General features: G+C 43.3%; 2 long non-coding RNA genes across 3 annotated transcripts; one reads left to right on the top strand and one right to left on the bottom strand.

Moving 5' to 3' along the window:
* Positions 1–5,558: 5,558 nt before the first annotated feature.
* Positions 5,559–22,297, bottom strand: LOC128325386 (uncharacterized). Of its 2 annotated transcripts, XR_008307413.1 has the most exons (5): positions 22,212–22,297; positions 11,982–12,062; positions 11,366–11,522; positions 7,002–7,140; positions 5,559–5,826 (listed from the first exon to the last, which is right to left on the bottom strand). It is a non-coding gene; the product is annotated as an uncharacterized LOC128325386 (long non-coding RNA). The 2 variants fall into 2 exon arrangements; XR_008307412.1 differs by lacking the exon at positions 11,982–12,062 and having other exon boundaries at positions 22,212–22,294.
* Positions 22,298–22,403: 106 nt separating this feature from the next.
* On the top strand, positions 22,404–51,109 carry LOC128325389 (uncharacterized). Its single transcript, XR_008307417.1, has 4 exons — positions 22,404–23,053; positions 26,495–26,654; positions 47,374–47,514; positions 50,623–51,109. It is a non-coding gene; the product is annotated as an uncharacterized LOC128325389 (long non-coding RNA).
* Positions 51,110–60,948: the final 9,839 nt, after the last annotated feature.

Raw genomic sequence — 60,948 nt, 5'->3', positions numbered from 1 at the left:
CTGGTTCTGAGTTCTTCAGTTTCCCTCTGGGCAGGTTTTACCATTTTTGATTTGCCTCCAGAGGAACGGACTGTCTCTTAGGCTTTAGCTCAGTGTTCTGCCATCTATAAAACCAACAAATATTTATGTTCTGCTTTTCAACAAAAGTTCCCAAAGTGGTTTACATAGAGAAATAATAAATAAGTAAGATGGATCCCTGTCCCCCAAGGGCTCACAATCTAAAAAGAAACATAAGAGACACCAGCAACAGTCACTGGAGGTACTATGCTGGGGGTGGATAGGGCCAGTTACTTTCCCCCTGCTAAATAAAGATAATCACCATGTTAAAAAGGTCAAAGGTGCCTCTTTGCCCAGTTAGCTGGGATACATCATAGCATTCTTCAAGAAGGCAGCTGGCAGGTAGGACTGCATAGGGGGGATGTCAGCTCGACAAGCAGCTGGCATTGGAACTGTCATTTGGGATGTACGAGCTGGCTCGATTTGAACCACAGTTCAAATTGAACTAGCCTGGTCTGGGTAGTCTGAGTTTGAACCAACCCAGCCCCCCAAAGGTGGGTACCAATCTGAGTTCAAACCAGTCTGGCCCCTGGTTCTAAAAATTGGTTTGCAAACTGGTTTGGGTATACTTGTAAAGGGGAATCTGGTGAAGAGATTCTCCTTTACAAGTAAAGGGTGATTCCCTAACATAAGGGGGCAGGGGAGGCAAAAATACCTTTTTTAAAAAAGTCAGCAGTGGAGAGTCGCTGGAGGTGGTGGGGGCAGTGGTGGAGGGCAGTGGCAGCCTTCCGAATGATAGCTTGGGCTCATTCAGGCACATGCAGAGGCTATTTTCGATAACTTCTGCACATGCGTGGAGGCCATTTACATCTCCACACAAATCTGGAGACTTTCCGCCGCTGCCAGCACAGGCGTAAAATAAACCTTTTGCTCCCCCCTGCCTGATGTTAGAGAATCCCCCTTTAATTTAAAGGGGAATCCTCGCCAGATTCTCCTTTACAAGTCTACCCCCAAACCAGCCCGTATACCGGTTTGGCTGGGTTCGATTGCCGAACCAAACCAGACCTAATTTGTCCAAGCCCTAAGCTGGACCAGGCTGGGTCGGTTCAAATCCGGTCTGGATTCAAACCAAACCAGCCAAACCAGTTCTGTGCATATCCCTTTCTGTCATCTTCAGTCAAGATATTGTCAGCTCCACCTTTACAGTTCAGTAGTAGCCTTGAGGTTTTTTCCTCTTCAGGGCCACTTCCCTGACTTTATTTTGGATTTCTTTTACTTAAGTATACTGCTCTGAAGTCTAGGTTTATTTTTTTCTGACAGGGTGGGTCTTCCAGTGGGGTGTTTCACTTCTCATTCATGCCAGATTGGAGCAGCTATTGTCATGGCAGCAGAGGGGGTGGTGGACGGGTACCCCTTGAGAAGATTGGTCTTTGGTCATCTAGGGCATACAATTTTGATATTTGCCAGGCATTGCTGGAACTTTAAAATGCTTCAGTTGAATTGATGCTTGGTACTCTCATGCCTCTGCATCCCCCCAGACTCTGGCAGATTGTGTGCAGTGACATCAGTTTGGGTGGTTGGTTGAAGCATCCTCTACTGGATTTTGAGCACTACAGAGACCAACATTTGGGATTTCATCCCACAGTGGAACTTCCTCGAGAGTGCAGGTGAGGGATATGCTGAGGTGACCTCGTCCCTCCCAGCATGGAGAAGACAACAGAGAAGACAACAGCATGGAGAAGACCATCACCACACACATGTATATGTAAATTGGAGGGGGTGTCTTTAGAATGAGAGAGAGAGAACGTGCACACATTTAAACTGAAGGAAGCATTTCAAGTAAAATAATCATTTAACTGGCCCACCCTGGCTTGCATTTGGATGGATAACTATATGTGAGCACTGCCTGCTGTAAGATATTCTGTTTAGGGGATGGGGCTGCAGCTCAGTGACAGAGCATCTCCTTGCGTACAGAAGGTCCCAGGTTCAATCCCTAGCATCTCCAAATAAGGCTGGGAAACCATGGAGAGCAGCTTCCAGTCAATGGAGAAAATACTGAGCTAGATGGATCAATGCTATGACTCAGTATAAGGCAGCTTCTTATGTTGAGTCATATATTTTCCATGCTATTCACTTTGGCTGGCACACTATTGCATTAGTATCTCCAGCCGGAACAAATCCTAATCCCATTCCTGCCATTACTGGCTGTTGCACATCATAGCTGTGCTGCACATGAATGGGAATGGAGATGCGGGGGGTGGGGGTGGGGGAGTTGCACATTACACTGCAGTAGCCCTGAGCTTGTAAGATTATTTTATTCAGACCAGATGCTGTAACTCCTACCTCATCTAAACATAAAATAATTGGTGGCAATAAAGCCGTAAACTGAACAGTGCTATTTGGAATAAATGAACAAGAGACATGGAAGCCCTGAGAAGAACATATTTGGAATGACTTCTTTTTTCTATATTTATTAAAATGATTTCATTGCAACACAATAATCATATGAAGCATGAAACCATTCACAGTCATTTTCAACAGGCAGTGGGAGAAACAGAATTCACATGCCTTAAGCCATAAGCCAACATTAACTTTAGGCACTAGGAAGGATCATCCCCTCTGGACAGGTTATTGCTCAGCTCTACATTTAAGTATATCTAGCCACTTTCCTGTGATGCATCTTCCTATGGAAACTGTTCAAAACGGCATTGACTATGGTCCATTGATTTCATACATTTTGCATTTGCATGTAGTTTTTGCTGTGGATTTCAAGCTCAATTGTCCATGGAAAGTACTCCAGCCATAGAAGAGTTTTCATGTCTCCTGGGGTACATCTCTTTGAAAAATGTTTTTTAAAAAGTTATGGAAGATTGCATGTTACCATTGAATTCTCTGAATATAATAAAGGATGTTATGAATACTAAGCAAATAGATGGACAGAAAGAATGGAAATAATCATTTCTCCTTTCTGCCTATTCTGTTGGTCAACAGACATGTTAAAGCCAAAAGTACTGTATGGGCAGCCACCTAATGGCACAGTGGGGAAGTAACTTGCCTAGGGAGCAAGAGGTTGCTAGGTCAAATCTCTGCTGGTATGTTTCCCAGATTATGGGAAACACCTATATTGGGCAGCAGTGATATAGGAAGATGCCGAAAGGCATCATCTCATAGACTCATACATCATCTCAGATGATGCTGAAAGGCATCATCTCATGGTAATGAGGTATCATCTCATGGGATCATCTCATGGCAATGGTAAACCCCTCCTGTATTCTACCAAAGACAACCACAGGGCTATGTGGTCGCCAGGAGTCGACACCAACTCAACGGCACAACTCTACTTACTTTACTGTATGGGCATCCCTTTGAAAAGAAACAGAACGTCAGTGGTTGCTACATGACTGGAAGTAGAGAATTATCCAAAGTTTTCTTGTGAATGGGCAGCACACAACCCAAGGCAGCCCAATCACAGGATGGAGGGTCAGAAAGGATTCTATTGAGCCACTTCCTTTGCCACAGCCAAGACAGCTGAGCAGCAAGCTGAGCAGTGGGGCCCTTTCCCAAGCATGTGGGAAAGCAAGAACATCCCTTCTGGATCAGGCCCAAGGCCATCTAGTCCAGCATCCTGTTTCACACAGTGGCCTACCAGATGCCCCTGGAAGCCTACAGGCAGGAGCTGAGGGCATGCCCTCTCTCCTTCTGTTACTTTACAACTGGTATTCTGTCCCTTACAACTGGTATTCAGAGGCATCCTGCCTCTGAGGCTGGAGGTGGCTTGTATGGAAGTAAATAACTTGTACCACGCAGCAAGCTCTAAACTCAAGGTCCTTTTATATATTCTAGCAATATCAGCACATGTTGGGGAACGGAGGCTTCTGAACAGACTTAGTCAGGCCTGAAACAATGGTAGACATATCAAATTCAGGCAGATCCACAGCAGATTTCACACACACACACACACACACACACACACACACACACACACACACACACTTTTCTGCAGCAGGATACAGCAGGATGAACACCAAATATAGCCACTGATTTCTGCCTTCTTTTTTTTTGGAATGGGAGGGAATATAGCAGCAAACCAATTTGCAATGAAATTTTCAGAAGTTTTCATCTTCAATAAGATGAAACAAAAATGATGGTGCTTAGAAACAGAAAAACTTTTGAGCAACTGCAAACTAGAATTTGCAGGCAATTCTTCATGCCTGAGGGGGGGAAATGTGTGTGTATCTGACAATTTTTACCTCTACCTATTGAAGGTTAGGCATGACACTTATTGTGAAGTCAAGATAGTTCCCTTTTATTATGTCCCTAGGCCACATTTCTCCCGTGCAAAGAATTCCCATCTACTAATCTTTAACTCCCCTATGTACATGTATCATATTTCTGAGCACATTTGACTTTTCCCCCCGAACTAACATGGCATTGAACTCCTATTTCACCTTTCAAAGTATATATAGAAGGAAAACATTGTGTGCCGAGTCTTGGGTATTGGAGCCAGTAACTTTTTGCAGGGTGACCTAGATTCATTTGAGCCAGAAAGATAACCAAGCGTGTGCACGTGCACACACACAACATGGTCAGCAAAATATTGAGTGCTGGACCATTTTAAAGTCTAAGCTCACTTTTTTGCCACATACTTATTTATTTCCAAAACAGAGAAGCCATTATGGAAACCTTGGCCCTTTACAACCTTCCTGTAAGAATATCAAATATGTTGTTTTAAAGTAAATAAGTACTGAAAAATAAGCACGCTCACACACACACCTGCTCCCCTTTATTTATTTATTTATTTTCAATGGAGGTGTGTGTGCGTGAGAGAGAGAGCATGCTTATCTTTCAGTGATTATCTTTTGATTATCTATCTATCTATCTATCTATCTAGTTACAATATATTAGAATCAAATTTAAAAAGGCATTAAAAATTAAAAAGGCATGATCAAGGTCATACATAGCAATAGCACTTACATTTATATACCGCTCTATAGCTGAAGCTCTCTAAGCGGTTTATAATGATTTAGCATATTGCCCCCAACATTCTGGGTACTCATTTTACCAACCTCGGAAGGATGGAAGGCTGAGTCAACCTTGAGCCCCTGGTCAGGATCGAACTTGTAACCTTCTGGTTACAGGGCGGCAGTTTTACCACTGCGCCACCAGGGGCTCATAGTGACACTTTGTTGAAAATATCTACTTGTTTGATTAATTTGTGTTGTTTAAAGTCACCTGAAACAATTACAGATTTTAGAATTGTACTGTATCTATAGTCAGTTGCAGCAAGGATAACAAGGACCAGGAGCATAGTAAGTGACTCTCATCTGGTCACTGCCTCACTGGCATTGATTTATTTGCATGCTCAGGTCTACAGGCAACTATCCTCAGCATCTTACTGTGGGACATGAGCGCCAGTCCACAAATTACATGAAACCAAATCCAGGTTTGACATTCGACAGGGAGCTGCAGCCTGACTAGGAAACATACCAGTGTGATAGACACGTTTCCAAGCATTAGAAAAGGTGTTCCCTTAAAAATTAATGTGCAAAGTGACCTTTATTTGTAGATAATTCTTGAGCTAAGCATCACAACCTGGGCTGTTGTTGATGACTCTAGCACAGCAGCAGTAAAATCACTGCCTCTTGCACTGAAAATTTCTGTCGTGCTCAGAAACCATCTGCTCCTCCTGCACACACGTTTTCCTAGGTGGTTGTCTGAGCATGTGTTGATTTCGGGATCCCTGCAGCCTGGGAGAGCAGCTGAGCCACTGCTTGGAAGCTGCTGAAGAGCCAGAGCACCATCCCCTGGAGATGATTGTTGTTGTTGCTGCTGCAGGAAAAAGACAGAGCAGAGCTTTAGCATCATGTGAAGGAGAAGGGAGAGGAGCTGAGCAGGGAAGTTGCTGCTTGATGCTGCTGGAGATGCTGTGGAGGAGGAAGTGGTAGGACTTCATTTGCTGCTGATCAGAGTCTGGGCAGGGTTATGAAGCACTCTTCTAACCACCAGCTCCTCCTAACTGGGACATGGGAGATAGAGGCCAGACTGGGCAGAGCCAGCAGGCCACTGTGAGAGGGACCCTTGCCTGGTGCACTGACAGGAGCAGTGCTACTACCAACCCATTGATGCCTTCCAATAACCCAGCACATTCTCCTGTCTGGCACCCTCTGAATTTTCCCCCCAAGGCACTGAACCACAATGACTGCCTGATGGGATATGATGTCTGGGTCTCTCTCTGAGGGGAGATAGGGAAAAGGAAGGAGGTGCCACAGTAGTTATTGATCTTGTTGTGGTTGAAGGGTTGTTGCTGCTGATACTGAGAGGCTGCTCCAGTCTGGGATAAAGTGAAATGATACAGTAGCTGCAGTCTCAGCATGCAAGAAGAATACGTGAGGAGGAGGAGGAGGAGAATCCCTATAGCCAGTAGCACCTTTCATAGTAAATCAATTGGTGCTTACCTCCTCTCTTGCCACACCTGAACACTTCCTGGAGCAGCAGTGTGCCACCCAGCACTCCCTGCAGCAGGGGATCGCCTCTGCCACTCACCGGGTCATTGGAGGTGGATTGGCTCCACAGAGGCCAGGTGAGAGGTGGAGGCAATCCCTCACTGCATGGGGTGCTGGGCGGTGCGCTGCTGCTCCAAGAAGCATTCAGGTGTGGCAAGAGAGGAGGTAAGCACCAATTGACTTACTATGAAAGGTGCCTCTCGCTGCCTTCCCCCCACCCCCCGGCCAATACGAGGAAGAGATTGCTAAGGGATGCACTGGAACAAACAGATTGTCAATAGTCATTGAAAGATAGACTCAGTGCAGAGATTAAAGAACCCTCAGCCTAGAGGGGTGGGAGTGGCAGATAGTGGCCCCCAATTTATGCCAGATTACTGGTGGCCAGAGAACATTTGTCCCCTCAGCTCAATGATAGCTACACCCTTGACATGGAGTTTTATGGAAACATAGACTAAAAATATATATATTGGCACTGTAAAATACCCACTTTGTCAGCCTTACCTCTCACAAGAGCTATTATTGTGCTCTGTAGTACTGTATTCCAAAAAGAACACCAGCATTCACAAGACATGGGGTGCAGGCACAGGAGAACCACGTCCAGCAGTAATAGTAGGAGATCTTCCTTTAGTTTTGATCCTCCCTGTGATAACAAAAAGTGATCTATTCATTAAAAGATGGAGGCTGTACACATGCATAGCCAAGACCGGGCTAAGGCAGCCAAGACCACTTTAGCTGTGCATGTGAAACCACAGGAGCTGACCAGGTGCCAGCTGTGCTGCAGTTGCAAACCCACCTGTGGAGCCAGCCTCTTCAGTGGGGTTAAGGGAGTAAGCATTCCTTTAGCCCCATTTTTACATCGTGTGCAGTGCCAGCTGCTTTTATCCGGCACTGTAGCAGTGATGGGTGCCTGCCTGCCTGTTGCTGCTGGGATCCCTACAATGCACTACACACTCACACAGTACATTATGGGATTTCCAGGGGCTGGGACAATGTGGACAGGCCCATGTTCCTCCACGCTGCCAGGGCCAGTGGAGGGTCATCTGGGTGTGTGGGGAGCTCACCCAGCAACAGAGGAGCAGTTGTCTGTGGGGAAGGTAAGTTCAAGCAACCTTGCCCACCCCCTGCCCTCAGGCCCTTCTAATTGATCATGAGAAAGGGCTTGCTGTTAATAAAATAATAATATAATCTTTCTCCTTTTCCCCCTCAGACCTACTGATTGCCCAACCTTTAGTTTTGAAACTTGGTTGACTATAGTTGTCAATGCAAAAACTGATAGAGCCCCTGCCCCCTGACAATGGGTTCCAACAGCAGGGGATTGTCCATCATTGTATTATTACAAGACATAGGCCAGAAATGTGGATAAACTATCTGAGAAAATTCTCCAGTGTTTCTCCTTCTCTTCGGAGAAGTTTTGGTTCCAAGGACTGGTTCTAGTTCAAGTTGCACTTCAGTCTTTGCACCATGCTGGTTTTTCTAATGCACCATTTCCCAAACAAAACAAAGCTGTTATGCACCACACTGTGGAAAAAATTCCTTCCCCTCCACTTCAGCTTTTACCAGCTTCAGGAGGAGGAGTGAGATTGTGATAAGGGTGCTGGGTATATCTCCTTGCACAGCATTGGTACTCTGAGCTAAGTGGGGGAGGGCATGGTTGCTTTGCAGCTTTAAACGGCTGCAATTTCTCCACAGATTTCCCATGTCAAATGTCGTTTGACCTGAATCTTTCAGGTAATGGCAATCCTATCTAAGACAAGAAAACCATCAACTCTGAATTCAGTGGAACAATCATTCTTTATATCTCCATCTTTGTACATGGAAGCAAGCATCTTTGTACACCTATCTGGAATTGGAATTTTGTGTCCAAACCGGTGTGTGCCCACTGACAGAGCCAGTGCCATCAGTTTTAAATAAGTTTGTATTTAAATAAGTTTTAAATACATTGGCATTTTTTAAAAAACAAACACCTCTTTCCATCTGGAGGATATACTTTTAAAAAGCAAAACCCATGGGTACCTTCTCTCAAACCCAGGCAACTAGTAACAGAACGATAACCATATGTGTATGTACCAACTGTGCAGCTCAACCTTGTTCTATAGTCTTATTATCCAGAAACTTTAGTTTGTTTGCTTTATGCAGTTTACATAATTACCAGACCTCTGCAACTTGGAAATGCTTGAAGGCAAGTGTAAAAACTCCTTTCCTCTCATAAAGCTTCATACTATTATGGCATATGCATACACAAGTAGTGTGCCGTTTTATCCTCCAAGCTTAAGGGAAAACGTTTCAGAGATATGTGGAGACACATGCAGATGGGAATTAGTAAACAAGTATTTAGGGGCTATCATAACGTTCTGCAGATATTGGTTCTGCTGTCTTGATTGATTCTCTTCGGTTCAATTTCATCTCCCCACAGCCAAATGATCAGAACAGTCATGCAGTCACTGAGATGGCTTTTTTAAGTGGAAAAGAACAGTATGGTGTGTTTAGAAGTTGTCATGTCTTTTGCTTCCAGATATGTCACTGAACTCACTTGGGATGAAGTGGATACAAAACAGTGAAAGCTTCGTTAACTACACAGAGCTCATCGCCATGGCTATGCCTTAAGGAGTCCTGCTATCAGATATTAAAGGACTACCTTGAAAAAGAAATCAATAGGATAGCCCCAAAGGACATGAAGATTCTTAGTAAACAGAATTTCTTTCCTAGCAAGTGGGATTTGCGACTTCACTTATCAAGTAACTACATTTGTGACTTCTCTCATTGAACATACACATGTTTATGTTTATGTTCAAATTAAACATGGTCAGGGAGTAAAACATCTTTATTAGCATTCTGAAATTATTTGGGTCACTGCACAGAAGTAAGATAGTTATTTAATCTACGGAAACACTGATAGCCACTTTTTGACACTTATGCCAAAACACAATAACCCCACAATATCATACCCATGCTGCTTTATCAATATATACCCAGTGGCCAACATCCACACTAATGCTATGAATACCAAGTCAAAAAAAAGAGAATGTGTGCCTGCTTCTAATGTACATGTGCTTGATCATGAAAGGAGCAATGTTCATCAACCCTTCCCTGGAAGCACACTCCACAATTGTGAGGGAGTTTCATAGCTCTCAGGGGCATAATTTCAGGTTGTACATAGTCACTTCCAGAGAAAGTGAATCATTGGCAGCATTGGGACAGGGCTTCTGAGAGAGTTGGTGCAGAGGCTGTTCTTCAGAACATGCTCTTGAGGATGCTGTATCCAAGTATTATTAAACATCACAGTAGCACCATCCATTACAGAAATAGGCTATGTACAATTGATTATACTGGGATTACCAACCATAACAACATATATGGAAATGATTGGGAAAACAATGTCCAAGGCATATCAATCCACAACTGATTGTGGGGTCTGACCAACCACGTGTCTCCTGGATCCAAGTTGCCCGTCATGGCTGATAAGAGCTAGTCGAAGGGCTGTAGCTGGGTGGGTTGTGGGAGTGATTAGTGCCTCATTGCGGGAGGGGGTTGTTCTACCAGCTCTTAAAGAGGTGGTGGTGCAGCCCCTCCTTAAGAGATCCTCCCTAGACCCAGAAATATTAAATAACTCTTGCCCGGTTGCTAATATACCCTTCCTTGGCAAGGTACTGGAGAAGGTGGTGGCAACTCAACTTCAGGCATGCTTGGAGGAAGCGGGTTATTTGGATCCATTCCACTCCAGCTTCAGGCCTGGTTACGGCACCTAAATGGCCTTGGTCACCCTGGTTGATGACCTTTACTGGGAGAGGGAGGGGCAGTGCTACCCTGCTGGTTCTTCTCAATCTCTTGGCGGTTTTTGATACCATTGACCATGGTATCCTTTTGGAAAGGCTTCGGGAGTTGGAGGTTGGAGGCACTGAATTGTGGTGGTTTCCCTCCAATCTCCAGGGTTGATATCAGAGTTGCCATGGGGGAATTTTGTTTGGCTCCTTGGGAGTTGACCTGTGGGGTTCCTCAGGGGTTGATTTTATCCCCTATGATTTTAAACATCTATATGAAGCTGCTGGGAGAGGTCATCAGAAGGTTTGGAGTGAGGTGCCACCAGTATGCTGATGATGCCCAGCTCGATTTCTTTTCCATCTCAATCAGGAGAGGCAGTTGAGGTGCTTGACGGTTGCCTGGAGGTTGTAATGACCAATACATTGAAACTGAATCCAGATAGTTTGGAGGTGCTGTGTGTCAGGGGCTCTTGAGTCCATGAAGTGAGGAGATATCCTGTTCTTGAGGGGGTGGTAGTACCCCAGAAGGAACAGGTGCATAGCTTGGAGGTACTTTTGGATTTGTCACTGTCTCTGGAGGCCCAGGTGGCAGCGGTGGCCAGGAGTGCCTATTTTCAACTTAGGCTTGTCCACCAGCTACGGCCCTCTCCGGACAGAGATAGCCTGGCCACAGGGATCCATGCTCTGGTAACCTCCAGATTGGACTATTGCAATACTTTTTATGTGAGGCTTCCCCTGAAGAAAGTTCGGAGGCTGCTACTAGTGCAGAATGTAGCAGCAAGACTTCTGATGGGCACTTCTGGCCAGATGCACAACACACTGGTCTTAAAGGAACTGCAATGGTTGCCAATTTGCCACTGAGCCCAATTCAAGGTTTTAACACTGACTTATAAAGCCCTGAGCAACGTGGGCCCCAAATACCTGAAGGAACACCTTCTCCCATATAGACCTGCCCCCTTGGTAGTGCCACCATTGTCAGCATTTAAAGAGATAGGGGCACGTGAGAGGGCTTTCTCTGTGGTGGCCCCTAGGTTATGGAATGCCCTCCCCTCTGAGGTGTGACAAGTTCCAACATTGTGTACATTCAGGAAAATGGTGAAGACATACCTCTTTACCATGGCCGTTGACTAGAGATGTAGTAGTTCTTCCCCTCTCAGGCACTGTATTTTTTTACTGTATTTTTTATTTTATGATGTTGTTTTTTAATTATGTTGTATATTGGTTTTATTGTAGCCCGCTCTGAGACCTTTGGGTATAGGACAGCCTAGAAATTAAAATAAATAAAATAAATAAATTGTTTCTGTGACCTACCTACAATTATTATTTACATGAGAATGAATCCTGATCAACTTTGAAACACTGGAATAGAGCATTAAATTATCAAAAATATTTCAACAAGCCAAGATGTAAAGTTTTGCTGTTGCATTGGTTAACATAGATGGCTGGCATAATCTAAATATGAAAAAGTCAAGCACAACAAAAATGATAATGTTTCTCAGCACTAAAAAAAACTTCACATAATACAATGAAATGCTACTTGTACATAATCAAACTTGATAGATATTTAAATATATTTTTATGAAGTTCAAAGTTCATTAGCTGTGACAAAATGTACATCTTTTCTGACATATGTTTATATTGGTTTACACTGAAAGCACTGTTTTATTTTAGCAACTACAAGGAGAGAATCTCCTCCATGGAAACCAAGTTGTTTGTTTCTTACATTTCTTTAGGATTTCCTGATTCCATTTCAAAGGTGGTGTTGATCGGTTGCCATCCAATCACTTCTACTTCCTATCAAACACTTTAGAACAATGCATAATATTAGTAGGCCTCTTTTAGTCTTGCTTTTAAAACAACTATCTCGATAATGTGAACCTGTGATGTACTTGCTTTTTAGCAACTATGACATGAATCTCTTTGGCACACTTCTGTCTAGGTGAAGGCAGTAGGGATGTGCACAGAACCGAGGCAGGGAGGCTCAAAGGCAGCGGGACTGCCGCTTTAAGAGCAGGTGAGGGTGCACTTACCGCTCCCGTTGCTTTTGCCCCACCGGCGTCCGTTTCTCTAACAGCTAATCGGGGTGGCAGCATACCTCCCTGCCACCCCGTTGCCCCCACTGGCCAGATATGGCTGGAAGTTCCAGATGTGCCTGCGCACACCAGCACAGCTGCATGCATGTCACCTGTGTGCCCATGCCTGTCCCAGCGAATGCAAGTGCATTTGGAACTTCGGCCATATCCGGCCAACAAGGGCAACGGGGCAGCAGGGAGGTACGCTGCCACCCTGATAAGTTGTCAGAGAAATGGATGCCGGTGGGGGAGAAGCTGCAGGAGGGGTATGTGCACCCTCCCCTGTTCTTAAAGCAGCACCCCCACTGCTGTGGAACCAGTGGAACCACCAGTTCTTCAAACCGGTTCCGTGCACATCCCTAGAAGGCAGTAGTGGTGGGGAACCTCGCTGCATCTCATGTTTCCTTCTCAATGTTGTGAGGGCACTCCTTTCATCACCTCTGGTAGAGGTTGAGCTGGCTGGATGTGAGGAGCAAAACTGGCAGTACAGAGGAAACAAAGGGGGCTGAATGGCAGGCAGAAAGTCAGGGGAATAGGTTCAGGGATGAGGGGGAGCATTAGCTCTGCAGTGGCTTAGTCACTGGGGTTAGGGGTGTCAAGCTCTGAGCCACAAGCAATGGAAGGGGGCTCCCTAGGTCCCTGGCAAACAATACAGCTATCTTGCTCCTGCCCAGAACCTACCCTTTGTATGCAAATACAACAAACCCCAGTTTTATAACACCTCAACAGAGAAAAATGTATTCACATACGCTGCATTCAAGAAGGAAGGCAATTCCCCTCTCTCTTTCCCACTCAGAGTCAGTGAATGCAGATATATAATCAGAAAAGGGATATGATGTTTAATTGATGTCAACTATTTCACCAGGCAGGAATAGATCAAACTCTTGCACTACTGAAGCCCCACAGATTTAATTGACATATACATGTATGAGCTTATTAACTGCTTTTCTAAAAATATTCAGTACAAATTTTCAGTTTCCTACACTGAGCAAGGAGTTGGACAAGAAGACCATTACTGTCCCACAGAACGCTAAATTTCTATGATACTATTCAACTGTGAATATTTGGAGAATCACTGTCAGTAAGTGAGCATTTTTCATGTTCATTGCTTCACCATTTTTAAAATCAATCAATACTTTATTACAGTTACAGACCAGCACAGTTTACAAACAGAAGCCCAGCAAAATAAACCGACAAGGTTATGCTACAGTAATTAAACACATAGATCAGCTAGAAATGATTCTTAATGAACTCCTGGCAAGTTTTACTGGCTATTAAGCAGAACTTAGTCACATTATAAGATCTTGAGTCATTCTGGTCAGTTAAAAGATAATTGAGATAAGAATCTGTGCAGCCTGGATGGCAGCTAATAAAAGGAGTTATATATTTGTGTCGTATATCTCGATAAAATTGGCAATAAAAGAGCAAATGTGCCATTGTTTCTATATCTCCCGAGCTACAGGGACAAGTATGTTCTTTGAAGGGTTTGGTTTTTTTAAATATCTCCTTTCCATGGCTGCTGTTTGCAAACGCATTACATTGTGCCTGTTTCAAAGCTCTGCGATATTTTGATACAGTTATCAAATTTAGATATCTAGCAGGGTTAAAATTCAGAACTTGAATGCCCAAATGGACACCAAAGGTACTGGTGAAACTCGGAAAATTAGAATATCGTGCAAAAGTCCATTAATTTCAGTAATGCAAATTAAAAGGTGAAACTGATATATGAGACAGACGCATTACATGCAAAGCGAGATAAGTCAAGCCTTAACTTGTTATAATTGTGATGATCATGGCGTACAGCTCATGAAAACCCCAAATCCACAATCCCAGAAAATTAGAATATTACATGGAACCAAGAAGACAAGGATTGTAGAATAGAACAATATCGGACCTCTGAAAAGTATACAGTGTACTGTGCTTGACTGGCCAGCAAACTCGCCTGACCTGACCCCATAGAGAATCTATGGGGCATTGCCAAGAGAAGGATGAGAGACATGAGACCAAACAATGCAGAAGAGCTGAAGGCCTCTAATGAAGCATCCTGGTCTTCCATAACACCTCATCAGTGCCACAGGCTGATAGCATTCATGCCACGCCGCATTGAGGCAGTAATTGCTGCAAAAGGGGCCCAAACCAAGTACTGAATACATATGCATGCTTATACTTTTCAGAGGTCCGATACTTTTCTATTCTACAATCCTTGTCTTCTTGGTTCCATGTAATATTCTAATTTTCTGGGATTGTGGATTTGGGGTTCTCATGAGCTGTACGCCATGATCATCACAATTATAACAAATTAAGGCTTGACTTATCTTGCTTTGCATGTAATGCGTCTCTCTCATATATCAATTTCACCTTTTAATTTGCATTACTGAAATTAATGGACTTTTGCACGATATTCTAATTTTCCGAGTTTCACCTGTAATAGAGCTCTGGTCAATTTGATACTCCATATCATATATCCTTTGTCTGAGTTTGGCCCTGGCATTTTCATGCCCCTGAATTATCAAAGTGAAGGAACCATAATGATGCAGTCTTTCTTCCAACTCTCCTTTCCACCTGGAGTGGTAGATATCCACTAGGACAAGTGGAACTAAACCTGTGGCACAGAAAACCAGCTTTAGCCAGAATTCAAAGATAGTATTCCATGCTCTGGCCTCTACTTTAAGCAGTTCTGCTTCCAGATGAAGGACAGCACTAGGGATACACTGGGGCATTTTTAAAAAATAATTTTTAAAAAACCCCAAATTTCCCCCTAATATATTAAAATCCACTACATCTATACAACTATTTGAGACTCATTACCGTGGCAAGTAAGACACTTGTCTAGGCAGAATAACAAGTTGCTTCAACACCAAAAGAAGTAGATCTTTAAAGTATTTGGGCTTTAAAAATGTTAGAATTTCTATTATTGGAATCAAATCCTCATTTTAAAAAAGAATCACAGTGAATTGCTGTGGTGCAGGGGCTTTAGATTATGACCAAATGCCCCTCACCCTGTCCACATGCAGCCATGACAGATTGTTGTAGAACGGTATAGATTGGAATCAACACAGGAGGTGATTCTTCTTTCCAATATTCTTTTTTGTTTTAATCTACACCTGTTACAAGATGAAACCCACACACACACACACACACACTTGCAGGACTTCGAAGCGTGGTTATAAAATAGGCAGTTTCCCAAGAAAGTCACAACTACAAGTTTAATTCCAAGAAAAATTATTTATTATTTATTTATTACAGAATAAAAGGCTTGACTTTAGTGCTAACAAGAGAGGGTTTTCATGTGACACAGGCACGCTGATAGATGCATACTAGGCTCAATGCTTTCCTCCCATTTATTTATTTAATCATGTATTTATACTGCCTGATATGTACATCTCTTGGCAGTGTACAAAATTTAAAACAATATAAAAAGTCAAGATTAAAATCCACAGAACACAATAAAAACAATAACATAAAACAGTTTTTAAAACAAATTCTTAAAATTAATTCTAATTAAAAGCCTGCAAGAACAGGTGAGTCTTGAGGGTCTTACTGAAAACAAGCAGAGGTGGAGATGCTCTTATTTCAGCAGGGAGCATAATCCAAAGCCCTGGGGCAGCCACAGAGAAGGCCTGGTCCCGAGTCACCACGAAACAGGCTGGTGGCAACACTAACCAGACTTCTCCAGATGGTCTCAATAAGCAGCACGGTTCATGACAAAGAAGGTGCTCTCTTAAAAACCCTGGGCCCAAGCCGTTAAGGGCTTTATAAGTAATAACCATCACTTTGTATTTCACCCAGAAACATATGGGAGCCAGTGCAGTTCTTTTAAAATCAGTGTTATGTGGTCTCTTCGTGCTGTCCCAGAGACCAACCGGGCTGCCGCATTCTGTACCAATTGTAGTTTGTTCAGCTGGCTAACCAAAAAAGGAAAAGCGCTCTGAAGAACAAAGGGGACACAAAGCTGCAGCAAGCAAAAAGAAACTATGCACTCACTATTTCTGAAATTAATTACATAAACTCTCAATATGAATTCAATATAAAGTCAAAAGACAGGAAGAGTGAAATGAAAGGCAGCACCAATTTCAAGAAGGTTTACTGGACAGATCCCTTCATCCTCAATATGGAATTTGAAAAGATCAGCTTTGGATTAGTGTGATGTTCACACAAAAAGAAAAAAAATAGGTTCTTCATTGTCTGGAAAGACCTAGTGAGTCGCTTCACACGAGCAGTGTGAAGTGCTGAGAGGAGGTTTGCGGGGAGAACGGCTTTGATCCACTCTCCCCGCAGACAATCACATACCCATTGATGGGCATGTGGATCACTCACCCAGTTGAGCGGTGGCTGGACGCCAGTGCTCCCGCACCTCGCTGTGTCTCACCTGGCAGCTCCGGGGGCTGAGTGAAGGAAAGTGCCACCGTGCAGTGCCCCACCTCTTGGAGCCCCAGTAATGCACCCACTCCGCCCCCCTGGTGTGTCCACCATGGCTGCAAGTAGCCACTGCAGACACACGATCAATTTAATGAGATTAATGGAGCACCTTATAGCTCCCGGCAGTTCTCATGACCAGCAGAAACCAGGCTGGGCTCCCTTAGTCCAGTTTCAGCTGATTGTGAGAATAGCTTCAATATGTTTACTGCTTATCTCCATCAATAGGGAGAGGGACCGGGGGCAGGGAGGTGGAGTAGCTTTGGTCTACAAGAATAATATCCCCCTTACCAGGATCCCTGTTAGAGTATCAGACCATATCGAATGTGTGTACTTACGTTTGGGGACCAGGGATAGACTGGGACTTCTGTTGGTGTACCAATCGCCCCGCTGCTCAACAGAGTCCCTAACTGAGCTGACGGACTTGGTCTCGGACTTGGTGTTGGAGTCACCCAGGCTTGTGGTGCTGGGCAACTTCAATGTTCATTTCAGGAGCAATTTGTCCGGGGCGGCTCAGGAGTTCATAGCGGCCATGACAACTATGGGCCTATCTCAGGTGGTCTCAGGACTGACGCACGTTGCAGGTCACAAGCTTGATTTGGTCTTTCACTCTGATCAGGGTTGTGTTCCGTGGGTGGGGAATCCTGTGATTTCCCCTTTGTCATGGACGGACCACCATCTGGTTAAGGTTGGACTCACAGTCACACCCCACCTTCGCAGGGGCAAGGGACCTATTAGGATGGTCCGCCCGAGAAGTTTATTGGATCCCATAGGATTTCAAGAAGCCTTGGAGGGATTCTGTGTTGGCTCTGCCGGCGATCCTGTTGATGTCCTGGTGGAGAACTGGAACAACAAACTCACCGGGGCAGTAGACATGATCGCTCCTAAGCGGCCTCTCCGACCCGCTTAAAAACTGGCCCCTTGGTATACGAAAGAACTATGGGGGCTGAAGCGGCGAGGTACACGACTAGAGTGCAGGTGGAGAAAAACTCAGCTTGAATCTGACAGATTGCAACATAGAGCTCATTTGAAGACCTATGCTCAGGCGATACGTGCGGCAAAGAAGCGATTCTTTTCTGCCCGTATTGCATCCGCAAGTTCACATCCAGCGGAGTTGTTCAGGTTTGTGAGAGGGCTAGTATGTGCCCCTCCTCCCTTGAATCAGAATTTGGAACCATCTATTACCCGCTGTGATGTGTTTAATGAATTCTTTGTGGGGGAAATCTCTCGTATTCGGGCCGACTTGGATTTTGTCTCTGCACTTACTTCAGTATCTGATGCAGAGGTATCCAGTGACTCCTCTTATGTGGTTAGGCTGGATCAGTTCCAGTTTGTGACTCCTGAGGATGTGGACAAGCTGATTGGAACAGTGCAGCCCACCACCTGTGCTCTTGACCCTTGCCTTACATGGCTTGTTCAATCTAGCAGGGAGGTTGTTGTAGAAGGCCTGGTAGAGATCATAAATGCATCTCTGAGGGAAGGTAGGGTGCCTCCTAGTCTTAAGGAGGCAATTATTAGACCGCTTCTAAAGAAGCCTACCTTGGATCCCTCAGAGCTGAGTAACTACAACCTGTCTCCAACCTTCCGTGGCTGGGCAAGGTAATTGATAGGGTGGTGGCATCCCAGCTCCAGACAGTCTTGGAGGAAACGGATTATCTAGACCCATTTCAAACTGGCTTCCGAGCTGGCTATGGGGTGGAGACTGCCTTGGTCAGCCTGATGGATGATCTCCAATTGGCAACTGACAGAGGAAGTGTGACTCTGTTGGTCCTTTTGGACCTCTCGGCGGCTTTCAATACTATCGACCATAGTATCCTTCTGGAGTGTCTGGGGGGTTGGGGGTGGGAGGCACTGCTTTGCAGTGGTTCCGCTCCTAACTCTCGGGCAGGTTCCAGATGGTGTCCCTTGGAGACTGCCATTCTTCAAAATCTGAACTTTTGTATGGTGTGCCTCAGGGCTCCGTATTGTCTCCGATGTTGTTTAACATCTACATGAAACCGTTGGGAGAGATCATCAGGAGATTTGGTGCAGGGTGCTATCAGTATGCTGATGACACCCAAATCTATTTCTCCATGTCAGCATAATTGGGAGAGGGCATAACCTCCCTAAATGCCTGCCTAGAGTCGGTAATGGGCTGGATGAGGGATAACAAACTGTGACTGAATCCGGCCAAGACGGAGGTACTCATTGTGCGGGGTCAGAACTCGAGAGACGAGTTTGATCTGCCTGTTTTGGATGGGGTCACGCTTCCCCAGAAGGAACAGGTACGCAGTCTGGGGGTGCTTCTGGATCCAAGTCTCTCCTTGGTGTCCCAGGTTGAGACAGTGGCCAGAGGTGCCTTCTATCAGCTTCGGCTGATACGCCAGCTGCATCCGTTTCTTGAGTTAGACGACCTCAAAACAGTGGTACATCTGCTGGTAACCTCCAGACTGGATTACTGCAATGTGCTCTATGCGGGGCTGCCCTTGTACGTAGTCCGGAAACTACAGTTGGTCCAGAATGCAGCAGCCAGGCTGGTCTCTGGGTCATCTAGGAGAGACCATATTACTCCCGTATTGAAGGAGTTACACTGGCTGCCAACATGTTTCCGGGCAAAATACAAGGTGTTGGTCATAACCTATAAAGCCCTCAACAGCTTGGGCCCTGGGTTTTTAAGAGAACAGCTTCTTCGTAATGAACCCCACCGCCCATTGAGATCATCAGGAAAGGTCTGTCTGCATTTGCCACTGGCTCATCTGTTGGCTACTCAGGGACGAGCCTTCTCCGTTGCTGCCCCGAGGCTTTGGAATGTGTTCCCTAGTGTAATAAGAGCCTCACCATCTCTGACATCCTTTAAAAAGTCCTTAAAGAAACATTTCTTCACCCAGGCTTTTAACTGATATTGTTTTGATTGTTTTGAATGTTGTTTTTAGAATATTGTTTTAAGAATTTTAAATTGTGTTTTACATTTCTTGCTTTTAAATTTTTGCTTTGCTTTGCTTTTGTTTTTAATTAATGTTTTACTTTTTAATCTTGTTGTAAACCACCCAGAGTCATAAGTTTTGGGCAGTGTAAAAATATGATAGATAGATATAATATAATATAATATAATATAATATAATATAATATAATATAATATAATATAATATAATATAATATAATATAATATTTGGGTCAAGCTCTGTGGATCTTTGTGTTGATATTGGTCAGATTGCTAGATTTCTCTCCCTAACTATTGGGCTCCTACATCTTTAACAAGGACAATAGGAGCTTGTTGGCTTGTGGTGCCCCTTCCTTCAAGCCAATCTCCAAATTTCCAATGTCCTTTTTTGGGTTCTAGCTTGTAATGATTTTATTTTTCTCCAGTAATCTATATTTCTCACAATCAGCTCATGGCAGCTCTGGTAATGGTAAATGTTGTTAGAATATTCCAAGTGATCTCATCTAAAATAACTTGGCTTATATAAACATACTTATACAGGATTCTACTTGTACAACATTTTTCCACTCCCCCTTATCACCAAGTCCCCAAACCTAGAAAATAGACTGCAAATCTGCAAATTTTAATCAGCAAGTACAAGTTGATGCTGAATGAAAAGAAATTAGGCAAACAGTTCACTCTAAACCTGTTTAACCTATTTAATTGAAATCATATTAGATTAAAATCAGAATGAATCTAGTACTGTATTCCTTCTCCCCCTTCCCACTCCAAGTCCCAGTTTTAACCTAAAGAAAACCTAATAAATGCCTGGACTTGTAGTAAATTTTTTATTTGGTCATAGTGTCCTATCTTTGTGCTATTGTTTTAGTGTTACTAAGAGGCAATGTGAATCTTCAGAAGATCCTAACTCGACTTGCTCACAAAGCATTTGCATGTTTGAAATCATTTAAAACTCTGACCTATGGTGCTATTCTTGAACGAGATACCTGTTTGGAGTTTCACTTTCTATCATTTACCAGTTCTTAAGTAAATATAAGGAATGCTTCATTGATAAAACATATCCTTCATCTCTGTATTAGACCTATCAACTTAATTTATAAACAAGTGACAAGCCCAAATAAGATATTTTTAAAGTACACAAACATAGGTTAAAAAAAATCCTGTCAAAACATCAGCCTTCCAGTAAACTGTGCATAATCTTCTGCTTCTTCCAATTAAATAACCTTTTTTCTCATGACAACTAATTCATTTTTCAGAAAATGAGGAGTTCAAGGTAATATTATGAAAATACAAGCTGATATTATGAAAACTGGAAAATCACTTGTTTTAATGTTCTGTCCTATTGCAGAGTAGGGAAGTGTACAAAACAGTTTTGCTGGTTTGGTTCGAATCCAAACCAGATTCAAACAGACCCAGCACAGTCCGGTTATGGTTCCAGTTGAACCAGACCCAGTCCAGTCCAACCACTGAACCAGTTCAAACCAGTTTGGAGCTCTACTAGTAAAGGGGAAACTGGTGAGGATTCCCCCTTCCCAGTAAAGGGGTAAGTGAGCTTCCCTAAGCCTAGAGGGAGTGGGAGGGAAGTCATTTAGTACTTAGAAGTACTAGTGGTGGTGTTGGCCATGGTGGGTGGTGGTGGAGGGCAGTGATGGTTCCCCCCACCCCGCCGGCCTCCCCTAGGGCTCAGTTTGAGCCTTCTCCAGCATGGTTCAGACCTCTGCACACACATGGAGGCCATTTTAGTGATGTCCGTGCACGCACAGAGGTGATAAATGGCCTCCATGCATGAGCAGAGGCCCAACCCGGGCTGCCACTGCCCTGGCTACTCTGATGGAGGCTGGCGGGGGGGAGCCCCCACAGCAGCTGCCACTAGTACTTGTAAGCCATAAATGATTCCCCTCCCACCCCTTCCAGGCTTAGGGAAGCCTCCCTGTCTCTTTCCTAGTAAAAGGGAATCTTCAATGGATTCCAATTTACCAGTAGAGCTCTGAACCAGTTTGGTTCAAATCAAGCCTGGTTTGGCTCAAACTCGGGCTGGCTGAGGCTGGTCCAGTTCAACCTTGAACCTGCTGAACCAACTCAGTTCAACACTGAGCCTGGCTCAAACTGAGCCAGCTTGCACATCCCTATTCCAGAGCTATGTTATAGAAAAATAACGAAGCATTAACTAAGGTGACTTTAACTGAGGAAAAGCAAAAGCTGGATAGGCAAAGTTATCTCTTGTAGTTCAGGGCTGTCCTATCAACATTAAAACATAGCATTACTTTCAGCTATCACCTTTTAGACCAAATTTAAGGTCCCACTTAGCAAAGCACCTACAGTTTTGTAGGATTCCTATATTGCCTATAATTACATAATTCAATGGCCAATATTCTACGCAGCAGTGGTGTAAACGTTCTGAAGGGGCCTGTGTGCAAGAATTGAACATGAGCCCCATCAGATAATTTCCTCATAGGGATAAATAGAAAATAAAAAGGTTAATAACCTCAGAATGGTTGGGCAGAAAGCTAAAACATTCAGGATAGAACTAGTATAAAACACATACATGTTTGTAATATAGAATAGATAGGTGCCCACTAGCTACATCTCCCCACAGTGCTGAAAGATGACACTTTGCCCCAAGCTCTGCAGGTGGCAATTATGACATCACCTGTGCTTTCTGTATTATGATAGGCTCATTGTCTCCTTGGTGATAACTGAAACTCAAAGGTCAGGATCAGTGATAGAGAGGATGCAGGAGAAGCAGCAGCATCTCAGAGCAGCAGCTTGCTTCTCCTCCTCCTATCCCAAGAATATATGTGATAATAATGACAAAACATTTGTGCTGCTCTTAAATATACAAATGAGCAGTAAGGCTGTCAGTTAAGAAGTATCTTTCTATTCTAGAAGAAGAATTTGTAGTAATGGATGGAGGCAGTTGGAAACCAAACAATCCAGCAGATGAGGCAAGTATTCCAGCATCTCCAAATGCCCAATTCTTTCACTTCCTTTCTTTGGCTCTGTAAATAACCTTTGCCAAGGCTTCATTCTAGAGAGGTTAGGGAGAAAAAGATTACATAGCCTGGAGAAGTATCTTCACCCTGGACCAATTCAAATAGGATACTACCAAGAAAAAGAAAGAAAGAAAGAAAGAAAGAAAGAAAGAAAGAAAGAAAGAAAGAAAGAAAGAAAGAAAGAAAGAGAGGAAAACAAGACAACCTTCATCCTTCATTTGGGAATCATCAAAACCAAACACACATACACACCCAGCCAAGTTTAAGAAAATCAACTCAAACAAAAATCGTGACACAAGGTAAAGAATGATGCAAAGTAAGGAACATAATTTCTTTCATTGCTTCAGAAAACAGGAAGTGAAAAACCTCAGATACTAACATCACCAACACAGAGGTAAGTGTTTTATTGCTAAAGAAAGCAGCCATTTGGTTTCTTTCCTAGAGCATGAGAGGCAACTCCATCACAGTGTGCTTTATTAGTAGGAAATTGTTTGGCCTGAAATGCCAAAAGACTGATGATATACATCATTCGGATATTGGTTCACTCATTGATTTTTAATGATTTTAAAAAAAGTTTCTCAAACCATTTTAAGGTGTCCTAACTGCTTTGCAAATATCTTAGAGTATACTTACATACAGTAAGAAGTATCTTTCTCTTCTGGAACAAAAATTTGAAATGGCTTGGGACAGTTTGAAACAAAACAATACAGCAGATGAGACAAGTATTTCAGCATATCTAAATACCTGACTTTCACTTCCTTTCTTTGGCTCCATAAATAACCTTTGCCAAGGTTTAATTCTAAAGAGGGCAGAGGAAAAGATATCATATAGCCTGGAGATGTATCTTCACCCTGGAAATAGAACAACTTGAATAGGGAACTACAGACAAATGGACATCTGGGAATCATCTGGGAAAGCTTAAAAAAAAATCACAGATTCCACCCAGTTTAAGAAAATTAACTCATAACAAAAATGGTGAAGCAAAGTAAGGGATGATCCAAGGTAAGGAACATAACTTGTTTTGCACTGCTTTTGAAAAAAGGAAGCACAAAGCTTCAGATATTAACATCACCAATAGAGAGGTAAGTGCTTTATTGCTAAAGAAAACAGCCATTTGGTTTCTTTCCTAAAGCATGAGAGGCAACACCATCACAACATGCTCTATTAACAGGAAATGGCTTGGCTTGAACTGCATGGTTTTCAAGCAGTTTAAGAAAGCAACATTCTAAGAACAAATAGCAAATAAAAGTGTCATAACTGCTTGATTTCATGGCAGAAAGTTACGAAACATTTTGGATTTAAATTCACCACTCTGTCCATCTTTCCATCTTCATTTGGAGGAAACTGCTCCTTGCTTTGATATAAAGGGAGTAGTACCCCAATTTTTGAGCCCCATGTTATATGTCCAGAATGGGTGGGCATAAAGTTCTCAAAATTCATATGGAAGTAGCACTTTAAATGTGTGGAATTTCAAGGACATCAACCCACCTATTATTTCTAAATGAATGTTTTAATAAGGTGTTTTGTGTTTTTAAAAAATTAAAATCCCATAGGTGGTCTGATCTTCTTCAACATCAACACATTTAATGCTATAAACCCACCTTGTGAAATTTCAGAATTTTATGTCCAGTCATTCGGAAGCTATTAATATTTTTGTGTTTTCTGTTGATACCTATGGGGAAATTATTATTTAAATCTGAAATTTGGTTATGGTTCCCCTAGTGGTGGCCGGTGTTCATTGCATACATTTGCTCAATTGTAATGTAGATCCACCACTGCCTGGGTACTGTCATTCACTCCCTTGATCTCGCCAGAGTTACAGCAGCATTTGTGTGAAAAGGAAACTGTTATACCCCTGGTGGCAACGAAGGAGCTCTTTTTGTTCCCGGGAACTTATCTTTGAGGGTCACACAATCCATCCTCATTGTGCTGCTGTAAATGTCAGCCAATATATTTTAGTGATGCAGCAGAAATTTGGAATTGCAGAGTGTTGAATAGAACCTTCCCCCGTTCAGAATTTCTGGGCTAACAGTAAGGCAAGCCCAAACCTCAGCTCATGTTTACCATTCAGCATCAGGTCTCCCCACTGCTTCAGCCATCTCTTCCTATTTCTGCCCACAAAATGCCTTGAGGCCCGCATAATGCAACTCCAGGCCTGAATAATGCATCCCAGTCCCCACAACCATATCCGAAGTAGAAATTTACATGTACTTTCAAATTTCACTGTCCATATTTGCAACTGCAGAAGATAAAATAATGACTGCTGCATTATTTTGACTCCTCGCTTATAAACCCTTGCATATAAATTAACTAGGGTTGGCCCAAGATATATCACCTCACTGACAGCTGCATTTGCAAGTTGTAAAACTTAGGGGGCATTTAGGAGTTCATGGACAAATTCGAGGGTGAAACACACTGCTGCTAGAGCTTTCCCCTATGGACTCCAGATGCTCTCATTTCTCAGAAGAATCTGTCAGAATGACTGTATGGCATCATGTAACTTTGTTTTAAAAAGGTGAATGGGGAAAATAAGAGTCAATCCAGTAGTGGGACTAATTTTGTCCATTTTCACCCTCCCTGCCCCAGTTCCTGACAGTCTAGGCTGAAATTTCTAAACATGAAGATGGCTACTTGGAGGCCCTCCAGGGCTAACATCTATGCACAGATATAGACTTCATTTGCACGTAACATGGAACTGAGGGTCCAATTGACCCACAGTTCCACACCCCCCCAAACGCACTAACCTGTCCATGTTTGAACATAAAGGCCATGACCTGAACTGCATTCAGAGAGACTGCAGAGAGGAGGGGGTAATAGCTGCTGGGCTTCCTCCTTCACATGAAGGACAGCTGCAGCAGCCAATCAGAATAGAGAGAGGGAGGAGCTTCCTTCCCTCAACTCCAGTCTCAGAAAAGGCTGCCTCCAGTTCAGCGTTGGGACATAATGCTGCCAAATGCAAACCTCAGGTAGGCGCAGAAAAACTCACAACAACCCAAGGGTTCAAACTAGAGTTTGAAATGTCGGGTTAGTTTTTGAGCAGGACAGAGGTTCCATGCATTTGGCGTACGAGAAACCCATCTTCTGTCCCGTTTAACTCCAGTTTCCCATTAAGTGTGAATGCACTGATAGAGTGCCATCCCCGACTGCAGCAATTCTTGTTAAGGGAAGTTAATCCAGCAAATCTGTAGCAAAAGCCTGAAATCCACCTGTATTTGAGAGAAATAAATAGAACCTCTATCCTAACTCAAAGTTTCTAGGGCAATGGAAGAATTTTACATATAGCTTTTTTTGCTTGCAAGATTTTGCACTTCACACAGGTCTTAGGCTGGAAAGGCAAGAAAATTTCTTTCCCTTGCATGTCACCTATGATAAACTCCTCTGCAGCATCACACATGGTATTTGACACACAATAAAACTTCTCTTGAACATCAAAGTTAAATTGTAAATAATTGCTCTCTCTGCCATCCACATAAAAGTCTGCAGTCCCCAGCCAAATGCACACAATGTCATACAACTGTGGCATTCTGCTGTTGTCACAAAGTACTGTGCTCTTGGGGTTCACGTTGTCAGTGAGAAATTTCAGATGAATTACATTACTGAATTCAATTGGGGGCTGTATTTCCTATACTCAGAAACTGACACATGTTGAAAAGGTGCCATTTACATGCCTAGGACACCAGTAAAATGTATTTCTTACAACTTCTGCCAATGTAAATTTGGTGGGGCGGGGGGAGTCTACAAAGAAAACAGGTCAAAACAGATAACGTTTCATGCAATGACAACTTGTAAGAATTTATATTACAGCACTGGCTTTTCCCCTCCATTTCCTTTACAGCCCCTCGTGTTAAAAAACATCCCACCACCAAGAATTAATGTAAAATGCATGATTCACCTGCTACTTATATTTGTCCTTGGATACTTGTTCTTGGAAAAGGTCCCACAATTACACCAAATGAAGAGCATACGAACACAGGAAACAACTTCTCAGCCTACAGGTAAACCAGCTACTTGACAGGTTCCAGTGATGGTAGTTAGCCAACAGATAGAAAAATATGCAAACACAAAATCCTAGCATCCCAGTTCTATTTTCCCCCTCTAAATGCGGGGAACTGTTCTTCCCCTCAAAATCATGACTACTCTTAATTAAAAAGAGGGTGTCAGTGTTGAAAGTGAGCGGCTAGAACCAGATTGGGGTTGATTGGTCCATTGGAAAATGAAATTTCTCCGTGTGAAAGACATTAAAGGCAAGCAACAGTGCTGTTTAGCAATTCCTTGAAAAGGACATAATTGCAATCTATATAATTAATTATCCAAGACAGGCCATGTGTGGAGACATGGCGGAAAGGAGGCGATTGTCTGACAGAGGCGGAAAGAGTTCCAGAGCAGCAGGGAGTTTGGCGGGTGGCTGGAAAGCAGTTTGAGAGTTGGCTTGGGGGCGCCGTGAAGCAGCAGGGAGCTCGGAGGCTGGGGGCAGCTTCGGGAGCTGGACAGTTGGCTCTGGGGGCTGCAGGCGGCAGACAGTTGGCTGGGCTGTGCCGTGAACCAGCAGGGAGCTCGGAGGCTGGCAGGCGAGCGGATGACAGGCCCTGGCAGTGGCAGGGGGAAGCAAGGACTGTGAGACAGAGACAGAAAGACTGAGGAGAGTGAGAGAATCACAGGAGAAAGAGAGTGAGAAAGACAGAGGAGAGAGGGGAGGCTGTGGGGAGAGAAAGAGAGAGAGCTGTGGGGGGAGTGTGAGCAAGAGAGTTTTGAGAGGGAGAGTGAGCCAGGGAGTTGTGGGGGGGAGTGAGTGAGAGGGGGGTTGGGGGGGAGAGTGAGTGAGTGATAGATTTGTGGGGGTGGAGAGAGTTGTGGGGGCAGAAAAAGTGAGCGAGAGAGTTGGGGGAGAGAGCAAGTGAGAGAGTTGTGGAAGGGAGAGGGCAAGCAAGAGAACTGTGGGGGGAGAGAGTGAGTGAGAGAGTTGTGGGGGGAAGAGAGCAAGCAAGAGAGTTGTGGGGGGAGAGATTGAGTGAGAAAATTGTGGGAGGGAGGGAGGGAGGGAGGGAGGGAGGGAGGGAGGGAGGGAGCAAGAGAGTTGAGGAGAGAGTGAGAGAATTGGGGAGAGCAAGTGAGAGAGTTGGGGGACAGAGCGAGTGAGAGAGTTGTGGGGGAGAGAGTGAGTGAGAGAGTTGTGGGGGGGAGCGAGCGAGAGAGTTGGGGGGAGAGCAAGCGAGAGAGTTGTGGGGGAGAACAAGTGAGAGAGTTGTGGGGGAGAGCATGAGTAAGAGAGCTGTGGGGGAGAGAGAGAGAGTGAGTGAGAGAGTGAGAGAGAGTTGAGGCGGAGAGAGAGAGAGTTGTGGGAGCGGAGAAAGTGGGTGAGAGAGTTGTGGGGGAGAGGGCAATTGAGAGAGTTGTGCGGGAGAAAGCTAGTGAGACAGTTGTGGGGGGAGAGAGCGAATGAGAGTTGTGGAGGAGAGAGCGAGCAAGAGGGTTGTGGGGGAAGAGAGAGAGAGAGTTGTGGGGGGGAGAGAGCGAGAGAGTTGTGGGGGGAAGAGAGCACAAGAGAGTTGTGGAGGGGGAGAGTGAGTGAGTGAGTTGGGGAGAGATCGAGAGAGTTGGGGAGAGAGTGAGCAAGAGGGTTGTGGGGGGAGAACAAGTGAGAGGGTTGTGGGGGGAGTGAAAGAATTGTGGGGGGAGAGAGCGAGCGATAGAGTTGGGGGGAGAGCAAGTGAGAGAGTTGTGGGAGGGAGAGCGAGCAAGAGAGTTGTGGGGGGAGAGCGAGCGAGAGAGTTGTGGGGGCAGAGAGAGTAAGATAGTGTGGGGGGCAGAGAGAGTGAGTGAGAGAGTTGGGGGGGATGCCACAGGCTCAGTGCACAACCACACAGATGCCCTGTGCAGAGTCAGCTAGTAGTAATTAAATTCCAAAATGACACCCATAATAGGCTTTTGTGGCAAAATAACAATGTCTTGCAATGATATAAAGACTAATAAATGTACGGTGACATGAGCTTATCCTTAAGAGTTGCATCAGATTTGTGCCCATAGCGCAAACATCCCTGTTGATCGTCTTACAATCCTTTGAGCGTGTCAGCACTGAGGTCTGCCAGACATGCCAGTTAAGACTATGTCCTGAGCCAGACTCAATTCACCTCTAATCCAGGTGTTATATGAAGCAAGGACACTACATTGGTGTAAAACATCCCTGAGTGACTGGAGAGAGGCCATGGTGGAGCTTCTCTGGCAGGTGATGCAGCTGAAAGCCCAGACGTATATGGGCCACCCTGTACTCCCTGGGAGGTTCTTCAGCCAGAGGTTCCTCGTCTGAAGAGAGATTGGTGTCAGCTGCTTGGTTATCACTTTTTTCAGGACCTGAGTCACAGAGGCTTCTGGCAATGAGGGAGGTTTCAGGAAAGAAAAAAGAGCAAATTTTCTTCCACCTTCCTGAAACCTGGATTCACTGTACCATCTAGTGCAAAGGTATGTGGTTGGCTGCCAGCTCTGTACACAAATGCTTTATAGCTATATAGAGATTGGGGAAGGGGGAATGGGGGGAAATTCATTTCCCCCCTTACTTTTTCCTAAAACTTTGTTGTGTATCTCAGAGCGCTATTTTTGAACCTCACTACATGTATGTCCCGCATCTTAATCTTACAAGTTCCCAACTTTAGTTCCCCAGAAGTTATTGGACTACAACTCCCATCATCCTCAGACACAATAGCCTTTGGCTTTTGTGGCTGAGGATGACGGGAGTTGTAGTCCAACAACATCTAGGAACCCAAGTTTGTGAATCTCTGCTATAAGCAAAGGGATGCAAAAAAGGCAATTCTCCCCTCCATCTTCCCCCTCTTTCCCAACAGAAAACTTCAACATTATGTGGCTCAAAACTGCATAGGGTCTTGGGGGGCAGGGTAACTGAGCATAGGTCATTGTTGGGCTGTTACTTTGATTTTTCTGGTTTTCTGGTTTTAAAAATATTTTAAATCACAAACTAATGTACTTTTGTGTATCTGGGTTGTTTCTCATGTATATCGAAACTACTTTATTTTTGACGGCCACATTTCATTCCCAGATTGATAGGTATGAGACAACCCAATTTATTCCAACTTGCCATTTCTTCAAGGTGACTTACATATAAAAATAAAACAAGCATAAAATCAATTAACAAATGAATCATACTATACAACATTAACAGAGCACAGCAGGAATAAAAGGAGACTATATATGAAACAAATATTGATGAAGATATATACTTATAACTCCTGCTAACTGGGCAAAGAGGCATGTTTTGAAGTGATGGCTTCTATTTAGCAGGGAGGCAACAACTGTCCCTATTCACCCCAGCATAGTGTCCCTCTGGTAATTTCTTGGTGGTGTCTCCTTTGTGTTTCTCCAAAATCCTCCAAACCCCACCAATCTCCTCCTCCCAGCTTCCATTACCACATTGCTGCTCCTGATGCTTGCTCCACACAACCTGCCTTGCTGTTTTAAAAAGCCAAGAATAAGGAACAGAGAAGCAGTAGCATTAAAAAAACAAAACCCTACGAAGTACACACTTGTCTCTGCAAACTGGGTGATATTGAAACAATGGCTCATGGAAGGTATTCTCACAATCTGTGGAAAGCAGCCTGAGGGAGCTTAGCCTGCTTTCCATGGATCATGGGAACCACTGGGCGCACATGCAAGCCCCCAAAAGAGCTTTCCCCAAAGTAGGTCACCAGCTTAACTACATCTCTCCTTAGCCCAGGTTAGCGGAGCAAGCGCTCAACTAACCCGGGTTTTTTGGTCATGTATTGCTCAGCTCCTCACCATGGCAACACACAAGGAGACCCCCAGCTGGGAGGCTGCAAGCAGTCTCCTGGGCTTGGGGGTCTTTCCAGCATGTCCCTCGCACTCACACGGGGCATCCTGGAACTTCCCCAAACCTCACAGCCCCTGCTGGCTCCATGATGGAGCCGGCAGTCGTGTGGCCGGCCAATCCGGCTGCCCAGTGCTGCCTGAATGATCATCTGCGGGGAGAGGAGGCTAAGCCCGCTCTTCCCGCTAACCCACTCTCAGCGAGTCTCACTGATCATGAGACTCGCCTCATGTTCTCCTCGATTGCCAATTTTACCAAGATATATGGCATATACATATAACCCCTTTTATTAATTGCCATCCAGGTTGTACAGACTCTTTATCTTGATTACCTTTTAAATGACCAGAATGACCTGAGATCCTATAATGTGGCTAAGTAGTAGTAGTAGTAGTTGTTGTTGTTAATCAAATTTGTACACCGCCCCAAACGTTAATCTCTGGGCACTTAACAATAGCATAAAACAAGTTTAAAGCATATACAAAAAACTTAAAACAATTTAACAATTTAAAAATAAACCAGAGATTAAAACCTAAAAAATTTAGGAAGCTGAGAGGTTCTGTTTGATAGCCAGTAAAATCCACAGGAGTTCATTAAGAATCATCATTAAGTGATCTGTATGCTTAAGTATATGGTTTAACCACTGTTTTATAAATCTGCAGGTTATGTAGGGTTTTGTTGGACTTCTGTTTGTAAACTGTGCTGGTCTGTGATCGTAATAAAGGAATTGATTGATTGATTGATTGAGAAGCAGCAGCTTTCTGTAACTTCCTGCTGCTCCATTTGCTGCCCTCTGACTTTTGAAAAGGCAGGGTGAGACAACCAGGAAGAAGAGGATCAGGAGGATAATTTTCTTTCCCCAGAAAGGGACAAGGTGTCTGGGAGTGGTAGATCCAGGTGCCCACCACATTCACTAATCCACTGCCTTGCCATACCCCATTAGTAAATCAGCACTGGTACTGATGCCTTTATGTAATGTTACGGACATAGTTGTCAGAATTTTGCTTCTTCAGAAATCATTTACGTGGAGAATGAGGATGCTAAAGGTTTCCTCACATCTCCTGTTCTCCTGGGTGCAACCTAGATTCTGTTTATCTTTCCTAACAACTCTAACATGTTTTGCCAACTCCTGGGAAAGTGTTATGAAAACACAGCACAGTCTATGACACTGTGGATAGATTTTAGCTTGTTTTCATATCACACTTTGCTTTTTTGAATACTCCTGCCTTTGACTCTGGTACTGACGGGAAGAAATACATTTTATAGGTCTCCAGATCCCATGCCTCTAAATTGTGTTTTCTGAAAAACTGGCGATTTCTGCACAGAACAGAGAGATTGAATGCAAGGTTATAATTCAGTTTTGGGTTCTCGGCTGATGACATAAACCACAAGAGCCAGTTAGTTTATGAACAGAAGAAGCAATGGCACACAGAGTGAATGATTGCCTGCATATTTGAACAAAGTGGGCTTGTCTACTGTCTGGAGTCAATGCCTCCTTCAGGTTTTTTCAAGACTACCTGTCAGCAAGGAAATAAAAGCACTTCCTTTGTGAGTGCTACATTCACTCACAAAGTAAATGTACTAAACAAGTGTGTGCACATACATGCCAAAACAGTATAATAATGGCTAAACATTGTAGATGGCATATCAAATCATGGATGTTTTTAACTCTGCCGTATGACTAAATCATATGTTACAGGAATGGTATGGGAGGCAATTCCACACATCTAGTTCCTGCACCACTTGGGTAACATTTGTAAGAGAGAACAACATAGATTGTCAAATTTCATAGTTCCCCATTATGACATTCCAGCAGCCAGAATGGATAAAAATGGTCATGAAAAGGAACAAGCCATGTGGTTCCTTCTTGCAGATGTTACAGAGAAGTGTGTAACTCGATCCAACTAGTAGCTGTGTCTGTGCTTAGCATCAGTCAAGACAATGTCACTTTGGTAACATTTCCCCAGGTCAAAAGGATCATGTAATTTCAGATTAAGAAACAGATAAAGCAAGAATATTGTTATTTGTGTATCTATACAGCAACCCACTGCATCTTCAATGCACACACCCACTCATCTAGTACTAATGTCATAATCCTACTAGCAAAAAAAGAAAAGAAAAATGTTTGGGAGCGACTAGACCAACTAACATAACAGTGGAATATCACAAGTAATAGGAAAGATTTCATTTGGAAAAAAAAATGTTCTGTGGTCTTGACAAGTTTGTATTTAGGATGCATACACTGGCTTGAAAGGGGGAAAACACCCCTCCACTATTCTCCACCACAGCAGAATAGAAGAAAAGTCAGCCGCTCGCCAGCCCAACTGGGCGGTGCGGCTTGTTTGCCCCAGCCCCCTGCAAAGGAGCACCGACACGCTCCAGGGGCGGGGCCCCAGCAATACACAGCACGCTCGCGCCAAGGCAATTCGTCTTTCGAAGACAACCCCCCTCCCGATCCCTTAGATATAGGCTGGGCATGGCTGGATGCCGTTTGTGGCCGGGCAGGAATTTTTGGGGTCCACACCTAATTGGCCTGCGGTATGTGCTTTTTTTCACCTGCCCCGGTCTATATCTGTAGTTCTGGTAGGCAGTTAGTGCTTTCATTTCCCGGTCACATTTTGGCAGGTACAGTGCAGAGGGAAGCAACAGCTTATAATTGGTGATGCACCTTAGGTAAGTGTTTGGCTTCAAGGAGGAGGAGTGGCTCCCTTGAGGCTTGACAGATCAGAGATGCTGCACAGCCCCTCTTCTCTGCAAAGTGACATCCTTCCGTATGGCTTGGCAGCATTGGAGGGGCATCGTTAGTAACAGAGATCTGACCTTACGTCGGCTAGGAAGTGTGGTGCCTGCCTTGGAACGCGGGTGCCGCCTGGAGCCAAGGTGCTAACCTTGGGGGCCACTTTCACAGCCGGGTTTCTAGGAACCGCATTGTCGTGGGTGGAGCGCCAATCCCAGCTGGGCACCATGTTGGCACGTAAAGAACTATGATATCAATAAATGTGGCCAATTTCACCAAAGAATCTCGTGTCCCTGTTTCCTTGGGTCTGGGTGCAAAGGATATTGCTATGGATCCAAGATATTTCCCTAATTCTGGCTCTCCCAAAGGCAGGAAAATTGCTCACTTGCCCAGTTAAGTAGGCATAGACAAACGGAGATATGTTTATACAGGAGAACCTTGTTACTCACAGGTGTATTCCTCATAATCGTGGGCATATTGACACTCATACTAAAGGGTTAAAACCCATGTATCTGCAGTTCCTAGAGGGCCGAAAGTGACCACAGAGGTCACTTCTGGCCGGCATTTTTTCACCAGGAGCCATTTTGTGGCTCATTTCATGAAAAAACAAGGACTTTTCCTGTTATTTTTCATATGGGGGGGGGGATTTTGCGCCTTAGGGGCATTGCTGCACACAAGGAGACCCCATAGGATAAGAGAACTAAACTAAACCACCATGGGATAAGATAATTCATCCAAGTAATTTGATCATCCGTGTGGATACTGTTGGGAATTCTCTCTGGTAGAGAAACCCTTTTTCAATGATAGCAGAGTGCACAGAGGGACAACACAGCGGATTTAGTTAGGCATGCGTGTATGCTGAGAGTAAAGTAACTTGGAGCCAGTTCATAGTTTCAGATCAATATTTATTAGAGAACACTTATTTATTTATTTATTTGAGAGGCATTTATTAGAGAACTCCATTCTAGATAGGAAAGTGAGCAGTTAGGATCTCTAATCTATCTATCTAGCTGGATGCAGATGGATTCTGCATCTTCTCTGCACACATGGTACAGGGAGAGGAGCTTGCTTGCATGTTGCAAGGTAGAAAGGACAGGAAGAGAAGGGAGGAAGGAAGTTAGTCCCTAAGAGTAGCAATCTTCATTCCAGTGTCAGAGCAGTAGAGAAGGGACGACCAATGTCTTGACCCTCTAGCCCTCTGACTCACTAGTCTGTCCTCCACTCTCTTTGAGACAAGAGATAGCGCAAAGTCCTTAACTTCCAACAGATACATGGGTTTTTAAACTTAATTACAGGAGAACCTTGCTGAGACTCCTCTTATCACACTCCCCCAGTGAGGAATGGAACATTCACTCTGGTGAGCAGAATTGTGGACCCTACCAAGTTAGCAGGCACTGCTGGCTTATTGGCAGCAGCGAGAAGCTGGGCCCTCTCAGTGAAAGCTTCAAAACTGTGGTACCTCTGGCGGAAGAAATTAGAAGAGCTAATCTTTTGCTGACTTTTTCCAGGGGTTTGTAAAACCTACCTCTTTCAACAGGCCTTTATGCAAAATTCTGTGACTGTTTTGATGCTACTGTGGTATTTTGTTTTATTGTGTATTTCTTATTTTTCTGTGAACTGCTTTGACCCTTTGGAGAATCAGCATAAAAGTATTAATTAATAAATGGGGTAGGGAAGATTTTACCACACATCCAGTGAAGATGTGTGCTGGTATGATCAGCTATACTTGCCCTATGTTTATGAGCAGAATTACACTTTCAACACCTAATTTAATTTGTATGAGGCAACATAGCCCATCTTTCCTTCCACATATGAGCTTGCTGATGGAGGAGAGGAACAGGTCCACAATTCTGCTCACTAGAGTGAATGTTCCATTCCTCATTGGGGAGTGTGATAAGAAGAGTCTCAGCCTAGGATGTGGGGAGAGGCCAGATGGTTATACTCTCCACAGCTGCACTGTGCTAGAAAGTGCATGAAGTTTGGGGGGTGATCCCCACCTCTCTTTCTCTCATGTTCCAATCCAGAAAAGAAGATTGAGGCTGCCATTTTGATGTTTGGCTGCCAAGGTGCTATGAGCATTCCAGCCACATTCAAGCACTGGGATGAGAGAATGAAATTGTCCCTGATCTTGTGCAGTATGAGGCATAGTGTGAGGATAGGGACAAGGGTGGGACATGTTCCTGGCAAACACAATATTGGCTTGGCTACAAAGACCAAGAAAAAATTGTGCATCCCAGTAAGAAAGTGTTAGCAAAAAACATGGATGGATTAATTGTGGTTAAATGTATACTTATGCATTATTTAAAAAGACTTTTGTTGTTATTATTAGGATAGCTAGATTTTAAAAAGAAAGCATAGATCAGAGAACAGAGAGTTGCTTGGCAACACACAACCTTGGATTCACATAATGTGCAAGTGTCAAAGATACTCAGACTCCAATTAACAATATCCTTACTTGCTCACTAATAGTTATGTTGGTGTTGCATGACTATTGCTCCAGTGTTGCATTCTAAAGTCAAACAACAAGACTTCTGGGTCTCACCGGATCTGGGCTTTCTTTGTACAGTGCCAAGTACATTATTTATACCAGGTTACACAATGCTTTTTTGTGTGATTGAAAGACATTCTTTTCAAACAAAGAAATTGAACACAGATTGAACATATGCCTCAAAAAGAGATGTGGAATTATTCCCTAAATGAAATCACAACAACAGTATGACTACAGGATGAATTTGATAAATACATCAAAATATTTTGAGCAAATTGTCTTTTTGAGCAAGAAGCATGAAGAATGTTCCATTGTTTCCCCTTTAAAAATATTCAGTGTTTAAACACTTAAATAATCATAGGAACATAGGAAGCTGCCTTATACTGAGTCAGACCATTGATCCATTTACAGTAGCTCAGTATTGTCTACACAGACTGGCAGCGGCTTCTCCAAGGTTGCAGGAGGGAGTCTCTCTCACAGGGGCGTATCTAGGGTAGGGCAGGCAGGGCACATGCCCCGGGTGCCACTTGAAGGAGGCGCCATTTTTCTAAAATTAAATTTTTTAAAAATGGCTGCTGAAAACAAAATGGTCACTGTGCATGCTCAAATGGCCTCTGTGAGGCCCTAGGCCATGCCAGGCCATGCAGAGGCCATTTGAGCATGCACGGCAGCCATTTTGTTTTCAGCTGCCTTTTTAAAAAAAAAAAAATTTTTTTTAAATGGCCATCGCACATGCTCAAATGGTCTCTGTGAGGCCCTAGAGGCCAACAGGGGGAGGGGAGCCTTTTCATGCCCCCCCCAAGGCCTTTAGGAAGCCCCCAGAAGGGGCTACAGGTAATTTTTTTAAAAAATAATATAATATAAGTCATTGTACACTTATTCAGTTTGGCACTATGTACAGAGAGTCAGGGCTTGTGAATACTGAGCTGAAGCTTATGTGCTAGAATTGTATTCATTTGTTCTTACTTTGCTTCTTGTTATAAGTGAGTTAAATGTGATGTCTTAATAATATGGCTATTAATGATGAGTTTGTCTTTGAATTGATGTGAAATCCTTAGTAGTAAGGCCCACTGGAAGTTTCTTGCTCTCTTTCTCTAATTTTAACTGTCTTTCTGAAAAACTAGAATATATTCCAAGCAGAGACACAGTTTACTCTGCATATCCTTTAATTATGTTCAGAGTATCTGGGGAAAGTCAAATTCTCCATTGATTTTTAAAACTCATGTAATAGTGATGCTACAATGCATAGTAGAGAATTAGACAGGCACTTCTGTTTAGTTTTCCAAGTACACCTCCACATAGTATTTGGGTATTTCATGAGCTCCAGCATACTGAAATTTGTAGTTTCCCAGCATTTTTTGGTCTGGCTGCATCCACTGCTAAATAGTTCTTGAAATATTAAAAGATTAGCGAGCTTGACTTGTATTTTTCAGCTGATATTATGGTAAAGTTATCTGAAAGATGTATGTCAGATGTTTGGACAGGGGGCGCAATTTTAGTGCTTGCCCTAGGTGCTATTTTCCCTAGATACGCCTCTGCTCTCTCAGTCCTATCTTGCAGATGCCAAGGAAGGAACTTGGAACCTTCTGCATGAAGGAATACAGGTGTTCTTCCTAGAGCGGCCCCAGCACGTAAGGGGAATATTTTATAGTATACACACCAGTAATCCCCTATTCAAATGCAAACCAAGGTGGACCCTGCTTAGCAAAGGGGACAATTTGTGCTTGCTACCACAAGACCCTTCCGTTCTTCCACCCTTCCCTTCTTAGACAACAAAGAGTTTTGTAAAAGAGCTGAAAACACATTTTTCAGAAAGTGTCACTACACTTTTGAAATTGACTATCAGTAAAGCTTATACTATTTAGAGTAGTTTTTTTAAAAAAAATAATAATAATCACAGAATAGAATTATAGAGCTGGAGAGAACTTCAAAGTCATGTACTCCAACTCCCTGCTTATTGCAGGATATTGTTGCCAATAAGCTATGTTTCGGGATAGCACTGCAAAACACCCCTCTATTAGGTGCCTCAGCAGCACCAGAACGTGGGATCATGATCCTTGTGAATTTTTCACCTTGCCTAGTCAAAAAGACTTGGCTCAGAGCAGGTCAATCATGCAGGCTCTGCTGACAGTGGGCTTTCAAATTGAGCTGTCAAAACAGACCAAAACAGTTCATGCCCATGCCTCACTAATAAAGATAACATGAAAAGCTCTCAAGGAGGAGCACAGATAAATTGCACATTTTCCCAACCCATCCATGTTTGTTTGTTTATTGATTTGATTTGATTTGATTTGATTTGTATACCGCCCTTCCAAAATGGCTCACAGCGGTTTACAATTAAAACAAACGACTAACAGTAAAGAGCTAAAACAAATTAAAAAACAATATAACAATTAACCATTTAAAAACATTTTAAAACAACAGTTAAACAATTACAGTGATTAAAATCCCGAAATTAATAAACTGACTGAGGAAGACCAGGGTAGAGTCGCTCATTAGCAAACTAGAGGAGTGTATCTCTGCACCTGGGAGATAAGTAAACAAACACAGACCCATCTCACTAGCTCACATCCACATTTGCATAGTGGCTCTTGCATTTGTTGGACAAGGCACACCTAGAATGATTGAGCCCAGCCCACTATGGACACTTCTGCCTTGCACAGATTTCCCCACCCTATAGGGAGGGAGAATTGTTCGGTAAATAACAACCTTTGCCTCCGGGCATGTTTTTGGATAGAAATACACCAGCCAGGCCACAATGACTTCAGATTCTGGAGGACTTGGTTCAGGTTCCACTTGGCCTCTACAGATTCCGATAAGTGAGCTGTGGTTGCTGCTGCCCCCTCGCTCTTTCTCCCGGCTTCTACCCCACACTTTGCTCAAGAAGGAGGTCCAAGTGCCCAGCCATCATGCACCAAGCACATCCAGGAAGGACCAGTAATAACTAACTTCTCACCTCTCTCTAAGATCCCATCCACTTCTCTTTCTGCTTTTCCTCCCATGCTCTCCAGGCACTTTGCACTGCAAAGCCTCTAAGCAGGCTCTGATTTGGCACTCTAGCCAAATTATTATAAGCCTCTACCAAGACTCTCATTTAGTACTTTAGCAAAAGTATTGAATTGTCTTGCCTAACTAACCTTTTGCATTCTGTAATCCCCATTTTAATTCTTTAAAAAACCCTGCACCTATATCTTCTCATCTTTTCCAAATACACCAAACTTGCTTAAATTGATACTGGAGCCAACTGTTCCCCAACCCAAGCTAATTTCCCCACTTCCAGCCAAAAGCATAGTTGAGGTGTCTAGCCAGCACCTTGGGGCAGTTTTGGTAACAATATCCGACCTAGAGCATCCCCAACAAATAGCTGTCCAGTCTCATTGAAGATCTCTAGTGAGAGATTTTCCTATACCCCCAGTAATTGGTTCCATTGTCATAGAGAGAGTGTGCATATTGAAGACTGGTTTATTTTAAAGTTCATCTGAAATCTCTCCTCTTGTAACTTAGGTGCACTAGATCTATTCCTGCCTTTGGGGGCAGCAAAGAACAAGATTGCTATCATGCCACCCCAACCCCAGCCTTCTTTTCTTCAGGCTAAACATTGGTTGAAAGTTTCTTTTAACCTTTCTGCCTAGGGCTTGTTTCTACACAGGGCTATCTCATGGAACTGTGCACAGACCTAAAAGTCAGAGTTGGGTCTGACCCAACCTTTTCCGACCCTGCAAATGTTGATTTGGGATCCTTTAGATCCAACTGTCAGAGTTGGATTTGGTGTCAGATTTGGGGTTGTGGTCAGAGATGGGATCAGAGCTGCAGTTGGGACAACTGGGGGAAATTTTTAAACCAACAGTGGACTTTTAAAAGTAACACAGCACCAGAAAGTCACAGGGGAAGTGATGTAAGTACAGAGAATCCAAGGGGAAGCAATGTAACATTAGAGAAGGGTTTCTCAACATGTGGGTCCCTAGATGTTATTGGACTTCAGCTCCCATAATCCCCTGCCCCAGTGGCCTTTGGTTGGGAATTATGGGAGTTGAAGTCCAATTACATCTGGGGACCCACACGTTGAGAATCCCTACATTAGAGAATTGCATGGGAAACCTGGAAATCAGCTGGCAGTTGCTGCTTTGTGAATGGAAAGCAGACTAATTTTTTTTCAAGTTCTTAAAGACATAAATATGCACAGGAAGGTGGGCAGATGGTCACAAGATGGGGTTTCTACCCTAGAGTTGTTCTCTCTCTCTCTCTCTCTCTCTCTCTCTCTCTCTCTCTCTCTCACACACACACACACACACACACACACACACACACACACACCTTGACCACATTGAAACATTTAAGAGCTTCATTTTTTTTCCTCATTTGAACAGTGCTGGCTGGACTTGGTCCAATGTTGGTATAATTGGTTTTACAGATTTTACCAATCTGACTTTGCACAGGCCTACTATCTCATATGGTTTGTCCAGACCCTGACTGTCTTCTGAACCCTTTCCAATTTGCCTTCATCTTAAAGTGCAGTTCCCAGACCTGGACATGGTACTCTAGATAACATCTTATTAGTGTAGAATAAGTGGAATGATTATTTATTATTGCACTAGCATTTTTTGCAGCTGTATCACACTGAGGATTCATATTCAGCTTGTGATTGACGGCAATCATTCATTTCTTTTTATATACTCTATGCACATACTATGCATTTGATTCTTTTCTCCAAAGCGAAGAACTTTGCATGTCGCTACTGAATTACACAATCTGTACTCATTACCTGTACTCATTACCTGTACTCATTACCTGTACTCATTACCTGTACTCATTACTCCATTCTTGTCTTGGAAGTCTTCTACTTTTTACAAAAAGCATCAACAAGAACACTGCCTAAGCCTAATAGTCCTCTTTCTTTCCCAGAGCATTGTAATCAGATGCAGTACTTGCATAGCTGTGCTTAGCAGTGTTGTTCATCCTCATGTGAATAAGCAAGAAGGGATAATAATCAGTGGGCTTGAAAGGCGTTGGCAAATTTTCCATCACATCCTAGAACCATGCATCAGGAAGGGAGCAAAGACCACAAGTTAACAGATCCAGCTGACACACAGATACCTCTGAACCTCTCAATATGGAGTTACCAACTACAACCACATGGACACCAACTTGTTCATCACATCCTGGATCCTGCATCATGAAACGGCGCACACACGCGCACACACACACACACACACACACACACACACACAGACAGGTCCAGTTGGCCACTGTACCTTTCAGCAGGGAGTCACCAACCACATCTTTTTCCTGCAGGCAGTCCTTGAGTTATCTCTGTCCTTAAAGGGTTGAGCGCCTTCACATAACTGTAGCTGTCCTTCATTGGGAGGCAGACCACTTTCATTTCAAAGATACTGAGAGATTTCTTCATTCTAGCCAGTAGTTCAGAATGCTTTCCAGTTCTCCTGTTCCTGACAGTCACTCTCTTCTAGGCAGTTTCTTCCAATGTCCTCTGTGTCCTGCCCAATAAATGAAGTAGAACATAGAAAATGCCCGCACACCAACAAAGATACGAGACAATATTTCTTGGAGGTTCGGGCCACAACTTTATTAATTCAAATCCAATTAATATTGTGGCAGGAATGGGCTCTCTACCCCCTACAGTGCAGATACTAATAGCTTCTGAGCCAAGATACCTTCCCTATATCTAACTCTTGTCAGGCTATTACACCCTAGCTCGAAGCAGCCTCATGACCCTAAAGCTGACCACTGTTCTTCACCTACCCATATAGAGTCAATGTGTCAGCAAGAAGCATCACTCTCTCAAGCTGCACAGCCTTTAAGGTTGATGATGCCCTAATGCCAAGAGAATCCCCAGGCCAATTACCCTGAGCTGTGAATTCCTCTAGGAAATGGCTGGAACTCCTCTTCACACAAAAACCATGTGCCTTAGGGTGCTCGCCAACCAGCTGTGCCTAACTACCCTCCAACCCACACTGTACCTGCCACGGGGGGAGTGGGGGCTAGCCTAGCTTAGCCCCCACTCACCACTGAGCACTTAGAAACTCAGCCCAATCTTTTACTGCCTCCCTTTACTGGAATTGTGTTGCACCTGCTGGAGGAAGCAACAGGTGTGTGGCATGGCTTTTTCTCCAGCGATTTGAGGGGAGGCAAACAGCCATCAGCATAGAAAGCAAGAAAGTCCTTCGCTTTTATTGGTTGGTGCTGGGCTGGTTATGATCATATGCTTGGGCTCTGGTACAAATGAGGGCATAAGAGGTGCCTTGGGGGGTGGGGTCAGATGCAACAATTTCAGTAGTGGTAGGGAATGGAAGATTTGGTGTTGGCAGGATGGAAGGTACATTGGGGATGGTACATCAGAAATTCAACAGCTGTTTCCCCTTCTGGTGGTCCTGTCAGTGCCCAGGCCTCAGTGGAACTACCCACAGTACCTGACCATGCTCCTCAGCAATGCCAGATTGGTTCAAAATAAGATGGAGATAATCCATGATTTGATCATGGGTGAGGGAGGGAGCTGACCTGGCTTATATAGGAGACCTGGCTGGGGGAGACTAGTGGCCCAGTTTGGGCTCAGCTTCTCCCTGCTGGGTATTTGGTTGTGGAGCAGGTCAAGAGAAGTGGGTGGGGGTGGGGAGTGACTGTGATCCATCGGAATAACATCTCCCTTACTAGAAACCCTGCAAAAGAGCTGGTCTATATTGAATGTGTATAATTTGGCCTGGGAACTATGGATAGATTAGGAATTCTGTTGGTGTATCAAGCACCCTACTGCCCAACAGAATCCCAAACTGAGCTGACAGAGCTGGTTACGGAGCTAGTGTTGGAGTTATCCAGGCTTTTGGTGTTGGGGGACTGCAATGTTCACTTTGGGAATAGCTTGTCTAGTGCAGCTCAGGAGTTCATAGAAGCCATGACAACTATGGGCCTATCCCAACTGGTCATAGGGCCAACATATACAACTGGTAACACCCTCAATTTGGTTTTTTGTTCAGATCATGGTGGTATTCCATGGGTGGGGACTGTTTTATAGCTCCTTCCCTCATACACACACGGAAATCTTATGTAGCTTAACTAAAGGTTTATTCAGCAACAGCTCCATTTTCTCCTTCTCCTTCCTGACCCCACTCCTCCCCACCACACTCTCTGTAGGATCCCCACTAGGACAAATTTCTCAACAACACAACATGCTGTGATTTAAGAGGACATCTTCTTTGTCATGAACCCCACCACCCATTGAGATCATCAGGAGAGGTCCATCTGTAGCTGCCACCAGCTTGTCTGGTGGCTGCTTGGGGACGGGCCTTCTCTGCTACTGCCCCAAAGCTTTGGAACGTGCTCCCTGATGAAATAAGAGCCTCCCCATATTTGACAATTTTAAAAAAATCTTTAAAGACACATCTGTTCACCCAGGCTTTTAATTAAATACTGTTTTAATAGTTTTGACATTGTTTTAAAATATTGTTTTAGGGTTTTAAACTGTTGTAATGTTTTAACTTTTTGCTGTCATTTATTTTAACCAATGTTTTAATTTCTCTGTTGCCATTGTTTTAACTAATGTTTTAACTTTTCTGTTATTTTTGTTGTAAACTGCCCAGAGACGCAAGTTCTGGGCAGTATAAAAATATGATAAATAAATAAATAAACAAACAAACAAACAAACAAACATAAAAGATTACTAGCTAGAATATAACAGGGACTCTTAGAGTATCTCCATTGTCATGGATGGACCACCATCTGGTTAAGGTTGGTTTCATGGCTGCAACCCACCTCTGCAGGGGTACAAGACCTATTAGGATGGTCTGCCCAAGAAGGTTATTGGATCCCATAGGATTCCAACAGGACTTGAAAGGTTTTATAATTGGTTCTATTGGTGATTCTGTTGATATCCTGATGGAGACCTGGAATAGGGAACTTTCCTGGGCAGTAGACACAATTGCCCTAAACATCCTCTCCGTTCCACATTGTAATTGGCCCCATGGTATAGAGAACAGCGATGGGAGCTGAAGCAGCAAGGGAGAAGACTGGAGCACAAGTGGAGGAGAACCCCCAACGTGAATCTGACAAGATATGACACAAAGCCCATTTGAAGGCTTATACTGTGAGAATATGTGCAGCAAAGAAGCAATTCCATTCTGCATATATTGCATCTGCAAGTTCACATCTAGTGGAGTTGTTCAGAATTGTGAGGGAATTGACTCAGGTCCCCTCCTCTCCGAATTTGAATTTGGAGTCTTCATAATCCTGCTGTGATACCTTTAATAACTTTTTTTTGCAGATAAAATCTCTGGATTCGGGCCGACTTGGATTCGACCATTACTGCAGAGTCAATGGCAGGGGTGTCCAGTAGCTCCTCTTGTTTGATTAGTTAATTTTCAAATTGTGACTCCTGAGGATGCGGACAAACCTCTTGGAAACGTTCAGCCTATCACCTGTGCACAGCATTCATGCCCATCATGGCTTATATCATCTAGTAGGGAGGCTCCTGGAGATGGCCTAGTTGACATCATAAATGACTAATTGTGGGAGGGCAGGATGCCTTCATGTCTGAAGGAGGCAATTGTGAGACTTTTACTTAAGAAGCCTGCCGTAGATCCCTCAATGAAGGATAATGATAGGTCGGTATCCAACTTCCCTTGGTTGGGCAAGGTGATTGAGAGGGTGATGGCTGATCAACTACAGGTAGTTTTGGAGGATACTGATTATCTAGATGCATTTCAAACTGGCTTTAGAGTGGGTTATGAGGTTGAGACAGCCTTGGTTGGCCTGATGGATGATTTATACCAAGGAATTGACTGAGTGAATGTCACTTTGCTGGTTCTTTTGGATTTCTCAGCTGTTTTCAATGGAATCAACCATGGTATCCTTCTGAATCATCCAAGGGGATACTGTTTTGCAGTGGTTCCATTTATATTTCTCAGGCAGATTTCAGATGTTGTTACTCAGGGATATTTGCTTTGTGAAACAAGAGCTATTGTATGATGTCCCTCAGGACTCCATCCTGACCTCCAATGCTTTTTAAAACCTACATGAAACGACTGGATGTGGTCATCAGGGGATTTGGAGCAGGGTGTTATCTATATGCTGATGACACCCATATGTATTTCTCCATGACATCATCATCAGAAAATGGCATAGCTCCCCTAAATGCCTGCCTTCAGGCAGTCATGGGATGGATAATAAATTGAAGCTGAATCCAAAAAAGATGGAGGTATTAATGGTGGGGGTTCATAATTTGAGGGATTTGATAGAACTTCCTGTTCTGGATGGGGTTGCACTCCCCCTAAAGAAACAGGTACGTAGCTTGGGAGTGCTTTTGGACCCAGGCCTCACCCTGGTGTATCTGGTGGAGGCTATGACCAAGAGCACTTTCTATCAACTTTAGCTGATAGGACAGCTGCGTCCGTTCTTTGAAGATAATGATCGGAAAACTGTGGTGTACTCGCTAGTAACTTCTCAGCTTGACTACTGCAATGTGCTATACAGGGGGCTGCTTTTGTGTGTTGTTCAGAAACTTCAGTTAGTTAAAAATGCAGCAGCCAGATTGGTCTCTGGGTTCCTCAGAGAGACCATATTATGCCTGTTTTAAAACTGCTGCAGTGGCTGCTTATCCAGGAAAAATACTGTGCTAGTAATTACCTTTAAAGCCCTAAATAACTTAGGACTGGGTTACCTGGGAGAGTGCCTTCTTTAGCATGATCCCCACCACACTTCAAGGTTATTAGGGGAGGGCTTTCTCCAGTTGCCAGCAGCTTGCCTAGTGATGACTCGGGATAGGGCCTTCTCTGTAGCTTCCTGGGCTCTGGAATGCACTCCCTATGGTTATTAGAGGCTTAGGAGTTTTAGCAACCTTTAAAAGAGCCCTAAAAACATATCTTTTCAGCCTGACCTTTAGTGAGTATTGAAATGATTTTGCAATGGCTTTAATTTTGTTTTAATGAGTTATGTATTTGTTTTAGAAACCATTTTTATATTTGTGAACTACCTAGAGCCATCTGGGTGAGGCGGTATAAAAGTCTTATAAAATAATAATAAAAATCATCATCATCATCATCATGATCATCATCATCTCTTTTACAAATTATTCAGGCAAATATTAGGGCTGAGGAAGACAGGGCTGATAGCTAAAAGGACATCCCTTTCCTGTCTACCAAACCAAGTGGACAACAACATTAAGAGGAGGATTGAAACCCAGAAACCTCCAGATGGCAGGCTGGAACTGCTTCCTAAGCAATTCCCGTCTCCTGATCCAACAAATCAAAGTGAAGTTGGATTCGCCTACTGCTCAGGTCCCAGCAAACTACGGAGTAGCTGAAACTGGAGTGTTAGCCAGTCTGGACACAACCTGATCTGCAGTATGCCAATGAAGTGTTCATAGTTCTGCCATCAAACCCATCCACAATGTTGTGGTGGTCACATCACTTCATCATACATGAAGTGATGTATGGCATTGTCTTATTACCCGCATCTTCCCTTACCCCCTTCTGAGGCTTATTTTGCCCCTTTGTTCTGTTCTCAGAGGGGTGGTTGCCAGCATCCAACCAGTCCAAGTTGCCCCCCACTAGTTTTTAGAATGGACATTTAAATGAATACATAAATACAGGGGAGTATGATTTTTTTTTTGTGGGGTGGCTTTAGCTTTGGTTTTTTGGGAATGCATAGCTCAGTTGCCGAGCAATTGCTTGCTTGCAAAGAGTCCCAGGTTCCATCTCTGGCATTTCCAGACCAAAGGCCTGATTTAGTATATGGCAGCCTGGTAGGGTAGAAAAAAGAAAGAAAGCACTATCATAGCTAGATGTAGGGTTGATGTTTGCAGATCAGTGGAAGAGTACCCAGAGAAAAGATTGTAGTGAGTTCCAATGGGTTGAAATTGCAAGGAGGGAGATTTAGACTAGGCATTAGGAAGCATTCCCTGACTGTAAGAACTTTTCAATGGTAGAACAGTTTGGCTCATGTAGTGATGTTGCCAGAGAGCCATGTTTTGGGATAGGATAAGGAGCACCCCTCTTGATGCATTCCCAGCATGGGACTATGAAATTGTCATTCCCTTGAACTTTGCACCTTGCTCTTTGGCAAAAATTGGTCATTAAACAACAGGCTGAGGCTGGTAGCATGTCCTTAGGTTAAAAAGACAATAGATCAAAACAGGACGTGGGACGTCCCTCTCTAATGAGGAACCCAACTAATAGACCTGTCAAAGCAAATTGGCTGGGGAGAAGATCCTCCCGCCTATAGATAACGTATGGAATGCTTCTTAGCAAGAGCACCAAAATGGCTACTTCCCATCCTATTAAAGTTGATTACTGGACTAACAGTTAAGGCAGAGATGCTCATAGACAAATAAAAGACATGCATCTTTATACCTGGAGACATTGCAATCCCTGAGATAGGTAAAACCCACCCTTGTCTGTTGTTGCTCCTGCTGCTGCTCAGCCAAGAGGATCAGTAACATATCCATTTTAAATGCCTCACAAATGCTGACTTCTAGTTTGGGCTGGACAGAACTCTGTAGGCTATCTTGCTCCACCCACCCAAACCCTCAACCTATTAAATAACCTCATGCTTTTTTCAAAGGCTGGTGGCGGAGCAAAATCACTGCACTCAGCAGACACTGGGTGGGCAGTGCCATTCATCCCTTCAATCCTTTATGTTTTGTTCCAACAGGGCAGCCAGTTTACACTTCACGTAGGTGTCGAAGTCTATAATGCTTCTAAGCAGAAAGAAAGAAAGAAAGAAAGAAAGAAAGAAAGAAAGAAAGAAAGAAAGAAAGAAAGAGAGAGAAATAACATTGCATACACTTTGCAGGTCACCACCACTGAAACCTTGCTAACCATCTTCTTAACCCTTATTCACATCCTAATCTCTGCCTCATGGGCCTAGTGTCCATTGGACAAGGGTGGGGGGAACAAATGTCCCCAAGACCGGAGAGTCAGGGGGCCCTTTCAGTTGAGTGCTACATGAGCCTGGGCCCCTCTCCTTGTTCCTTTCTCCCCAGTGACTCCCCCTCCTCCTTCTCCTCATCCAGGCACCCACTTCTGCCATCCCTTTCCATTTTCCTTAAGGATAATTCCATTTGCCTTCAGGCTCTCCCTCTCTCCTCTTCCCACTTCTGGATCCTCCTTCCCGAGGTAAGGGCAGGGGCATCACCACCAGAATGGCTGTGGGTCCATGGGCAGGGCACTCCCATCCTTCCCAGGGTGAGAGCAGCTGTCATACATGCCTTCTTCCACCACAGGGATGGGGGGAAGATGTAAGACAGCTGCTCTCGCCCTGGAAAGGATGGGGGTGCCCTGCCCTGCCCATGCACCCACAGCCATTCTGGCTGCATACAGCAGGCAGGCAGGCCAGGGAGGGAGCTTGCGAACTCACACTGGCTGCCCTGACAAGGTGGTCAAGGTGGCTTCCGGAGGGAGGGATGGAGATGTGCCCTGCTGGGCTCGGCGGTGGCTGCTGACTAAGCAGGGCCCATCACACTTTGCTAATTGCCCCAACCCCTTGTACCTGACATTAGATGCAGGGGGCATGGCTTGGGGCTCTGGGGCGCATGCACATTTCTTTTTTTTTTCAAATTCAATTTTTATTGATTTTAACAATAATATTATTATAAGTCATAACAAACCGAATAAACGAAACTGGACTTCCCGCACACCTCTCTTCGTGAAACATCAGCTATAAAATTTACCCTTGCTATAGTAATAATTCAAAACATAAATTTAGACCCTTATAAACACAGTTAATCTACCCAACCTGCATTTTTTTAAAAAACATTCCAAATCCTGCTGTAAGATCCATAGTAGGAGAATAATTTTTTAGATACAACAAAAATAGTTTCCAATCTTCTTTAAAACATTCTAAGTTTTGCCATCTCCACATATGCCAAAATTTTTATCAGCCAATCTTCTTTTGAAGGCAATTCATTACTCTTCCATTTCTGTGCATATATTATTCTGGCCGCCATGGAAGCATACATGAAGAATGTTAAGTTATTTGTAGAGATTACTCCTTGTGTTATTCCCAGCATAAAGGATTCTGGCTTCTTAGGAAATGTCATTTTAAATATTTTCTTTAACTCATTATATATCATATCCCAATAGGCCTTGGCCTTCCCACAGGTCCACCACATATGAAAAAAAGTGCCTTCAGAATGTCCACACTTCCAACATTTGTTTGAAACATTTTTGTACATTAATGCCATTTTTTGTGTGTGTCAAGTACCATCTATACATCATTTTATAATAGTTTTCTTTTATAGCATAACATGCAGTGAATTTTAAATCATTTTTCCATAACTTTTCCCAGGCTGCCATTTCTATATTACGCCCCACATCTTGAGCGACTTTATCATAGTCGTTTTAACCACTTCCTCTCTTGTCTCCTCCAGAAGCAACAGTTTATACATTTTAGAAACTAATTTTTCATCATTTTGACATAATTCCTTCTCAAAAATTGAAATCTGATCCTCAAATCCAACTTTCAAGTCTTTCTTATATATCTCATTTAACTGATGATACTGAAACCAATCTCTGACCAAATTCCACCTCTTTCCTTTGCATCTGTTAAATTCTTAAAATTAATTCTTGGTCTTTTCCCCTGCCAAACAAACTTAGTTAAGTCCTTCTGCCATTGCTTAAAACAAGTTAAAGTGTAAATTATGGGAATAATCTGAAAGAGAAATAACATTTTAGGCAAGACATTCATTTTCACCACTGAAATTCTTCCCATTAAAGACAAATTCATTTTAGACCATCTTTGTAGATCAATTTTCACTGAATTCCATATTTTAACATAGTTGTTTGTGAACAACAAGGAATTGTTATTTGATAACCAGACCCCCAGGTATTTAACTTTCTTCTCTACTTTCAACTCACTTATTTCAGAGAATCTGTCCTTGGTTTTCTGATCCATATTTTTAGTCAAGACCTTGGTCTTGGTCTTATTTATATAAAATCCAGCCAGCTGTCCAAAATGTTGTATTTTATCCAAGAGTCTTTCAGTCTTGTCCATTGGATTCTCTAAAAACAGCACAACATCATCTGCAAAGGCTCTCAACTTGTAATCTTGTTTCCCGATTTTGGGACCATGTAATTTATCATCTTCTCTGATAGTTCTACAAAGCACTTCTAGAACCAGTATGAAAAGCAATGCATGCGATGGAGGCCCCCTGCCTGTACTTTGTCCATCGCCCCCTGGGAAGCTTCCTACATCCCTGCACTGCCTCTACCTTGACTGATTTAGTGGCCTTTGCTTCTGCCTTCCTTCCTTCGTGCTTGAAAGTCACCTGAAGTCCTGTGCTTTAGGAGATGATCTGGTGCACACCATAAAGGACACATCCTAAGGCACACATCTTTCAGCCTGCCAGTGGAAAAGGTGTGAGGTGGCAAGAAGCCCAATCCTTAGTGAGCTTGTGGCAAGCTTCAGCATCTTCAGCAGAGGGAGCAGAATATGCTATGCCCCAGACCTTGTTTTCACAAAGCATTCATATTTAACTTTTTCTCTCTGAAAATTACTACAATTATTGCAAAGGGGGGAGCTTGCAAAATTCTAATGCTACCTCCCAGAGATCCTAGGTGTAAGTAAATAATAGACCTGCAAGGTTTGCAAATGCTTTCCTTGCCTAATCTGCTGCATAAAAATATGTTTGTCAAGATGCAGTTGTCTCTTAAATTGCTGAAAATCATTCAAGTGGCAACAGCTCAACTTGCTTTTCTATCAAGTGCCAGTCACAGAACATTTTGTAGACATAAACATGGATAATGGGAAGAAGAAGAAGAATGTGTCTCAATAGGTATTATAAAACTATAATTCCTTCCAGGGTTCATGCAATACCATAAATTGTAGGCATAAATTCAAGCAGTTTTAGCACTAGAAATCATGAGTTGAAATGATGAAATTATACCTTTTGTAATCCCCCAGGGAAAACATACATTTTGTACAAGAGCAACTATAACATTTTAGCCACCGGCCCCTTCACTGGAAAAGCAGAGTACTCACTGGAAGACTGAAAAACAACTGTGCAGGTGTTTAGAAAATAAACTGGAGTGTGGACGTTAAAAATAAAAAATGTTGGGCCCAATCCAACATCAACCAGGTAATGTATTCTGTTTAAACTATGAATTATTGCTGATGTTTTTACATTTTGTGAAGGTGTGGAAGTAAACCTACAAAAATATGTGTTAGCAGAAGCTAGCTATCATCTCCTTAAGTATGTGGCAGACCTTTACAACTACAGTAGATGTAAAATATACATGCCTTGTATAAAATGTCAGGGAGCTAAATAATCTCCTGTGCTCAATTAAAAAGAAGAAAAACAAATGTCATGCAGCATTGTAAAATTGCTGCTTATTTTTCATCCTAGGGGGGCTTCTCCAAAGTCATAATTGTGGAAACAGATGAAAGAGGATTATTTGTTAGGAAGGGAAGTAAAAGAATTCCTTCCTTCACATGTCGTTTATACGAATTATACAGAATATTCTAAACAATTGCCAGGAAGGAAATTGTCTATAAACAACAAACAATTAAGAATGCTAACCACAACTTGCAAAACTATTAAGAGATATACTCCTGCACAATATACAGTGTATATCACCTGCACAAGAGATACACACCTGCACAATATTCTGCAGGTCTATGGCCTCTTCAGTGTTTAAGACATATGGAAGACCTAGAACTGAATACCATACAATTGGGCTAGGAGCAGGTATGAGTTAATTCATGCACTGTGCACGTGTGTGTCATGGAAGCACATATACAAATGCTAATTAATGCCTGTGCATGGTGTGCTTGTCCCTTTTATTGTTAAGAAAGGGGTTCTGGTACAGTTAGCATGTGGTAGCCAAAAACATTGTATTGATACATTTTAGTTGGTTCAGTAACAGCCATACCACTTTATGCTACTATCACCTGCAGTGGGTCCAAGAGAATGCAACGGATGTCGTTTTTCTTGTTCCACGTGTCTTAAGCTGTACCTGAGTGCAACTGAATCCTCTGCTTTCTTCATGTGTGCCACCCCCAGCTGTGAATGACTGATTAGTAGGGTGGGGAAAAGCAGGAGAAAGAGTGATCAACTGGATTTTGATGGGAAATTCCTAGTCTTAAACTACTTGAGGCTAATGTATACAAAGGGCATAAACTCTTCCAAAAGTGATACATAAATGACAGTGGACATCCTAATGCTGTGCTGGTGCAACAAAATTGTGCTTGTGCAAGAAGATATTTAAATCATGGGCATTTTAGGAACTGCACTAAGTTTCCAACAAAACATATGAGGCATGCCACAGGTAGCACACCTTGTTGCAGAAATGCAAACATGTTTGCGCAAGGACAACACTAATCTGGAAGCTAGCTCCAGAATTTGCACAGGTAGCAAGCATGACAGCACAGTATCCTTGTGCTAGCACTGATGAATCTGGATAAGGTATGTGCATGGGATGGATTTTAGATAGATAGATAAAGTTTATTACGGTATTTGACCAGTACAGAAGCATGAAGGGAAAAGCACGGTGTCATACGCACACAATATAGCAACAACATAGCTTTACGAATATACAGTGACATAGTAACTTATTCCGCTACATTAGTCATTAGGTGTTGTCATATATTCATTGCTATTACACAAAACTTAGCCACGTTATGTGTAACGTGGGCTTATGTGGGCTTGATGGTCTGATAAGAGAAATAAAATATATGCTTCATCTCCACTGCCAGGTAGATACTTAATCAAGGGTAAAATTAAAGATTCACGTTAATCCCTATAAAAATTACAGTATAATAAAACATGACCCACATCCTCTATGGCCTGTATGATACATGGACAGTAACGTTCAGAGTAGAGGATCCCACCATATCTGCCATATAATACCGCTGAGGGCAACACATCAAAGCGGGCCAGTGCAAATGCTCTACGATATTTGGAAATTATTAGGGCTTGACAATAATCAGCTGGCTTGGTGCAAAAAGCATGTCTCCATAATTTGAGTCATTTGGGGGCCTTGCTTATCTTCTGTTGCCATTCCATGTTCAATATTCTTTGCTTTACAGCAAAGAGGTCAGCTTTTCTTTAACAGCTGATTTCCACAGTGTCTGAAAACTATCTTCAAGCATCAGTGGGGCCAGGCCCATTGGTGAGAATACCACCTTCAGCCAGTAGTTAAGGGTAGTAATCCACACTAGGGTTTCCACTCGCATGACTCCCAGTTCCAGACTTTATGCTGTATTAGAGACACATTTAGGGGCTTGCATGATTGAGCTTAGAAACTTATATTGTACTGTCTCTATCTGGGCAAGGTGGGATGGATTTTGCATTCCGTTCCAAGCTTGGAACAGAACACAAAATCTGTGGAACATTCCACCAGAACAACTGGTTGAGCCAGTTGTTCCGACAGAATGAACCCATTCCGACTCAGAACACTCTGAGCGCCATTTTGGACTCTAAAATGGCACTCTTCTGGCCTCTGCACACACATGGCAGCCATTTGCATGGCGCTGCTGACCACACAAATGGCTGCTGTGGGTGTGCAGAAACCAGAAGAGTGCCATTTTGGAGCCCAAAATGGTGCTTGGAACATTTAGAGTGTTCCGAGTTGAAACGGGATTGTTCCGTTCTGAGCTCAGAACATGCCCCTCATTTTAAGAGCATTCTGTTCTGAGTGGGGAATACTCAAAACGGCCAGTTCACGATTGGAACTTTCCAACTGCAAACCGTTCTGCACATTCCTAGTCAGGATATTGTCTGTCATCTCTTAAAAACCACTTCTTTCATTTTCATGATCCATCATCTCTGGCTGAGGCTGTCTACCTCAACAGCAAGCCTGAAACATCAAGGCATGCAACAATGATACCTCAGGCTGGAGCCTGGAACAGATGTGGTGCAAAAGATGAAGGTGCAGATCTATGAGTGTATCTCCCAACATTTCCTACACACACACACACACACACACACACACACACACACACACACGAAGCAACACTTTGGAACATAGCAGCTGTGCTAGGAGGGCTCAAACTTTTCCCTGCACCAATTTCTGGATTTAAATCGCCCTCTACTCCCCAAAGCTGACCTCCAGTGGATAAATATAGAGGCAAAGTATTAGTATCAGTATTTCTTTCTGCAGGAGGACTCATAGCAAATTCATTGCTGTTTTATTGAGCTGGTTCATAGAGGATTTAAATATTCTGTTAAATAAATCTATATTGGAATGTTTTGGGGACACCAATAAAAAGGAAGACCAATCCTGACAGCTGTCATGTCTATGTGATTGTGCAAATTTACAGCTGCTCTTCAACTCTTTGTTGCTGGCAATTTAAATGTGCAAAGCAGTGCAGGAGATAGGTTAGCATCACTCCACCCAATGTCATGGCTCTGATAAAAACTGAAGCCCCTCAGCTGCTTTCTAGTTTAAAAAAAAAGCTGGGGAAAGCTGAGGCAGGAGGGAGCTTCCAATATGGCAATATTCAATTATGAATCTCCCAAATTTATTTATTTATTTATTTATTTATTTATTTATTTATTTATTTATTTATTTATTTATTTGTTATTAAAACTTTTATACCGCCCTTCCAAAAGGCTCAGGGTGGTTTACATTAAAACACCATTAAAATCAATTAATAATTAAACAAAAATTATAAGCATAAAACAATGATTAACAATTAAAAACATCATAAAACAACAATTAAATAATCAGAACAATTTAAAAACAAGTTTTAAAAAGCTGAGAAAGCCTGGTTGAAGAGATGTGTTTTCAGGTGTTTTCTGAAAATTGCCAGAGATGGGGAGGATTGTATCTCAGCAGGGAGCACATTCCACAATCTCGGGGCAGCAGCCGAGAAGGCCTGTCTCTGTGTAGCCACCAAACGAGTTGGTGGCAACTGGAGACGGACCTCTTCATGTGATCTCAGCGGCCAGTGGGGCTCATAGTGAAGAAGACTCTCTCTTAAATACCCAGGGCCTAAGCCGTTTAGGGCTTTATAAGTTATGACTAGCACTTTGTATTTTGCCCAGAAACCTATTGGCAGCCAGTGTAACTCCATCAACAAAGGAGTAATGTGGTCTCTCCGAGATGACCCAGAGACCAACCTGGCTGCCTCATTCTGAACCAACTGAAGTTTCCGGACTACGTACAAAGGCAGCCCCGCGTAGAGCGCATTACAGAAGTCCAGTCTGGAGGTTACCAGCAGATGTACCACAGTTTTGAGGTCATTGATCTTGAGAAACGGGCACAGCTGGCATATCAGCCGAAGCTGATAGAAAGCACCCCTGGCCACCGCCTCCACCTGAGAAACCAAGGAGAGACGTTGATCCAGAAGTACTCCCAGACTGCGAACCTGTTCCTTTCGGGGAAGTGTGACCCTGTCTAGAACAGGCAGATCAAAAACGTCTCTAGAGTTCCGACCCCGCACAATAAGTACCTCCGTCTTATCTCGATTCAGCTTCAGTTTATTCTCCCTCATCCAGCCCATTACTGCTTCCAGGCAGGCATTTAGGGAGGATATGCCAACTCCTGAAGAAGAACAAATCAAATCTGTTTCTATGGGAACATAGGAAGCTGACTTATACGGAGTCTGGCCATTGGTCCATCTAGCTCAGCACTGACTCTACACTGATGGGCACTCACTCTCCAGGATTTCAGACAGGAGTCTTTCCCAGCATTACCTGGGACTTTTACACACAACAAGCTTTACCATGTGTTTAGTGGGAGGCATTACTATGAACTCAAAGCTGTCCCCAAAAACTGACTGAAATGGTGGATTTTTTTTTAAACCCCAGATATAAATCAGGCTACACTCTAATGTGCTGTGAAAAACCAAAATTGTGTGTGAACTGCCATCCGATAACTCGCAGGGACTTTGGGGTAAATCTGGCCGATATGTGAACACACCCACTTCCATTCCGCCGGAGATGTGAGTTAAAGGGCTTTAAAAACCCAGTGTGAAAAACTTCCTGGAGAAGCCGGGAACAGAAGTGAACCTGGGATCTTCTTGCTCGTCCACTGAGCTATGGCCCCATCCACTAAGGGCAACATCTTACAGCACTCACATGCAGTCAACCATCCAAATACAAACAAGGACCCTGCTTAGCAATGGGCACAATCCATGCTTCCTGCTCCAAGACGAGCTCCCCTCCCCTAATGACCCATATCTCCCCCTTCTATGCAGATTGCAGAAGCAGTGCAGGTCCTCTCTCTTTTCGCAGGAATCTGATGCCATTTGGTATCTGGATCAGGGGAAAACACCACATTTCACAAACAAACAATTCATGTTATTCACAATTCTCAACTAGCATTTATAGTTGGAAGACATAGATTAGTAATGTTAGACCCAAATATGATGTGCTGGGCTCCCCAAGCTGTTGACCTCCACTTGGAAACTTGTAGAAGGAAATGTAGCTGCAAGAAATGTGGAACAAAGAAAGAGCAGTCAGGGAACAACACCCCTTTCCCCCCACTGCGTCTCCACTCAAATCCCTCTAAGCGGTTTTACATTTTAAAAAGCTGGTGTTGAAACTCTGTTACAAGCTCTGTTTGCACATAACATGTAGTTAGCCCGTTGCTTGTATAGGAACAAGAGAGTATAAAAGAGTACAAAGGGGTTTTGCTTTGATTGACAAAAGGTACTTTTGAACATAGTTCCCTTCTATTATGTTACTCAACTCAGCAATAATAATTTCATCTAAAATATGAACAATCCACATTGTCTAGCACTATGGAATTCCTGTAATTAGATTTAAATTATCTTTGACTTAAATTGCATGTTTAAGGCCTGACTGGGTGTTATACTATCACTAACACTAGAATGGTGTATGGGGAGTGGAAGGCAACTGCTATTAAGCGACAGGAAAGATACTTCCTCTTAAAGATTTAAGACAGCGAGCATAATAATTACCTGACAAGTTGATAATAGACTCTAATGCAAGGGCAGTTAATTTACCCTTTCTCAGACATACCTATTGTAAAGGTTCATACTGAACTGATGTCTTTATTACAGTTCCCAGAAGACACCTTTCATTGTATGGTCATTAGTTAATACATCACAGATCTGTCTCTCACTGACAGCTTTGCTATAGCAATAGTGACAAAATCTACAGTACTCTATAGGTAATACTACATACTAATATCCATACAGCACAGCAAATAAGCTTGCATGTAATTTTAAAGATGGAGAATATGAGGAACAGGCAAAAGGTTCCATTGTAATATACTGCTTTTTGGTTTGGGTTTTTTAAAAAAATTAACAGAAAGACAGTCTAGACTTTAATAATACAATATTAAATCATATTGAATTACAACTATAGATTGCTATAAATGATTTCTAGGTGTTAGTTCTGGCCTTACATTAGAAATAGATGTTCAATAGGGTGTTTAGATGTGAAATAGGGGGAATAGTGTGCAATGGGGGGTTATTACAGGAGGCGTGAGCATACAGTCAGCCTGGTGTAGTGGTTAGAGTGCTGGACTAGGACCGGGGAGACCTGAGTTCAAATCCCCATTCAGCCATGAAACTAGCTGGGTGACTCTGGGCCAGTCACTTCTCTCTCAGCCTAACCTACTTCACAGGGTTGTTGTGAAAGAGAAACTTAAGTATGTAGTACACCGCTCTGGGCTCCTTGGAGGAAGAGCGGGATATAAATGTAATAATAATAATAATAATAAATTCTACAAAGGGGGCCAATTTAAACATACATGATTAGCTTTAACATGATTTTCTCTATTATAAATATGTCTCAAATATGTTGATACTAACTGGGTTTTGTAAGAAATAGGAAACAGTTCCATGTTAAAGATAGCAAACATTTTTTTTAAAAAAAATGTATGACTATGTAGAAGAACATAAGATATTTAGTGCCATATGATATATCTTGATTGCAGAGTGGTATTTTAATTTTATCCTGGAACATGGTAACCAAGTATTATTTCTAATCTTGCACTGGATAAATTAAATTGAGTTCCCTGCTGTCATTCACCCCACATGCCCAACCACCATGCTTAAGGCACTGTTTGTCTGAATGGGGCAGCATGTGGTTGTTGGGCATGGAGGTGAGTGACAGCGGGAGGCCAGACTTCCTCCCTGCTTTACCCCTCATGATGAGTACCCATGCTTACAATTTATAACATCGGAAGTAGGCTATTTTCAAACCATGAAAAAGCACCAATGTGTACACATGCATGTTTCTATAAAGGGGATCTCTGAACTTAGTTTCATTTTTTTGTCATTATGCCATTTCCCTCTTTTCTATGGTATCTGAGTTTTTAACAGCTCAAAACCAAGTGGGTAAATGCTGTACAAGGAGGGGAGTGGGTTGTATGTATATAAAGTATGTACAACTCATAGCCCTATTCAGGGGTGGATCTACAATTGAGCAAACATGTGCAATGACTACAAGCCACCACTAGGAGGGGCCACACCTGAATTTCTGATTTAAATCATAATTTTCCCATAGAAGATCCACCTAAGGGGGCAGTGGAGAAGTGACTTGACTAGCAACCCCGAGGTTGCCAGTTCGAATCCCTGCTGGTATGTTTCCCAGACTATGTGAAACACTTTTATCGAGCAACAGTGATATAGAAAGATGCTGAAAGGCATAATCTCATACTGTGTGGGAGATGGCAATGGTAAACCCGTCCTGTATTCTACCAAAGACAACCGCAGGGCTCTGTGGTCACCAGGAGTCAACACCTACTCAACGGCACTTTACCTTTTTATGCTAATAACTCCCAAGTGGCTGGGCAGAAAGCTCTAAAATTTCACATGGTTTTTCTACATGTTTATTGCAATAAATGTCTGGACGTTCAAGAAGATCACTCCACCTGTTGATTTTTAATGGGTTTTTTAAAAAAATCAACAACTGGTCTGATGTCTTGAACTTCTACACATTTAATATGCTAATCCCATATGAATTTTGAAAACTTTATGCCCATCCATTCTGTAGTTATAACATGGAGTGCAAAAATTGGAGTAAAGGCAAGGTTGTGCCGTCGAGTTGGTGTCGACTAGGGATGTGCATAAAACCGGTTCTCCCGGTTCGGTTCGGATCCGAACCGGGTCCGAACCAGACCAGGGTGGTTCGGTTTTGGTTTTGCCGAACCACCCCCCCGGTTCGGTTCGGATCCGAACCGGTTCGGATCCGAACCGAACCGGTTCGGATCTCAAAAAATAGCTGGTTTGAAAGGGGACCTTGAGTTCTACCTGCCACCCAAATTTCAAGTCGATTGGACCTTCCTCTGATTTTTGGCGATTTTTTAAAGTTTTAGTGACTTTGGGGCAGTTCGGGGGCATAGCATGGGATCTGGGCAAAAGGAGTGGGGTGGGGTGGTAGTGCCTAATGGGTGCAGGCTACCACCCCAATTTCAGGGGGATTGGGCAAAGGGCTGATTTTTGGTAAATTTCTGAAAATTTCATGTCTTTGGGGCAGATTGGGGCATATTGGGGCAGAAAGTGGGGTCTGGGGCAGAATAGTGGGGTGTGGTGGTAGTGCCTAATGGGTGGAGGCTACCACCCCAATTTCAGGGGGTTTGGACAAAGGGGTGATTTTTTGAGAATTTTTGAAGTTTTAGTGACTTTGGGGCAGTTTGGGGGCAGAAAGTGGATCTGCCCCAAAATAGTGGGGTGGGTTGGTAGTGCCTAATGGGTGGAGGCTACCACCCCAATTTCAGGGGGATTGGGCAGAGGGCTGATTTTTTTAGAATTTTTGAAGTTTGGGTGTCTTTGGGGCAGAATGGGGTCAGAAAGTGGATCTGCCCCAAAGGAGTGGGGTGGGCTGGTAGATAGTGCCTAATGGGTGGAGGCTACCACCCATCCCCAATTTAAGAGTGATTGGGCAGAGGGGTGAATTATGGTGAATAGAAAAGGTGTGAATTCTCATTCTATCATAGCAAATGAGATATTTTTCAATTAAACAACTCTCATGACCCCACTTTCACTTTTTCACACTTTCCTTTACTATGAATAATATGAGGAAGTAATCAATTTAGCACACTTCACCTTATGAAGACAAACCTCATACAAATAAATTCACCATAATTCACCCCTCTGCCCAATCACTCTTAAATTGGGGATGGGTGGTAGCCTCCACCCATTAGGCACTATCTACCAGCCCACCCCACTCCTTTGGGGCAGATCCACTTTCTGCCCCCAATCTGCCCCAAAGACACCCAAACTTCAAAAATTCTCAAAAAATCAGCCCTCTGCCCAATCCCCCTGAAATTGGGGTGGTAGCCTCCACCCATTAGGCACTACCACCCCACCCCACTATTTTGGGGCAGATCCACTTTCTGCCCCCAAACTGCCCCAAAGTCACTAAAACTTCAAAAATTCTCAAAAAATCACCCCTTTGTCCAAACCCCCTGAAATTGGGGTGGTAGCCTCCACCCATTAGGCACTACCATCACACCCCACTATTCTGCCCCAGGCCCCACTTTCTGCCCCAATATGCCCCAATATGCCCCAAAGATATGAAATTTTCAGAAATTTACCAAAAATCAGCCCTTTGCCCAATCCCCCTGAAATTGGGGTGGTAGCCTGCACCCATTAGGCACTACCACCCCACCCCACTCCTTTTGCCCAGATCCCATGCTATGCCCCCAAACTGCCCCAAAGTCACTAAAACTTTAAAAATTCACCAAAAATCAGCCCTTTGCCCAATCCCCCTGAAATTGGGGTGGTAGACTCTAACCATTGGGCACTACCACCCCACCCCAAAATTTTGCCCCTGGGCCCCTTTTTACCCCCCCGAATCGATTCGGATTCAGATTTGGATTAAATCCGAATCCAAACCAAATCAAGGGTGATTCGGGTGACCCAGATTCGGGCACAAAACAGAACAGGGGTGATTCGGTTCAGGTCCGAGCCAAATCACCTGAAATCCCAAATTGCACACCCCTACTAAGCACACACACAGAGAAGAAGCAGGAGGCGGAGTGTGGATTCTATGATAGCGTATTAGAGTGGATTGATGGTGTCTCATTGAAAATCTCATTTGCTATCATAGAATCCACACTCAATACCTCAGAAACAAGAGAACCCTGTACCCATGGGGGTGCCCCTACCAGAGATCCCTGTACCCCATGGGTTAGAAACCCATGGGGGTGGTTGGCACCCTATGTGCACTACACCACCACTTGCTCTGGGCCACCCCAGCACCCCCATGTGCACTTATAGGGCTGCTGAAAGCTCCATTATAACTTATTATGAGGAAAAACCTTAAAGACGCGTAAACTTCAAAAATCACTTAAAAATCACCTCTTTGCC

The sequence above is a fragment of the Hemicordylus capensis genome, chromosome 4 (assembly GCF_027244095.1).
Source record: "Hemicordylus capensis ecotype Gifberg chromosome 4, rHemCap1.1.pri, whole genome shotgun sequence".
Taxonomy (NCBI): domain Eukaryota; kingdom Metazoa; phylum Chordata; class Lepidosauria; order Squamata; family Cordylidae; genus Hemicordylus; species Hemicordylus capensis.
The sequence above is the reverse complement of the archived record's forward strand: the minus strand, read 5'-3'. Positions and strand labels throughout refer to the sequence as shown.